This window comes from Protopterus annectens, chromosome 13.part0 (genome assembly GCF_019279795.1).
Source record: "Protopterus annectens isolate FY-2018-M chromosome 13.part0, PAN1.0, whole genome shotgun sequence".
In the NCBI taxonomy this organism is placed as follows: domain Eukaryota; kingdom Metazoa; phylum Chordata; order Ceratodontiformes; family Protopteridae; genus Protopterus; species Protopterus annectens.
Genome location: NC_056747.1, coordinates 762,914,941 through 762,987,029, shown reverse-complemented (window position 1 = coordinate 762,987,029; position 72,089 = coordinate 762,914,941).

The following is a 72,089-nucleotide window of genomic DNA, read 5'->3' as shown; positions in this document are numbered from 1 at the left end:
ACTTTCATCTGCCATGTGTCTATTCTCACAAAACATTTTTTTTCTGTAAGCTTCAGCTGTTAACTTACAACATTCTAGTAAACAATGTTTTACTCTATCACACTTTAAACAATCAATATCAGACAATTTAGAAACAACAGTTACAGCTTTAGAATGGAGTAAGGGGGTCAGGAACTGTAGCCAGAGCCGTTGGTCAACATTTTGCCGTTTACATACTCTTTCAAATATATGAATAAAACTATCAAATTTATCACCCTCTGTAAATTGTGGAAGAAATTTACTGACTTTATTGCTTCTGGGGTTCATTTATTCCCTTCCCCATCACCTCCATGACCCTGGTGAAGAGTCAGCATCTCCTTCTCATGTTGATGCTGCTTCTCATTTTCCAAAATCTTTTTATTGAGTTTTTATATAACAAGAAAATGACTTACTAACTCAAAAAGAACTAATCATACATTATTAGTCAACAACACAAGTAAGAGTCTAAAAAATACATAACTACCCAACAAAACAAACTATTTACATGAGTGCCTAAATTGACATGATCAAAAGAAAAAAGTCTTCAAAATGTAAGATATATTCATACTGTATGTCAGTTACTTCTCTCCGGTATTTCCACCACTTTTGGTCATGAGTTGTAATAAGAAGGGTCTTTTCTGTTTTTATCCTGATCGTTGTTAATTTCATCTGAGATACAGACAATACAATGCTTCTGAAGTCTTTAAAAGTTGGAGATGTTTCATTCTTCCAGTTAGATGTAATTGTCTTGCGTGCGATGGCTAGAAGGATCCATTGAAGTGAAAACTTTGCTCTGCGGACACATTGTGGAATGGGTGCATTGAACAGAATCAAAGATTTAGACAGCTGAAATTTATCATTAAAAACTATTTGTAAAAAGCAACTTACTTTATCCCAAAATGATTTAAACAATTGACACTCAAAAACCATGTGTTACCAGTCTGCCTTCAAATTTTCTTTACATCTCCAGCATGCAATTTCTTGTTTAAACTATTCTAATCTGTGTAGTTTTAGTAAAGACCTATGAAGAAATTTCCATGCAAATATTTTCTATTGGATTGACAGGGAAGTACAGTTAGGAGAAGCAAGTATTAATCTTTATACATTATCATTAGGAGCATCTTTGGTAATTATTTTATAGTAATCCCTAAAATTTTCTTTGTAATATATTTTATTGATTTTAATTATTTTATACATTTTTCATAAATAACCTTTTCCTAGGACAGTATGATTTGTTAAGTACATGAGATATTCAACAAATTTTGGGACATTTTGTCTAACAGTTAGACTCATTAATTCTAATTTATTTATAACATATTGCCTTAGATGTTATGTTGCTATCCACATTACTTACTGTCCAGATTGAATTTATTTTTAACTTGTTCCATTGTTACACGTTTACCAATTTGTAACAGTTGATACCAGTGGATTAGCTCCTTTTCTGTAAGAATTTTGATTGTGACCACTTTAAAAATATTCATATAATCCTGGGTCCCGGCAATGGGGCATAACAAAAATGTTCAAGCCTTGATATCTGGATTCCTGTTTAGATAAGTATTGTATAATTTTAATGTATCTGTTATTAATTTATAACTTATATCTTTCTTTTTATCAAAGGCTGTATATTCTCTCACCATCCTGTGAAAATTATTGGATACCCATTCTGTGCATTGCAATGACACTGATTGACTTGATTCTAACCAAATGGTTTCATGTATTTGTTTCCATTTAGTTGAATACGAGGTGTTCAACCACAATGATAATGTCATCCTAACAGATGAAAAAGGATCATTCTCTATCTAGGTTTACTATGAAACAATAAAAAGTTTAGTATTAATTTATTAAACTGATTTATATATTTTTTGGAGGGGGGAATAGAGAATGCTTGTAGAAAATATAATAGCTTCAGGAAAATAATCATTTTAATTATGCATAATCTGTCCTCCATTGGAAAGAAGAATTTGTTCCATTTCTCTATGAGACTTTTTATATTGTTTAAAATATTGTTATAATTAGTAGTTAATGTTTCAGTTATATTTAGTTAATATAACCCCAAGTATTTGATTTTATCATCAGGAGCAAGATATTGAGAAAAAGTCTTATTTAAATTCCTTTTGTCAGAGTTCATTAGCAACAATTTTGTTTTGTTTTCATTAAATTTGAGACCAGAAAGAGACTGAAAAAAATCAATTGATTTCCACCTCACAGCAAGAGGTTCTCCGGTTTGATCCTCGGATGGGGTGCCTTCTGTGCAGAGTCTGCATGTCCTCCCTGTGATCGCGTGGGTTTCCTCCCACATCCCAAAGACATGCTGTAGGTGGATTGGACACTCTAAATTGGCCCTAGGTGTGAGCGCGTGCATGTGTGTGCCTTCTGTGGAAGGTTGGGTGCCGGGCTGGCAACTTGACACCATAAAACTCCACTGCCAATCATGAGTGGACAGGTGATCTGCTGTGGTGACCCCTAACTGGGAAAAGCTGAAAGAAGAAGAAGAAGAAGATAGTGAATTTACATTGTCATTTAGGGTTAGCAAAATGTCATCAGCAAAGAGTTGTATCTTCATTTCTAGGTTACTCCCAACCAATATATCTTTAATGTTTGAATTCATTCTAATATAATGTGCAAAGGGTTTTTTTAGCAAAGCAAACCACATAGGAGATAAAGGGCATCCTTGCTTTTTGCCCTTAGTAATTGATATTGAAGTAGAAAAACATGACCCAATCTTAACATAAGCTAAAGATTTCTCATAAAGTGATTTTATTAATTGAGTAAACTTCTGTGAGAAATCATAGTATTCTAATGCTAGGATTATATATTTCTAATTAATTGAATCAATCATTGTTTATAGCTAGACTGACTAGGGTCATGTTTCTCTTTGTTAGATTTATATAGTCAATCAAATAAATTATTCTTTTCATGTTATCATGAATGTTCCTGTCCTTCATGAAACCTGTTTGATCATCTATTAATGAAGGAAGCAAATGCTTAATTCTGTCTGCATGAGTTGCTATGAACAGTTTGTAATCAACATTTAGAACTGATATAGGTCTGTAACAGTAACGTTATTTAACACTTTTTTTCAGATTTCAAACTAGGGGATATTATAGTATACTTCCAAGAAGGAGGTATATCTATGCCCTCCTTTACTAAATTGAACACACTTGACAACAAAAATATAGCTTCCATAGGCATAAATTTAAACATTTCTGGAATAATATTATCTATACCAGGTACTTTGTTAAGCTTTAGCTTATTAATTTAGGATTTGATTTCAGTCATTTTTATTTGCTTATAGGTTCATAGGTTCATAGGTTCGTACTAGGCTATCTGCCCTAGGGCATTTATAAGCCTAGCCAGAGTGTGTGTGGCTTTCACCACCCCTTAGGATGAGAATACTATGCCCATTTAGGGTTTAGTTTACTGTGCCTCTGTCTAGTAGTGACACAGAGATGACCCCCGGGGTAAACCTACGATCTCCCATCCACTCGTCAAGATTTCTCTTGAATAGAGTTAGTGAGGGGCTCTGCCTAACATGGATTGGGATTCTGTTCCAGAGTGTAGGGAGCCTCTGGGTTATGAATCTGTCCCTCCAGCACGTCCTATTTATTTCTGTGTTGAGGTTTAAGTCTCTTGCTCTCGTGGCTCTGATGGATTTGGATTTTCTGAGGTGGAGCATGTCCATTAATTCGGATTGGACATGGCCTTGTACGTCAGGCACAGGTCACCTCTGAGTAGGCGGTATGCGACTGAATAGAGCTGGAGTTTTTTCAGTCGGGCAGCATATTACATATGTTTAAGACCCTTTATCCTCTTGGTGAGGAACTTTTGGGGTCTTTCCAACTGCTGCAGGTGTCGGGTAAGATACATCCCAAATGGGACATTGTACTCAATCATTGGCCTGATAAGAGAAGAGTACAGGGGCACAATGACCTCTATTGATCTAGATGTGAAACCCTTCATGATAAGGTGGGCAATATAGAAGGTCTTCCTAACCACTTTGGCAATGTGAGTGTCAAATGAGAGGTTACTGTCAACCTGGGTCCCTAGGTCCCTGATTACCTCTTCCGTACTTAATGGATTACCACCTATGTGGTAATTTGTGGGTACCTTGTTTTTCCCAAAGGGTATGACTATACATTTTTTGGCGTTCAGCTTAAGGCCATGGCTCTGGCACCAATTATCCATTTCTATGAGGCCTCTCTGAAGGATGTTTGTGTCCGCTGGAGTATCAATTATGGCACCAAGTTTGCAGTCATCTACGAACTTTGTCAGCCACAATCCTCCTATGTTTGCCTGTACCTCGGAAAAATAAATGCCGAACAAGAGGGGTCCCAGGACTGAGCCCTGTGGGACACCGCTTGTGTCTGGCTTAGAGTCTGACATAGCTCCAGCAACTCTGACCCTGTGGGTTCTGTCCTTGAGCCAGTTTGCAACCCATCTCGTGACATATGGGTTTACATTTAAGCTGGTGAGTTTGTCTATGATGCCGGAGTGGGGTATTGTGTCAAAGGCTTTTGCAAGGTCAAAGTAGGCTGTGTGAACTGCCTTACCCTCATCAATGGCCTTAGTGACTGTTTCAAAAAAGTCGACCAAGTTCAAAAGGCAGGATCTGCCCTTGACAAAGCCAAATTGGGTAGGATCCAATGTCTGTAGGTCCCCAATGTCTTTGTTTATGAGTTCCATAATGATCCTCTCCATAGCTTTGCAGACCAGGCTCGTCAAGCTTATGGGGCGGTAATTTCCAGGGTCCGTAGAAGCACCGCCTTTGTGATGTGGGACCACTGTTGCCGTCACGCCACTCTTTGGGTGCGTATCCTGTAGTAAGGCTAAGATTAAACAGCAGCCTTATGTGTGGGTTTAGTTCCTTTTGGAGTTCATGTAGCACACAGCCGGGACACCGTCTGGTCCCATTGATGCTGTGTTTTAGCTTTAGAGAGGCGGCTTTCACCTAGGCATCTGAGAGGTTAGGGAGGCTACACTCTGCTGGGATAGTTATTTCTCCTTTTGGGGGGGAGGGGGAGGAGAAATTTGCACTGAACCTGTCTGCCAGAATGTTGGCAATGTCAGTGGGTTCAGTGTATTTTGTGTCATTTTGGACTAACTCTGAGCATATCTGGGAGTTTCCACCCAGGTTTCTAACATAGCTAAAGAAGGCCTTGTGATTGTCTTTTGTGTCTTTTGCGGTTTTCTCTCAAAGTTGGCCTTGGATGATTTTATGAGTGATCGTAGTTTTTTGCTAGTACTGATCAGAGATGCCTTCCCTTTTAGGGATTTTGCTCTGTCATGTAGTAGCTTCCTCCTTCTGTTGTAAAGTTTGTTTATGGCTGGGATCCACCAGACCAGGCGCCTGCCTTTGGGGGAATGGGTCTTGGTTTTATTTGGGATTGCATGATCCATGCATTCTTGAAGGTGCCGTAGAAGGCAATTGTAAAGGATTCAGCAGTGTGGGTTGTGGTTTCCACTGGCTCAGGGACCTTGAAGGATACCACTTCAGTCTTAAGAAGTGTGAAGTTGGCTTTTGAGAAGTTCTTCACTGTGGTCTTTTGTGCAGGGGGTGGGGGCGGGATGTGGATTTCCAGTGAGATTAATTTATGGTCTGATCTTACCAATGAGGGATATACTTCCGGTGTGAAGCATTTTGTCCCCATGTTTGTGATGATCAGGTCTAGTATATTGTCTCCTCTTGTGGGAATGGTGACTAGTTGTTCCATCGCATTTGAGTTTATGAATTCTAGGAACCTTTGGGCTAGGGTGTTTGGGCTTGAGTAATGTTCCCAGTCTATGTTTGGGTAGTTGAAGTCTCCCAATATGATGGTATTTGGAGAGACATTCATACTCTCCAGTGTCTTCAGGAAGGCTGTGTGGGGTTCCTGAGTTTGAGAGGGTGGTCTGTAGCATGCTACAAATTGTAAGGCAGTTTTGCCTATGGTTAGTTGCACCTGGATGGTCTCCGATGCTTCGTGCATTGCCACTAACCTGGAGGTGTGGGTATCTTTGATGAATATGGATACTCCCCCTCCTTTTGTGGTTCGGTCCAAGTTTTGGGGCCGGAAAGCATGATATGAGGTAAAACCTGATAGTGCCGGGGTGCTCTCAGGAGCCTTGAACCAGGTTTCAGTCATAGCACAGATATCGATGTTCTCCATACTGAGGAGGGCTTCGAGGGCGTGCATCTTGAGGTTTAGACTTCTGGCATTGAGCAGCATTACCCTTATTTTTTTTCCACTTGTGTTTTCTAGGGAGGTAGGTTTGTCATTTGAGCCTTGCCTAAAAAAGGCACTATGGGGGTGGCAAGAGCCTTGGCCAGTATCCGGAAGCCCAGGGATGACAGGTGCAAGCCATCCCTTGCGAAGCAGCATGGCTTGTCGAGCATGTCATCCCAAGCAGACAGACATTGGATCCCCTTAGAATGACACCAGTAATTAAGCCAATTGTTAAAACTGATCATTTTGTCTTTGTACTGAGGCATCATTCTTGGTGAGGGTAAGATGCTGCTCAGGGTCAGGGTCATACCGGCCTGGGCTACATAATCAGAGAGCTCCTCTATGTCTCTTTTCATGTAGTCCAGGGAGGTACGTCTCAGGTCATTCACACCGGCATGTACAATGACTGAGTCATATTTGTACTTGCTGTGGAGTGACCTGAGTGCTTGTGTTATGTGGCGGATTCTAGCTCCCAACAGGCAGCTTACTGTGACCTTTTCCTTGTTCATTCTGGTGAGCGGGACGTCAGTGTGTCTGACTATGGAGTCACCTATTACAAGTGTGTCTGGCATGTTGTTTGGCCTTAAGGGCTGTGACTGTTTAGCACACTGACTTTGTGAACTATGTGTTGCATGTGCTATGTCTTGAGGAGGCGGTTGCTTGGGTGTCTGCTTTGGAGGCCTCTGTTGTTTTGGTAGATTTTTAACCAGTGCCTCCGAGTATGTTTTTGTGTGTTTATGTGTTTGGTTTGCACTTGTGATAGTTCTATGTGAGACTGGGTTTGTGGTCATGGTTGCCCCCCATCCCGTTGTCAGCGGGACACTCACGGTTTGAGTGCTCTCATCCCGCTTCCCGCGCTCACCAAGCGTGGGACTTTAAAAGTCCCGTTTTTTCCCCTTTGCGCTTGCAGCGCCGCATTTAAAATTGCCGTGGAAAAGCCGAAAATACTTCCGGTTTTCCACGGCAATCTCGTCACCACCCGGACCTGCAGTTAGAGGGATTCTCTGCTAGGTTCGGGTGGTAATGCAGCACAGTAATTGGCTGCAGCCATTGTAGGGGGCGGGAACTTCTTCTGAAGAGCCCCATAAAGGTCGCAGCTGTAGAGCACTAAGCTCTATAGCAGCTGCGACAAAAGATCTGATTTTTTTCACCAGCATTGAAGCCAGCAAGGGAGCCAGCCAGCCAAGCCAGCAAGGGAGCCAGCCCAGCCAGCCAGCCAAGCCAGCAAGGGAGCCAGCCCAGCCAGCAAGGGAGCCAGCCCAGCCAGCCAGCCCAGCCAGCAAGGGAGCCAGCCCAGCCAGCCAGCCCAGCCAGCAAGGGAGCCAGCCCAGCCAGCCAGCCCAGCCAGCAAGGGAGCCAGCCCAGCCAGCCAGCCCAGCCAGCAAGGGAGCCAGCCCAGCCAGCCAGCCCAGCCAGCAAGGGAGCCAGCCCAGCCAGCCAGCCCAGCCAGCAAGGGAGCCAGCCCAGCCAGGAAAGAAGCCAGCAAGGGAGCCAGCCAGCCCAGCAATAACTGTGAGTGGTAAGTAGATAATTGCATTTTGTGGCTTTAGTTATTTAAAATGGGAATAGTGTGCTTTATTTAAGTTTTTAATGTTTAGAGGTAGATGGGGATGTAGTATGTAGTATTTAAATCTGTGCAGTGGTTATTTTGAGACTTTTGTACTAGTTTAAAATGGGAATATATTGTGGTTTAATTTTTTTAATGTTTAAAGGCAGATGGTGGGTGCAGTACGCAATATTTAAATCTGTAGTAGTTAGTTTGATATTTTTGAGTAGTAGTTTTTAAAGATATAAAACCTGAATGTATATGTAATTGTTATTATGCTTGGGGGTATGATTTGGAAGCATTACTTTTAAAAGGCTGAACTGTATATAGAAGTTGTTTGTTTCTGTTGGGGGGCAGTGAAATATAAACTTAGTGTGATGCATTTCTATTGTCGTAGCTTTTTCTGGGTATTGTCTGTATGCATATAGGAATTGTTTGAGCATAGTTTGTACTTTTTTTGTATGGAAATATGCACTATAATGCTGTTTTCAGGAAGTTACGATATACTGTTTAGGTAATTTTCCTGTTCCTGCAAGTCCATGTCTATGTGGTACAAGTCTACCTTTTGAGGGGAATGTTAACAGTTAATGTAATTCATTTATTATTCTAGTAGGTACACGTTGCCAATTTGCCAAAGCTGTTTCAAGATTGTTTTCATTTATACTTGTAAATGTGTGCATTTAATTTATTATGCATTTTAATAAGGTTAAAATGTACTGTTTTGCTTGTAATGTGAATATGGGTGTGTTACTTTTACTTGGGCCTGTTTATTGCATTGCTGTGCTGGATTAATTGCTATGTTTTGAGGTAAAAGGAGCCCATGGAGTCTGCTGTACATTGTAGTTTGTTACTTCTCTTGCAAGAAGTATTTTTAAAAGTTAAAATGTTTGGACTTTTTTCCCATTTATTTTTTTTTTGTGGATGGATTCTCTGAAGTTAATGCAATGTATTTGAGATTGTGCTAAACCATGTTACAGGGTAGTTTGCGTCTAAGTAGCAAAGTTTTTATTTTGTGTTTTAGTGATGTCTTCAACATACTTATTTACTGTTTTCATTATAATCAGATTATGACCAGTGCTGCTGTTGGGCATGTTTATTAATAGATCATTGCTGTGTAAATTAGTGCCATACATTTCTTAACTGCTGTGGTCAAAAGCTAAATTAGGTCTATGGTATCCACTGTGCATTCTCATTCATTTTACTGTTTTTTGGTTCAGTGAATATGGTTAACTTTTTTGTCTTGTGGGGTGTGGTGGGCATGTTCAGTGGTAAAAATAATGCATTTCATTTTCTACAAGCTGTGTTAATGTTAGTCTTCAATTGCCAAAATGCCCCCTACATTACCTCATTTACTATTTGACCTTTTTCAAACTGTTTGTAAACTCTTTTTTGCTCCATTCCTCTAATACTGCATCTCCTTTAACAACTCTGGTGATGTCGTGGTGGGGGTGTGGCCAGTGTCATGTTGGCCACACCCCTATCCTGTTGACCACACCCCCATGTCCCACTTTGCCCTTGTTAAAAGGTGGCAACCCTGTTTGTGGTGTGTATGGTTACCTTCTCCTCCTGACTGGTCTTGCCAGTACTGAATTGAGAGAGCTCAGCCTCCAGTTTGGCTATATAGTTGCATCTCTCGCATATATTTGTATTTGTTGGAAGGAGGAGAGGGTTGTCTGTGTACATGAGGCAATTGTAACATTGCCTCAAGATTCCCAGATTCACCAGCTGAACAGGAGAGGACGCCAGCAACTGACCCTTCGACATGCTAGAATAGTGAAAAAGATTGCTATGTAACTGAGTCAGAAAGGATCTATAGGGAAATGGGTACTCAAGGGAATTTAGGTGAATGAAGTACTTTCTTTTGTTTAAGAGTGCTTTACCTGTATAAAAAATGCTTTAAGAGCAAGTGCTGAGCTTTTCAGTTAGAGTATAGGCTGTTTAGATTGCAAGTAGAGCAGTTCTAACGGAAAAATTGAAGAGTAGAATTTACGGCACCAGAAATAGTTTAAACTTGATTAACCAAGCGCGCAAAAATGGGCTTTATAGCAGGGGGTTGAAAAGAGCCAGGAATTTACCCAAAATGGCCAATAAACTACAAGCTGTTGGGCTGGAACCAATCTTCTAGGGACAAATAGGTTGCTCAGTGCTCCCCACTCCCACTGGTGAGCAAAGAAGCTTCCTCTTATTCAAATAAGGATATGGATAGCACAGGAACTAAGACAAAGCCCAGAGATCAGCAAAATCTGAAGACTGGACTATTCTAGTTCAGAAAAGTGGGAAAACAAGGATTTTTTTTGTTTTTTTTCTTTTTTTTACAGAGAAAGGAGAAAAAGATACAGTAGAAAACAATAAATGCTATAAAACGGCTAGCGCACTTGAGTGTGTTAGCCTAACAATTAAATTAAACAAAAATAACTTTTTAAAGTGCTAACAGTTTAAAATCTACACAGGTACAGTAAAAACAATATGCAGAGCTGTTTTTTAGGCGAAATGCAGTCGAGATGCAGTAATTAAAGTGAAAGCCAGAAAAAATACTTATAAATCCAGGAAAGTCACTCTTTCACTCTCTGCTGCTTGTAGAACTCTGCAGGACACCACGAGGAGCTGTGCTGAGTCTTTTACAAGTGAAAAAGCATGCAAAAATGGGCTTTATAGCAGGGGGTTGAAAAGAGCCAGGAATTGACCCAAAATGGCCAATAAACTACAAGTTGCTGTGCTGGAACCAATCCTCTAGGGACAAGTAGGTTGCTCAGTGCTCCCCACTCCCACTGGTGAACAAAGAAGCTTCCTCTTATCCAAATAAGGATATGGATAGCACAGGAACTAAGACAAAGCCCAGAGATCAGCAAAATCTGAAGACTGGACTATTCTAGTTCAGAAAAGCGGGAAAACTATTTTTTTTGTTTTTTTTTTGTTTTTTTTTTACAGAGAAAGGAGAAAAAGATACAGTAGCAAACAGTAAATGCTATAAAATGGCTAGCACACTTGAGTGTGTTAGCCTAACAATTAAATTAAACAAAAATGACTTTTTACAGTGCTAACAGTTTAAAATCTACACAGGTACAGTAAAAACAATATGCCGAGCTGTTTTTTAGGCGAAATGCAGTCGAGATGCAGTAATTAAAGCGAAAGCCAGAAAAAAATACTTATAAATCCAGGAAAGTCACTCTTTCACTCTCTGCTGCTTGTAGAACTCTGCAGGACACCACGAGGAGCTGTGCTGAGTCTTTTACAAGTGAAATAGCGTGCAAAAATGGGCTTTATAGCAGGGGGTTGAAAAGAGCCAGGAATTGACCCAAAATGGCCAATAAACTACAAGTTGCTGGGCTGGAACCAATCCTCTAGGGACAAATAGGTTGCTCAGTGGTCCCCACTCCTACTGGTGAACAAAGAAGTTTCCTCTTATCCAATTAACTTGATACTTTCCTCTTGGCACCTGGTATACATACTTTCTTTATCTGATGCAATTTTATTATTTTTTTTAGTTATGTTTGCTATTCTCCTCTGATTTCTGGGATTCATCAAATAAGATACAAGCTTAATTTTCTCTAGATCGTTCATAGTTTTGTGATGTAAAATTTCTAAATATTTTTTATTCTTTTCTTCCAGATCATTAACTAAGTGCTTCATCCCTTTTTGTATGTTAAGATTTAACTTATCAATGTTTGCTTGCAGCTCCACCAAATCTTTATTTCATTTTTTTCTCTTATTATTGTACTATGTTAAGTTTTGCCATACAGATAGGACTTTAGTCAGTCCCATATATATGTATATAAAAATTTGAAAAATGTGTAAGGGAGAAAAAAAGAACATTCTCAAATTTAAACCAGAAAGAAAGAGACTTTTTGAAAAACCTAAGAGAAAACAGGAGAATACGCATTATGACACCTGACAAGGGTGGAGGGATTATATTATACAATTCAGAAGATTATACTAATGTCATGCAGGATATTCTTTTCAGTGCTGAAAACTATTCTCCATGTTCAAAAAATGAGATTCATATCTCATATCAAAGGTTAGATAGTTATTTGTATGAATACCTCATGGACCAAAGGATTTCTAAAATTGAGTATGATTTTCTTTTGAACAAACACCCTAAAATTCTGGTTCTCTTTGGTATACCTAAAATATACAAGCACTTGGAAAAACTACCCTTCAGGCCTATTGTAGCAGCCACAGGCTCTAAAATACATAACTTAGCAGTATACATAGATAAAAAATTAAAATGTATTGTGGAACAGTTTCCACATTTAATAAAAGATTCCTAGGACTTCCTTGATCAATTAAAAAGTGAACTGTGGTGTCCAAATTCCTTTTTTCTTACCATAGATATCCAGGACTTATTTTCATGTATACCTAAAAAGGAAGGGTTAAAGTTCTTTGAAGAAATACTCTTTACCAGTTATTCCTTAACTTCTGATGAAATTGCATTAACATGTGAACTTATGAGCCTCATTTTGGAAAATAATTATATATATTTCGAGGGGGAATACTTTCAAAAACTAAAAGGAGTTTCGATGGGAGCAGCTTGCGCCCCCTTGTATGTGAACTTGGTTCTATTAGGGTGGGAAAGAAAACATGTTTTTCAAAGGGAGTTTTCTTCTAATATATTATTTTACAGTAGATTCTTGGACGATATATCTATTTTATGGAAAGGGAGTTTAGATATTATACCCTCATTCATTCAATATTTAAGCAAAACTACTAATTTCTTAAAATTCACTTTTGAATTTCATGATCAAGAGATTAACTTTTTAGATACTAAGATAATTAAGGTCCAATACAAATATATTTCTAGAATCTGCCATAAAAATACTTTTTGTAACAGCTATTTACATTTTGACAGCCATCACCCTACTTTTCAGAAGAAAAGTATAATTAAAGGTCAGGCTATCACAATTGCCAGGATGACATCTTAAATAATGATGTGATCAGGGAATTTGAACTCTTGAAGGACATGTTTCTTGAAAGAGGTTATCCTGGGGAATTTATAGATCACATACTTACAGATGTCCTGGATGAATGGGGCAAAAAATATACACCCCGGTTGGGTAAAGGATTTAAACCAACAAACAATACAACAGGTAGAATTAATGAAGAAATCCAAACTGATTTTCAGCAAGCATATGTGATACAATACATCCCATTGTATTCTCAGGTTAAGGGAATAATAATGAAGAACTGGAATATTTTTAAAACCAATAGTGAAGTATTTTGTTTAGTGGGTGATAAACCCTTATTTTCTATGAAAATAGGACCCAATTTAAAATCAGTATTAGAGAGAGGCAATAACTATCAAGGTATACAAGTGAAAATGGCCGGGAGTAGACCTTATGGTAGATGTTCTTATTTTTTAAATATTTTACAGGACAGCTCTATTAGTATTGAGAATCAGAATAAAAGCTTTATTTTTTTGAAAAGAGGCAACTGCTTTTCAAGCAAACTGGTATATATAGCCAGGTGTGACACCTGTTCTTCCTTTTATGTAGGAAAGACGGAGAGGCTATTCAAGACCAGGATATACGAGCATTTATACGACATAAGAAACAAAAAGAAAACCAATGCTTTATTTAAACACAGTATGTTATGTGCTAATTTTATTGGTTTTAAGTTTGCTATTCTTGATTTTGTACACATGGAGGCTGGGGGGGGGGGTGACTGGCAAAATGTTTTAAATAAGAAAGAATTATTATGGCAGTTAAGGTTAGCCGCAGATTTTCCACCAGGATTAAATGAGCATTTGACCATTCTGTCTATCTTGAAAGAGAAGGCAGAACAAGTTTAACAGTTTCACTAATCATAACATATATGCATAAAATACACACAATATAGAAAATTATTTTTCAATATATATTTTTTACAAGCATATATATACATATATATACATATATATTTGACAAATTAATTTCACAGTTTTGTATTTTTATAATAATTTTAATACTTATGTTTATAAATGAATTTTATATACATTGTGAATATATGTTTTAGAGTTCAGGTCGACCATATATACATACATATTTTTTAAAGTATTGTTAATAATGTATATTAGTTTTTGTAAAGTTTTTTATTTTAAGTATTGAATATTTATGATTTATTATTAATATTTATGAACTGAAATATTCATTGATGGCATTGGTTGGAGGTGAACCAATTAGTATGTAGCATCCTATATTCAAACTTGATTTGAATGTTTTTTCTTGTTTTGAAGAAGTCAATTATGTTGACGAAAGAGCTAAACTTTTATTTAAATAAATTGATACTGAAGACTCGCAACTTTAGTGCTCTTTTTTGGTTATTATGTCAATAAATTATGTCAACACCTTTGATGATGCAGTTTTCCTATGTGTGTTTATGGTATTAGTATCACTATTATTCATTATGCAGTTAAAATCTCCAGCTAGTATTATATTTCCTTTAGAGTATTGTATGATGTCTTCTATCTGTTGCTTAACTATCTTGACTCCTAACCCAGGGATCCAGTATAGATTCACTAATGTATATATTCTCCCACTTATCTCTATATTTACCAAACAAAGCATTCCTGGTCTATCTTGATACGTATTTATAACTTTAGGCATTATGACTGAGTTCTATAAAATCATTACTGCTCTTGTCTTTTGTTTATGATGTGAGCTTGCTAAGACTGTATAGTTACTAATATTGAATTTGTTTATGTCTACTTATAAAAGATGCAGCTCCTGTAAAAATATAATCTGTGGATTAGAAATTTTAAAATATTTAATCAAACTTTCCCTTTTACTACTGTTGTCTAAGCCATTTACATTAATGGAAATACATTTCATAGCTAAACTGTTGTTTACAGAATCTCTAGGCACACACAGACACACACACATACACACACACACACATACATATATATATATATATATATATATATATATATATATATAGGCCTTCTTCATAACATTGAAATTTCATAACGTTGAATTTCATAACATTGAGACCATAACATTGAAAATTCAAAACACTGAAAACCCCAAACATTGAAAACTCAGAACATTGAAAGTGCGCTCTGCCCCACAAACACACCATAAATTAAATATACCAACTCCAAGATCGCACTACAGTGAAAACAAGTTAATTTCCTAACCTCAGTGTATAGTGAGAGAAACATAGTAGAAAGTGTGTTTGTTAGTCAGGTGTTCTTATAGGTGGAGAGAATGTTGTTTACATATGAATTGTAGTTTTCAATGTTATGAAGCACACTTTCAATGTTCTGAGTTTTCAATGTTTTGGTCTCAATGTTATGAAATTCAGCATTATGAAATTTCAGTGTTATAAAGTAGACAAATATATATATATATATATATATATATATATATATATATATATATATATATGATATTACCAGAGAAAAGGGAAACACATATATAAAAACTAGAGAAAATGACCTAATTCCTCGAATAATGACAATATATCCAATGTATCTAGGCAACCAAAATTGAAGAAAAAAGAAATAAGGCATTATTGAGTTAAAAATTGTATATACAATCTAGTGGGAAAACCCTGCACTTGAATTGCCAAGCCATCCAGGTACACCCTCTAAAGCCCCTATGTATCTCATTCCTTGATCTAGTTAATAACTTTACTTTTAACAGAAAGCAACCACTTATTATAATGAGACATTTATCTAACTAATGTACAATTGTATACCAGTCTCCATATAAAAAGGATACCACCACTTGAATTAGCACCTATAAGCTCTAACTGAATTACAATGACTAAAACAGACAATAATAAAAATCTAATTATTTCACTATTCACTTCTAATAAACATCAGTAAATAACAGTACCTTCATACATTCCAATAATGTATTTAAATACAAAAAAATTCAACAGATTAAATAAGTTTTATACATAAAATAGATCAGTTAAATAACTTTAATAAACTTGTAAAACCAATTAAGCTACAATATTGTGTGTATCACTTTAAATTGCTTGACAGCATGAACAGCTCAAGACTGACCTTTAGTTATTGCAGTTATGTCATGTCTGAGCCTTTTATTTGCATTTTGAGCTAGCCGCACTTTCATGAACGGATTTTAGCAGAGGGAATGCTCGAGCTCGAGATAAGGACTCAGCAAAAAGGGGATAAAATGTTTCAGCTCGCAATCTCACAGGGAAACCGAGAGAGAAATTTTTAACTCTTCAAAAATTACGTCTTGAGCTTATCAAGTGATTAACAGTAATTCCCTTCACTTTGTGACTGTGTATGTATATATATATATATATATATATATATATATATATATATATATATATATATAGCTCAGCTCAGTAGATAACATTGATAAAACATTTTAAAAAACATTTAAATAATTAAATAAAACATTTAAAAATATGGAATCCTAAAGTAAACTCTAATAAATACAGCTATTAAAATAACCATTTAAATATATATATTTTTAGCTTGGATCCCATTATAAAATCTAAGCAGCAAAGTGTATTGCATCATTTCATTTTCACCTAACAATGTAATAATATACTTTAACATCTAATTAAGCAGTTCTCATAACCATTAAAAACACACCAGAAGATGTATATCTATTAGAAGTGTAAAAATTCACTGGATTAAGCCAAATAATTTAACCTTTGTAGTATTTAGCTATGGTGCCACAGTATTGTAGTAAGTGCAGTGTATTATGTCATGTGAAATGAACCAGATTGACATTAGAGAGAAACTTCTCTTTTAAGTAACACATTTAAAAACTTTGAAGATAATAAGTAGTAGATATGTACATTTATAATTGTTGAATTTCTTTACATTGATATTAGACTATTAAAAAGGCACCATATGCATTTCTTTAGTAGACTTTAATATATGTAAAGTATTTTGTTGTATAATGTTGTATTATGAATGCTTTAGCAAAATCAAAAGCATATAGTCAAGAGTAGAGAAATAAAAAAGCTTTACCTTTTTTCCTTATGGTGTATGGAAAAGGTGAATTTTTTTAAGTAGATTTAAATGTAAAACAGTTGCTAATGTAAATACAAACAAAAGAATCAGTAGTTACGAGACTGTTTTATCTTTTAATCTTTTTTTGTCCACTAATTTCCAGTTGTTCTTCTCTGCTTGATGCTTAAGTGAAAAACTACTACAATCCATTTCTTCTGATTGATCTATATTCTTACTTTATTACTTTATTTTGCTTTTGCTGCTTGTTCTTAAAAGTACTTAATTGCATTTATTCTGCTGCATTTATTACTGCTGGGTAGTAGCCTGATTAAATTGTAACTGTTATTCTAAGCCTTTGGTTGAAGCACTTGGGCTTAAGACCAATTGTTTTACATTAAGAAGGTTTGTGGTCTGTACTGTAGTGGCAGGACAGGTAGCTTACATCCTAATAAGTTATAAGTTGCTGATTGAAGGCTTAGTGTCTGTTATTCTAAAAGTGTATTAGTTCTGGTTTAAGCACGTGGGCTTTGGGCCAGTTATTTTACATTAAGAAGGTGTGGTCTGCATTCTTGTGGGAGGAGAAGTTAGATTCTGCCCTTCTGAGCTGGAAGTTTCTGGTTAAAGGCTTATTGTGCCTGCTTATTTGAACTGTTTCTTTCTGAAATTGGTACGCCTTGTTTGTTGTAGCACAGACTAAATTCAGACCTGCTGAATCTAGCTGTGTTTGTATAACTTGAGCACTAATCCAGACTATAATTTTGGAGAAGGTTCCCCTGCATCCCAGTGGCAGGAGTGTGCAGTTAGAACTTGTCTGATCTGGTAGAACGGGGCTCAGTTTTTAGCTTCTTATTGGTTAATTGGTTAATTTGTTTAAATCAGTTTGCTCATTTGCTACTGTTACATTAAAAAAAAAAATATATATATATATATATATATATATATATATATATATATATATATATATATATATATATATATATACACTTTATGCATCACCGCTTAGCTAGGGTTAAATTATTGCCAGCACCATAAATTTTCCCTTAGAATGAGCCAGTTTTTTAGTTTTAGCACTAAAATCTATTTCTTTGAGCTCAGTACTTGTTCAGAACTCATTATAAGCACTACATAAGCTACAAATTACTATAGCATTCAACTTTCCTCACTTGTCTAGAGGAAAACAGTTTTTAGTACTTAATAAATAAGCACCTATCCAGGCATGTCTAAGGGTCAGCTCCCGGTGTTTTCTCTTGTCTACCTGATGAATCTGGGAATCTTGGGGCAATGCAGCAATTGCCTCATGTACACAGGCAACCCTCTCCTCCTACCACCCAACACTACAACCTGTGAGAGATGCACTTATATAGCCAAATTGGAAGCAAAGCCCTCTTCACCCAAGACTGGACTAGACAGTCAAGAGGAGAAGGTAAACACTTGCACCACACCACACTCATCACATAGTCCCTCAAAACCTACACCACCAAAACACACACATAGAAACATGAAACACACACCTACATTTGCTGAGGCTCTCAATAAATATCTGCTCAAGCAACAGAGACCCCCAAAGCAGAAATGTAAGCAACCTTCACCCCCAACACAACCTAAATGACACATAGCCCACAAACTCAGTGTGCCACTCAACCACAGCCCATAAGGCATAACAATGTACCCAACACTCTAGTCATAGGTGACTCTATAGTCAGGCACACTGATGTTCCACTCACCAGGCTAAACAAGGAGAAAGTTACTGTCAGCTGCCTGTCGGGTGCCAGGATCCTCCACATAATGCATGCACTCAGGTCACTCCACAACAAGTACAAATATGACTCTGTCATTGTCCATGTTGGTGTGAATGACCTGAGATATACCTACCTGGACTACATGAAAAGAGACATGGAGGAACTCTCCGATCTTGTAGCCCAGGCAGGTATGACCCTAGCCCTGAGTAGCATCCTGCCATCACCCAGAATGATACCACAGTATAAGGACAAAATGATTGACTTCAAAAATTGGCTAAGCTTCTGGTGTCATTCTAAAGGGATCTAGTATCTGTCTGCCTGGGATGACCTGATCGACAGACCATGATGCTTTGCCAGAGATGGCCTACTCCTGTTGCCCTTGGGATTCCGGATACTGGCTAAGGCTCTTTCTACCCCTATAGTGCCTTTTTTAGGCAAGGTTCAAATGACAAATTCACCACCTTAACAGGTACAAGCAAGCAAAATCTGAGGGTAATACTCAGTGCTAGAAGTCTAAACCTCAAAATACATTCAATCGAGGTACTCCTTAAAATGGAGAACATCGACATCTGTGCAGTGACAGAGACCTGGTTCAAGGCTCCAGAGAGCACTCCTGCATTACCAGGCTATAATTCATACCACACCTTTTGGCCACCTAACTTGGACCAAAACACTAAAGGCGGAGGCGTGTCCATATTCATTAAGGATATCCACACCTCCAGGCTGGTTGCTCATCATAATGCATCTGAGATTATCCAAGTTCGACTAACTCTGGGCAAGACCTCAATTCAAATTGTAACTTGCTACAGATCCCCCACCATGCCCCAGGATTCCTACTCCTCATTTCTTGATACACTGGAAAATATTAGGGTACAACCCAGCACCCTAATAATGGGTGATTTCAACTACCCCACCATTATTTGGGAAAACTACTCATGTACCAACTCTTTTGCTCAACGTTTTCTGGAATTCATAAATTCCAATAACTTGGATCAACTTATCCACATACTAACATGGGCGACCGGTGTTCCACATGAGAGGCCAATTCCTCATTGGTCAGATCTGACCACAAGCTAATCACCCTAGACATCCACATCCCGCCCCCCCACCCCCTATTAGGGAAACCACCGTAAAAAATTTATGCAAAGCCAACTTCACGCTTCTTAAGACAGAAGTGGCAAACTTCATGACACCCATGCAGATGGACAATAGAGGTACGACTGCTGAATCCTACACAAATGCACTTTATAAGCACTTACACGAGTGCATGGATCATGCTATCCCTAACAGAACCAAGATGCTATCCTTCAAAAAAAGGAAGCCAATCTGGTGGTCCCCTGCCATAAACAAACTCTACAACAGAAGAAAGAAACTGTTGCAAAAAAGAGTAAAATCCCATGATTGGAGGAACTCCCTGGTCAGCCTCAATAAGAAGCTGAGATCCCTCATAAAATCCTCCAAAGCTAGTTACGAAAACAAAATCACCACTGATTCTAAAGACAACCACAAAGCATTCTATAGCTATGTCAAGAATCTCAGTGGCAACATTCAGATCTGCTCTGAGTTACAGCACAATGGCACTAAATATAAGAACCAACTGACATTGCCAACATCCTGGCAGATAGGTTCGGTGCTAACTTCACCCCCTAAAGGGTCCATCTCTATACCGGAAGAATGCAAAGTTCCTGCAATCACGGCTGCACAGTTAAAAAACACACTCTCCAAAGCCAAGAACACAGCATCCATGGGACTTGACAACATTCCAGGCTGCATTCTACATGAACTGCAGAATGAACTGGCACCCCACCTAAGCTCCATGTTCAATCATAGCCTCACCTCAGGCTTTGTGCCCACTGAATGGCACACAGCAGTAGTTATCCCACTCCCCAAATGGGGATCCACCATGGACCCTGGAAACTACTGCCCCATTAGACTAATGAGCCTGGTCTACAAGGCCATGGAATGTATCATCATGGATCTTATACACAAAGACATTGGTAATCTCCAAAATCTGGACTCCACCCAGTTCAGATTTGTAAAAGGTAGATCATGTCTCCTAAACCTGATAGACTTCTTTGAAGCTGTCACCAAAGCCATAGACGAGGGTAAGGTGATTCACACAGCCTAGCTAGATCTCGACAAGGCTTTTGACACCATCCCCCACTCTGAAATTATAGATAAACTCACCAAACTAGGTATAAATCCCAATGTCACAAGATGGGTTGCCAACTGGCTCACTGACAGAACCCACACTGTGAAAGTAGCAGACTCCAAATCCGACTTCAGACCAATGACAAGTGGATGACCACAGGGTTCAGTCCTGGGTCCTCTCCTGTTTGGTATCTACTTTTCTGAAGTACAGGCTAACATAGAAGGTCTTTGGCTAACACTAAAGGTCTTTGGCTAAAGAAGTTCACAGATGGCTGCAAACTAGGAGCCATAATCAAAACTCTAAATGATGTGGACATCCTACAAAAGGGCCTCACGGAGACAGATGCCTGGTTTCAAAGCCATGGCCTCAAGCTCAATGCCAAAAAGTAAATTTTCATCCCCTTTGGAAAAAACTCTGTACCCATGAGCTACCACATAGGTGGTAGTCTACTTAACATGGCAAGTGTGATAAGAGACCTTGGGACACAGGTGGACAGTAGTCTCTCCTTTGATAATCACATTGCCACAGTAGTCAGGAAATCCTTCTACATGGCACACCTCATCACAAAAGGTTTCTCATCCATGAAAAAAGAGGTCATTGTTCCCCTCTACTCGTCACTCATTAGACCCATTATAGAGTACAATGCCCCTTTTGGTATGTACCTCACAAGCCATCTACAACAACTGGAAAGGCCGCAGAAATACCTCACAAAGAGGATTACCAGCCTCAAACAGATGCCCTACGCAGACTGTCTCAAAAAACTCCAGCATTACCCCGTCGCATATCGCCTACTCAGAGGTGATCTCTGCCTAACATGCAAAGCTATGTCAAACCCAGAGCTGTTGGATATGCTCCACTTAAAGAAATCCCAAGCAATCCAAGCTACATGTTCTAGGGACCTAAACCTTGCCACTACAATAAACAGAACATGCTGGAGGGATAGATTCCTGTCCCAGAGACTTCCCATACTCTGGAACAAACTACCTATCTATATCAAACAAAGCTCCTCATTAGCACTCTTTAAGGAAAATCTTGATGATTAGATGGGAAATAGGAAATTCACCCTGGGGATCACCTCTGTGGCTCTGCTCAACAGGAGCACAGGAAAATAATTTTCTTGGGTGGTGAAAGCCAGGGTACCTTTTTGGCTAGGCTTATATAGGCCCTAGGGCCAATAGCCTAACACCTACCTATGAACCTATAATATTGTTGTTTAGTAGATATGAAACGGCAGATTCTAATGTGTCAAAGGTTTTAGTACAAAATGGAATGAATATTTTAATTCTTGCAGGAAACAAAAGATGAACCTTAAAGTGTTTCTTTTTCAGTTGCTTGATTAATGGTAAATATTCATTTCTTCTTGCAATCACTTCAGATCAATGGTCGTTATCAAATCTAATGATGATGCCATTAAACTTAACTGGAGAGTTAGCCAATGCTGTTTTCAACACCAGTTCCTTGTCCTGAGAGGAGAGAAAGTGTAAAATCATAGATATCGAATTAGAGTTTACCTTTTTAGAAGATGAAGAAATTGCTAGTGACCTTGAGGCTCTTTCTATGCCATAAGAAAGGGACTCCTGTAGATTTAAGATATTATGTAAAAAAGATGTGAGGAAATGTATCATTTTGTCCTCCTCTGTTTTCTCTGGCAAGCCATATATACGAAGTTCCTTCTTGACCTATTTTCTAGATCATCAATTTTACTGAGCAAAGAAGTATTTTGTTTCAAAAGAAATTTGACTTGAAGCTCTTGTTCAGTAACTTTGCCCTCTAGGTCATTTAAGGTGTCTTCCATACTGGCAATCTGGGGATTATGTTGCATTATCATTTCTTTCAGCTGTTCCATTTGTTTTGTACTCTCCTCTTTAAAACAATCTAGCTTACTGTCTATTTTATCAATTTTTGTAGATAAGGCATTCATAGAAGAAAGCAAAGCTTGTAATTCGTTTTACATTTGACTTATCCTGCACACTGCTTTTGGAGTAACTCATCTTGAGAAATTGTCAGTTTCCTTTCTGTGAAGATTTTGACAGAAAATTCAGCAAATAAAGAAAACATATTCCAATATAATCTTCCAGGAACTTTAAAAAATACAAGTCCATAGGTTTAATAGAGAAACTGGTCCTGGTGTTTAAAATTTTCTGTCAGAAATGCATATTAGATATCATAGCTAAGGGAATTTCTGTCAGAAATGCATATTAGATATCATAGCTAAGGGAAAGTGCTGTTAACCAGGCAGCATCCTGGCTATGCCCCACTTATTTCTTCGGTCTCCAAATGCTGCAGTCTCTCTGCTGATTCTAATTCTGAATGTTTGGCCTCCAGTTCAAGTCTCTTTAACTCCAGATGGGTTTTTAAGTCCTCTCAGGAAAAGGAGAACTGTCCTGTTTATGAGGGCTGCAAATTCCCATCACCAGAATGGTTATCCTCCTGGTTGCTGGTCTGAGCTGTGGCTAAGGCTGAAATAATTTCTGTTTTAGTCAGGTTGGCATGCACCTTTCCTTTGGCTTCACACACCTTCCCCAGCTGGTTCTTTGTCAGCTTGCCATAATCTTCTGCTGACATATTTGCCTGCTTTCCTTGACTAAACTAAACTAACAAACAATAAATAAAACTGTTGTGATAATGAAACTCTGAATGTTTATTTTGTGGCTGCTTAGAGTACACACACCTTCAGTGAAAACTGCCTACAGGCTACAAAAGTTCAATTAATATCCGCACCACTGCTCACCAATATGTGACATCCCCTCCTGTAAGTCAGTAATCAAGGAGCTTGAATCCTCACCATTGACACTGGAGTGGGACATTCACTTGAAACAAAAATAAATACACACAGTATTTCCAGATGCAGCTCTCTGCACAAAGCATACTTTCCCTTAAGAGCACACAGGGAATGCACTCGGTCTGGGGTCTGAGTTTCTCTCTCTCTCCAGGTCCACAGTTAGAATTCCCACTGGCACAGCTGTAGAGTTGTATCCTCAGCCGAATGTCCATGCCAAGTCCTCCACCACTCTCTTTGTGAAACCAGTGCTCTGTGTCCCTGCACCAAGCAGCTGACACATGCACACTCTTTGAGATTGGATTTACACACACACACACACACAGACACACACACACACACACACACACACACACACACACACACACACACACACACGCATGCACGCATGCATGCACACACACACACACACACACACACACACACACACACACACACACACACACACACACACAAAAACACACCTGGGAAAGGCTGGCACAGATTTACTAGCAATGCTCCTCCGCCCAGACTATAAGGTAGTTACTGCCATCAGACACTCCAAAGCCAGCTACCTTAAGGCTCTTACAAGGTACCCAATTATGCTGAGTGAAATTAATAATAATACAAATGGTAGTGTTTGACCAATGCAGTAAGGCTTTCAGGAGTGGCCACAGAGTCACCAAATAAATATAAGTACTCTCAAAGGTTAAAGTATTCTCTAAAGAATCAGCCACAATGAGAAGTTTAAATATATCTAATAATAAATAATAAAAGTACATGAAAATGCTAAATATCTATTTACAATAAACACCAACATTCCGATCACAAGAAATATTAAAATAACAGATGAATAGATTCACACACATACAGAAAAACGGTACTTAACTAATCTCACTATATTTTCCTGACTGATCTAAATAATTACTGTTTCCTGGTCACTTACTACAGCAAGGCAAGATGAAGTAGGTGAGTGGTCTTCCTTCTTTGTCAGGTTCCAAAAACAGACTGTTCTGAGATTTCAGTCTCATCTAGTATTAAAACATCATTTTAGTCCTGGATTACTGAATGACATCACATACATCTGGTCATCTGACTCTAGTTCCCATACTACCGCCTTTCCTAGCAACTGAACCAGAATCTCACACATATGTGCTAATAATACATGCACACAGAGCTTTGCTAAGATCTGTTGCAGCTTCTGGAAGTCAAAAAAGCATTTCAACACTTCCACCCTTCCAAGGTAGTAATTAGTTTCCTTCTAGAGATAATACAGCTGAATTACTAGTCCTTGTTTTCCCAGACATTTTGTCCCTGGCTGCAATCAGAACTGTAAGATACAATCTTTATGGCCTAAATTAAGTAATTTAATTTCAGAATATTTTTCTAAAAGTTAGCTGGGGTTGAGATTAACCTCTTCTCTTCTAGCATCCTCTGTTAGCATATATACATTTCCTCAGTTACAACAGTACAGTCTGATGTAAATGTATATTTCTTTTCTGTCCAGCAGGACCCACTGCTGGTACATTTTTAACACAAGCAGCTTTACAAATACATTTTCAACACAAGCACCTGTACAAATCAGTTTGATATACAAATGACATAATTTTTTACAAAACTCCAACTAGCTATGCTTACATATGTTACATATCCCTGCCCTACTTCTCTTGGCATAGCTGGCAATACCTCACATCATCACATCCATGTTCTTAGAGTTTTAAAAGTTGTATGTTATAGTCAGGAAGCAAATATTTTTGTCTCGTTCATTGACTTCTAAAGGATTAGCTATATGTGACAAAAATTGTGGGAGGAGCAGAGAAACAGCATTTTTATTTACATTTAGGAGAAAGAGTTAAGGTTTAATTTATGAAAGCTGCATCTTAAGACTGTTCTATAACCATTTCTGCCTTTTGTACCTTAAACCCCCATCACTGTTGTATTCATAAACCTAGTGATCTTTGAGTATTTTACCTCTTATGTAATTTTGACTCTAGTAGTCCCTCTCAGTCTTAATTCATCTACTTGTTCTATTCAGCACTAAAGGTTATATTAGTGTGACTGAACTTCAGTCATTCTCTCTTAAACATATTTCCACCCATTAGGTATGTACTGCAGTATCTACAACATTAATCCCCCTTTCCAGGATCTTTTTAAAATTTGTAACATTGTGACAGAACATATCTTTCCTCATTAGTGTTTCAAGGAAATGTACTCAAACAGACTGCATTTCCACCATTATTACAGCTCATCTAATTATTTTAGGAATGAAAACATTAACAGTTTCTTACTGAAAAGAAACTTCAAATCCTACATTAAACCCAAACTTTTATTGACAGAGATTCTTAAACATACTTCTTAGAAACAATAATATCAGAAAAACTCACAGTCCTTAAAGTTGTCTCTCTTTTACCGGTCTTTGATTACAGCCTTCTCCATGGACTGTTCTCATTTATTTATTTATAACCGAAGCTCCTTCCATAGTTCTCAATAGATATTTCAGCTGCTCCTTAAAGCCCTTCCATCTTGGCTCATTTCAGGTCCATGGCTTATTTTTCTTTTGGTTTCTGATAGTGAGATATCCTAGCTTTGCTAACTTTTCTATTGATGCCCTCTGACCTCTTCTTTCTCTTGGCCTGATGGCCCATCTCTCTCTATTCAGAGAAGCAAATGCACCTCACATGGAGACTCCAACTTCCCACTTTTCTGTGAGGCAAATAAATCTCATTTTGGATATTCCAAACTCCTGCTCATCTGACAGCACCAAGTATTTTGCCCACTAACTAATTACAGTAACAACCAGGTTTCAGTTACTGTATACAGGTCTACAGACTTCATCTTCACAAGGATATAGTAACCCTGACCACAGCTCAGATGATGGAATCAAAAGTGAGTAGCATCTTCACCAGAGCCATATAAAGAGAAAAGAATAGACGTGGAAGGGGATATGCTAAAAACATTTAAGTTTCCTATTGAATCCAGAGCAGGCTAGATACTAGAAAAAGGATATTCAGTGGAACAATTTGGCAATTCAAGGTGAATGGCTTAATAATAATTTATGAGTTAAACAGGAGTTGTAGCTTGTCCGAAACAGTAGAAAACTGGGTGACTAGATAGCCTTATCGGTGATTATCTGGCATCAGCATTTGATTTTTTTATCTTTTGTCTAAGTACTATACTGTGATAGAAACAATGTACAACATACAGAATGTTTTGTATTATTAAACAAGAACCTTAAGCAAATATCACACATGATAACCATCTCAGGGATGATTTCAGTCTGGGGAAAAGAAATGGGCTAGGATGCAACGCACTGGGGTTTAATACCTAGTTAAAGACCTTGCACACAATTCATGGATTTTTACTTCTTTAATAACCCAGATTTCATCTGAAAAATTCATTCTGTACTAACAAGACTGCCTGTATCTCTCTGTCACTCTCTCTGTGGTAGGAACCAAGATCTTAGAAAACAGGATTAGTCCTAACTGTGAAGAAAGACAGAGAGTCTGTGCCTCTTACCACAATACCAGGAACAACCAAAACAATGCACTTTGCTTAACAAATGCTGTAGACTGACATAGGCTGAAAACAGTTCAAAGCTACAATCTGTACATAGGGCTGCCACCTGTCAGGAAACTTTCTTGACAGTCAGGAAATCAGAGTCAACATCAGGAAATCTGGAAAGCACAGTCTCTGTCAAGAAATCCAGTTCTGGTGAATGCTTGAAAGGTATTTTAAAGCATTCTTAGAACTAACATATTTCTGAAGTATGTTTCCAAAATGTTTACTGTTTCACTTTGATTTCTTATCTGCATTCAAATTATGTATAAAAACAAAAATTGTTATGTCTTATGTTTGTTCGTGTGTGTGTGTGTGTGTGTGTGTGTGTGTGTGTGTGTGTGTGTGTGTGTGTGTGTGTGTGTGTGTATAAAAATAATATTAGTGGATGGATACATAAATCTATTAGGTAGTGAAAAAATAATGTAGAAATGTATCCTGGAACTTTTAGACCCTCAGAGCTTCTTGGGGCAGTTGGTTGTATAAGTGGCTTAATAGGGCCCTCAGCCATGGTCTCCACCAAGTCTAAAACTGACCCCACTCAGAGGTGGGCACAGACATTGCTCTAGTTTGCGTGGGTGCTGGGGGATACTGTGGCCATTATTTCTTTAATTTTATTACAGTAAACTTCAGAGGTATGTGGAGAAGGTCATCAGAGCTTGAGTGTTTTCTGTGGACAGTGAGGTCATTATTTCTTTAACTTTCCTCAAAATCACACCTCTTAGGTATGCATAGAATGTCACTATAGATTGCATATGGTCAGTGAACTGTGCAGCAACAACAAGTTTGAAGAATTACTGCGAGTGTCATTTTTTTTACTTTTTACAATTGAAATCAGATTTGTTTACATGTCGATATCTTTTGAGGATAGGGTAAGGAGGCATCCTTCATAAGTACAGCTGACAACAATATTTTGAAATATGTTGCTGTGCTTTTGTTCTTTTTCTTTCATCCTAGTTTGACATCAGAGCAGTACACAGAAGGTGTTTGTCTTTTGGGGTTACAGCTGAGGAGGTGTGCTGTGTAGCTGTATGACTGCAGCAATGTGAAATATATGACTATGTTCGTTGTCCTTTCACTTTTATTCCAATTAGCACACTGAAAATTGCAACCTTTTTGTGAGAGAGGAGTTGGGAGGAAGGCAGCCATCCCAGATATTATGTATGTGCTCTCACAATCATTTTATTCCCAGTTTGTGGATAACTACTACTCAGTTTTGAGGTAACTACTGTGTCATCAGCCTTGAAAAAGAAAACAAATGAATCAGTTTCTTTCCTTAGTTGTGATTTTTGTTCAGGCCATCACTGGACCAAGCATTGTGGGAAAAGTCCTAAAATGCAAGTCAGAGCAGTTGGAACACCATAGCTTCTGAGGGTATAATGTCCTCCAGACCTCCGGCATAATTCTTTCCAACACACAGTTACTCTAGTAAGATAATATGAGGAAACAAAGACAGGAGGAAAATGTGAGCTCTGGGGTGTACGCCAGAGTGACAGTAAACAGCGGGAATTGGAACTGCCATGGAACACTTTGGCTAGGGGTCCATAGCATCTAAGGCTGCCCATGCACTCACTGCATATGGCATTTAAAAACTTGCATGTCTGGGCGTGGCTTTATAAATGGGGTATGGCTCTCCTGAGACCATGGATATGTTTTCATTAAGAAGAGGGGGCATGGCTTATTTGTCAGGAAATGGAAGTATGCAAAGGTGTCAAGCCTATGTGTACATTCTGGTGTGAATGAAACAGTACTTTTAAATATCAGGGCAACAGAAAAGTATATGCACCAAAGAGGTGTAGACCTGTTACCAGGCAAAGGGCAATGCTGACAAATAACCAAATTATGACAAAAAGTCTCTCCAGCTTTGCTGTATTTATGCAAGAAGGCTATGTGGACATTACCAAATCCACTGAGACATGCTGCACAGAGAATCATGGGTGAGAATAACTTACAAGAGTATACCACATACTGTAAGAATCATGATGGAAAATGGTTGTTGGGGTAACATTCTACACAAAATAGTAAATTAAGGAATTAAGCTAATGAATATACCAAGAAGAAAAATAAAAACATTAGAATTTATGTCTAACAAATTAATCCATTAAAAACCAAGTCGACTAAATGTCAAATGTGTTAAGTGATTTGAGGTACCATAGACATTTGTTTTCCAAAAACAGTGTTTTTGAAGGGGGTCAAACCCTCAGCACTCTTACCCCCAGTGGCCATAAGACAGAGAAATAAATTTACCAAACAAAATACTCTGTTGTTGGACAGCCCTAGACTAAGTGCAGACATCTATAAACAGGTAATGTGTTCCAACATACTGAAAAAAGTACTGTAGTAGTCAAAGGAGCTTAATTTAAAGTATAACTTATTCCCACTTGAACAGAAACTAGTGCCAATGCAAGAATCCTTCAAGGTGGTGTGAAATAACACTGGAAAAACATTCAGGCATGGTGTTATTGCATGTACTTTAGGGTTGCCAACCATCCAGAATTCTTCCGGACTGTCAGGAATTAAGGGACACTGTCCAGAAAATGGAGACAGCCTTTTCTGGACAGCATATTGTCCAGAAAAAACAAAATGAATTGTAGTGCCTCGGTTGCAACAACTGGTTGTGGCCGGGGAGATTAATTTTCTTTTAATTTAAAAAAAATATATGTTTTTTAAGGGGGTTCTTCCTGAAGAATGCCTTTTGCATCCAGTCACACTAATGTAGAAGATGAAAACATGTCACAAACACCTGTTGCATCTGTGCGACTGTTTACATCTTCATCTCCATGCGCATGGAATTTGAATTCCAGAAGATGTTTGGACTACAAGGCGGACCATAAACAAACAAGTGAGAGGTGTGTGTGTGTGTGTGTGTGTGTGTGTGTGTGTGTGTGTGTGTGTGTGTGTGTGTGAGTATTTAGTATATATATATAAGAGGGAGATGGGGGGGTTATACCTCTCAATTGTCCAGATTTTGACAGAATGTCCAGATTTTTGCCTCATATTTTGGTCTGTTTCTCACAAAATTGTGTTTTTTCTGGCAAATCACTAGCAAATCATTGAGGACTGAAGTCAGAAAATAAGGGCAGACATTTGAGCTTTAGACTTCATATTCTTCAGAAAATTCATAACAATGCAACACTTGTTATTCTACCAACTTTCCAAGTTTGTAAGAGCAATATTTAAAAGGGCCTTTGTCCCCCCATTATTTGTGACTTTGCCTAGATTTCTTGCTCTAAGAAGTTGAGAGGTATGGGGGGTGTAAGAGAGAGGTAGGGGGTGTATCTCATATCTCTCAACTGTACAGATTCTCACAGAGCATCCATATTTTTTCCTTATAGTTTTGGTCTGTGCCTCATAAAATTTTTTTTTTTTGACAAATCACTAGGATGATCTAAGGATTAGTTACTAAATTATGACATGCATTTGAGTTTCAGACTTCATAACCTTCAGAAAATGCATTCTAACATAAAACTTGTTATTCTAGCAACTTTCTAAGTTTATACAAGCAATATTTAAAATGTGTCCCCAGTTTTGGGTCTTTGTCCCCCCAGTATGACAAGCTTTGTCCAGATTTCTTGTGCTAAGACGTTGAGAGGTATGGTGTGTGTGTGTGTGTGTGTGTGTGTGTGTGTGTGTGTGTGTGTGTGTGTGTGTGTGTGTGTAAGAGGGAGGGAGGTGTGTGTGTGTGTGTGTGTGTGTGTGTGTGTGTGTGTGTGTGTGTGTGTGTGTGTGTGTGTGTAAGAGGGAGGGAAGTGTGTGTCTTTGTGGGTGTGTGTGTGTGTGTGTGTGTGTGTGTGTGTAAGAGGGAGGGAGGTGTGTGTGTGTGTGTGTGTGTGTGTGTGTGTGTGCGCTCACATTTTCAAGGAATTGAGCTTCAAAGGAAGAGAAGTTCACTGCTGCTCATGCTAAGTCTGTTTATAATGTGCAACTGTTTTGTTTAGCAAATATTATCACTATTGTGGTATAGAATTTGAAAGCAGTGTTAGTAGCACAACAGATAGCATTCTTGTGTTTTCATGCAGAAGTCTGTGGTTCTCCTCCCATAGCATGTAGAGGGATTGCTGATACTGTGTTGAATTTTAAGGGTGTGGGGGTACTGCATTCCTGAGTATGTCCTCCTTTAGGTGAGATGTCTAGAAACTATGAACCTGTTTTCAGTTTGCCATCCATTCCCTATTGCAATATTACCAGCTTACCATTTTTTAATGTTGTTGTGTTGTGTCTTGTGGCTTTTCCTGGTTAGGGGTCGCCACAGCGGAACTCCGGTCCGCTAATGATTGGCAGTAGATTTTTACGTGCCGAGTTGCCACCCCCGACGCACAACCTTCAACGAAGGTACGCCCATTCATGCATGCCTCCACACAGAAGACGCTTTAGCTGAGAATCGAACAGGACGTCTTACTGTGAGGAGACAACGCTACCGCAGCACCACCACTGCAGTGTAACATATGCAATTTATTCTTCAAGGGCAGCAGGCACTGAATTTGTAGATAAAGCACTGAAATATAAAGTTGTTTTCTAGCAACAACCTTTTCATTAGTTACAGATCTCTTTAATCTCAAATTATTCAGATGACTATTAATTCTGCAGAAATTGTGCATATTGACTGATATTGGTGGACTGTAATGACAGAAGTTTGAGTGGCCTTTTGTGGTTGAAATGTTCTGAATTGGGCAGTTTTGTCATTATTGCCTCATATGTTTTGTTTCATGTCTTACTGCAAAAATGTTCAAAACTCTACATTTAAAACACACTCTAACAAATGGTACTGCATTATACAAGGGATATAATTTAGTTATTATATATTATAATTTAATATAATCAGGAAGGTGAATCAAAGAACTTTTGCATGGTCCTAAAATGTGTACAAGGGGCCTATGATTTGAAAACAAGCCAAAGGTAAACTTAATTTGCCACTGGCCAGTTGCCTTTTCTTTCAATGTGGATTTCAATGCTGTTTCAGTGAATGTGACTTTCAAAGGCAAAGAAATTTTAATGCTAAGTCTGTTTTTCATTGTGAAATTGCATTGCTTTGTTTAGCAAATGTCTAGCAGTGTTTGTGCTATAAAATTTTAAATAAAAGTTTTAAAATAATCCAAATATCTATAAGTGTTGTAGAAGTAAAGCAGAAAACAGTATGCACACTGAGAGTTTTAAATAGTGTTTATGACAACTGGTGAGAAATGGAGAAATAGCCAAGTAATGGGACATTGGAATGGCTGTGTGTGTGTGTGTGTGTGTGTGTGGGGGGGGGGGGGGTACCAAAATTGCACTCATTTTGCTTTCACATAAATGTCCAGAATTTTTTATATGAAAGGTTTGCAACCCTAATGTACTTCAAGTGCTATTTTTTGTGGCAATAAAAGTTATGATTTAAATAAAGCTTTTCTGACTTCTGTAGTGGTTTTTGTCAGTTATTCTGTCCTGGAATTAGAAGTTAAAAGGCAAATTTGGTGTTTTAAAAAAATATATATGTTCCTATATAGTCTGGCAACAGTAAATGTGAACTCCATCTATGTCTGCAGTTCACAAAAGTAAAGCACACTGGAACACAAAAAACAAATGTAATGTTAACATACCTTCAATGGAAAAAATCCTCATCAACCACCAGCTACACAAAATCAAAAGCTATAAACATTTCTTTTTAGATAAACATGGCATACAAGTGGAACTTCCAAATAACTGGCATTCATCTTCAGTGATTCAATAACAGTTGATTTGATATTATTGGCTCTATTAAAAGATAGACTCACAGAGCACTTTGGGTTACTGTAGTGAGAAGAAAGGTTACTAAAATCAAAGCAAAAATTATATAAGGCCCCTAAGTAAAAAGAAGAAACAAAAAACAGTACAAAGACTCTTTACTATGACAGGCTAGGGAAGGATACTGTTGGAAATCCAAAATTTGTCAAATATTTATTGGAAGGCATGTACGTCTCACATATTTAGCAGCAAAATAATTCTCAGTATCCAATATTGGATTACCTAAAGAAACTTGTACTACAAGGCACATGGAGGCAACCATGAACTTAATTTTCATAAAAAAGGAGAGAATTTTCTAAGTGAATGTAGGCAATCATCTGAGGAAAACTTACCATGACATCATAAGGGTCACAATAAACATTGCTTTACAGACCAGTCATAAAAAATTGCATTACTTGACTTTAGATCTCTAGATGACGAAGTGTCAAAGCATAACACTATGCTAAAACTGGAAGGGTGAGTAGAGGAACTGGGAAAAATCAGGCCTGGCATTGCAGAAGTAATACATCATTGCATGTAACAAAACAAAGAAAAAAACACAGTCGCTCTCAAGGGAGGAGGTTGAAAAGTTTTGCTGAGATAAGGACAGCATTCAGGAAACAAGAAAACATAAATGTAAGACGGAGCCAGAAGAATGCATTAAAGACAAACTGAAGAGCAAATGCTTAAAGTTAAGAGAGAAACAGGAGACACTGTAGATACACAATTAAAATCTATTATATGTAAATTAACAGACGGGAGGGGATGAGGGTGACAGACAGGATTAACAAAGAGGAGGAGAAACTAGGTATATGATGACAGAGAAAAGGCAAAATACTGACTGCATTCCTCTGTTTAGTCTTCACAAAATGTAAATGATTGGAAGGTAACCATAGCAGACAGCAGGAATGTGTTGAATGGGGGTGGGGATTATCCAAAACCCTTCACATAGAAAGCTTCACAAAAGAGTTCTTAAGACTGAAAGCAGGCAAAGACGTGGGGCTAGATGAGGTTCATCCTGTGTTATAATAGAATTCAATGAGACACTAGTAATGTTGCAGGAAAAACTGTTTAATAAATCATTCAAAGACTAGAAATGGAGGAAGGTAGCTATGATTCCATCTCACAGGAGTGAGAGGGAATGAATACTGTTTAATAACACCAATGGACTGGCTACAGTTAATTACTCCTCTCTTGGTGGTGGTAGTGTGGGCAGTTAGTGTGCCTGTAAGCATTTCTGTATCTTAGTCATAGCCAGTTGAGTCTTGCATCAGGAAAGCAAGAGTCAGGTTTGCAGACAGAGTTCTATAACAAAACATACATGGTGGAAACACGGGCACATTTTCTGCACATTTCTTGCACTGGTGTCACCATATGTTGGGTACTGGCAAAGGGGCAAAGGCAAGAGGTGCATAACAAAAGAAAGATATCTGGTCATACAGTAGGGTGATCTGGTTGTCTGGCACTCAGTCTTAACCCCAAGAGAGAATAAATAAAGTGGTGGCAGTGGAAGAACTGACCCACCCCAAGGTGCATGCTTAACAGGTGAGGAAAAAAAATGAAAAAAGTGGGAGTGGGATGGATAGATGGGAAAGTACAGACCACTTAACTTGACCTCATCATAGGTAATATGATAAACTCCATTTTGGCACAATTGTTATTTCATTTATTTTATTTTATTTATTTTGAATTTATTAATTCAATACCCGCTAGTAATAGAACTATAAGACATTTTCAGCCTGGATTTATAGAGACTAAATCATGTCAGACAAATCTGACCAAGTTCTTTTATGTGATAAAAGTAATTCTAGACAGATCTAATAGGATGTCCGCAATTAATTCTCAGGCCTCCTCCGCTATTTCAGATCTTAAAAGTGACTTAATCTATTTGACCCATATTGTAATAATTCCGATAACCTGAAGAACAGAGGGTATACCTTTTTCTCTCAATGTCATAAGTCCATATGACTGGTCTGTAAAGCAATGTTTATTGTGACCCTTATGATGTCATGGTAAGTTTTCCTCAGATGATTGCCTACATTCACTTAGAAAATTCTCTCCTTTTTTATGAAAATTAAGTTCATGGTTGCCTCCATGTGCCTTGTAGTACAAGTTTCTTTAGGTAATCCAATATTGGATACTGAGAATTATTTTGCTGCTAAATATGTGAGACGTACATGCCTTCCAATAAATATTTGACAAATTTTGGATTTCCAACAGTATCCTTCCCTAGCCTGTCATAGCAAAGAGTCTTTGTACTGTTTTTTGTTTCTTCTTTTTACTTAGGGGCCTTATATAATTTTTAAAGCTATGTCAAACCCAGAGCTGTTGGACATGCTACACCTAAAGAAACCCCAATTCCTTTGAGCTACTCGTTCTAGGGACCTAAACTTTGTCACCACAATAAACAGGACATGCTGGAGGGATAAATTCCTGTCCCAGAGACTTCCCACACCATGGAACAAGCTACCCATCTATGTCTAGCAAAGTTCCTTATTAGCACTCTTCAAGAAAAATCTTGATGAGTGGATAGGAAATAGGAAATACACCCCGGGGATCACTTCTGTGGGTCTGCTCGACAGGGGCACAGGAAAATAACTTTCTTGGGTGGCGTAAGCCAGGGAACCTTGTTGGCTAGGCTTACTTAGGCCCTCGGGCCGATAGCCTAGTACCTACCTATGAACCTATGCATGATTTACAATGGGTACAAAGATAAGAGAGATGGAAGAGATTGCCCAAACGGCCAATAACTACAATTTCTGGGCCAGAACCACTCCTTATGTGGTAGACAGGTTACCTAGTGCTTACCACTTCCACTGATAAACTAGAAGGCTTCCCTCCAACACAGAAAGGCTTGGGGGGGGGGGGCTCAGAAGCTTACATACCATCCTGGATACAGCAAATCTGTATCTGGAACACTAGTTACATATTTGGTATTTGTCTGTAAACTCTTTATTTCCTTGTCAGTCATGTCATATTACCTATTTCTCTGTATCGCACATCATATACTGTGTACAGCTTTGCTTCTCATTCACAAATATTTCAGTTCTGCTTAATACTGTGGTTAGGAGGCAGTGTAATATATAAATATTGCATGTCTGATCCTTGAGACCAGTTTGTGGCTGAAAAGGATCAATAGATCTACTCATTTACCTGGTAACCAAATTTGAATTAATGAATAATTAAATAAATACTTTGGTCACGGTTGTGAGAGACTCAATTTCTATGCCAGTTTTCAATGGGCATAATGCAGGAGTTAGTTTTCATTTAGGTGAAAAGATTGTAGCCTCAGTTAAAACCCTGGTTGCAAAGCAGATCACGCAGAGAATAATTTTAAATGCCATCTTCAGTGAGAAAAGAGAGGGTACTTATGGACTGTTGCAGATTTTAGTGCTGCAACTAATCCACATTTGATATCTATGTGACATTGCACAGGGGATGAAAGGTAACATCTGTTTCTTTTGTAGATGATACATTCCACAACAGAATGGATACACTGAGAATGTGAAGAAAATTAAATAGTACTTGAAAACACTATATAAATGATTTTGTGTACTGCATCTTAGACTTACACAAAAAAACAAAGTAATGCATTGGTGGTGGTGCTGCGGTAGCGTTGTCGCCTCACAGTTAGACGTTGCCCGTTCGACTCTCAGTTAGAGGGTCTTCTGTGTGGCGACATGCGTGAATGGGCATTCCTTCATTGAAGGTTGTGTGTTAGGCCCGGCAAGCCAGCACGTAAAAAAATCTACTGCCAATCATTAGCGGACCGGAGTTCAGCTGTGGTGACCCCTAACTGGGAAAAGCCGAAAGACACAAACAAATGCATCTTGTAAGGCAGAGTGAAGGAAAGATTAACATTTGGCTCAGAACCATGAATAACTGATGTAGGGAGAAAACACTGTTGCATTTATTTCAGAGATTTCTGTGAGGAGCCAATCATAGCACAAATTGTTAATAAAAGCTGAGAGGGATCCTGAGATGGAAAAAGATGAGTCATCACCTGTAAGAAAAGGGATGATATTGTTTTCATTCTGCAAAGTGACAGTGAGAGCTTGTGTTAATGTTGCGGGTAGTTTTACAACTCCAGCTCTCCAAGAAAGGTTGTGGCTATTCTGAGCAGTGAGTACTTACTAAGATGGCACCAGATCTGTGCCAAAAATATTATGTGGAAAGATTAGTATAAGATGTACACAATTCAGGAAACAGATATGATGGCTGCCTATTACAGTTGTGAGACCTAAAATTACAGGTCTTAAATGTCCATAAAATAAGCCTTGATTAAAAGAAAACAGAGAATTTTAAAGCTCACTGATACTCTATGAAAACATTTTACTGAGGACGGAATGGAGTGCTACACTCTCACACTCCTGAAACTTACACATACTAAATATGAGATTGCTATACCTTGGAATAGAAGGAATAATCCAGGTTACCTCAAATTCAGATTCAGAAAGAGGTTCTCCCGTTCGATTCTCGGCGGCAGCGCCTTCTGTGTGGAGTCTTCATGTCCTCCCTGCGGTCGAGTGGTGTTCGAAAGACATGTGTGAATGGGCGTGCCTTCATTGAAGGTTGAGCATTGAGCTGGTACCTCGGCACCGTAAAAATCTACTGCCAATCTACTAGAGGACCGGAGTTCCACTGTGGCGACCTCTAACTGGGAAAAGCCGAAAGAAGAACAACAACAACCTCAAATTCAGATGTATGTTTCCTGCTTTGCACTTGTACTTTCCCTTGTTCTGAGATTACAGTTTTGGTGTTTGGAATTTCAACATTTATCCAGACAAGACAGTTAGCTTCAGATATTTTAAATTAACCAATAACACTCATGTAGATAGTGGCCTTTTTAGAAGAAACTACATTCTAGAAAGTGGGCACAATTACATAGAGGGAACTTGGGGGGGGGGTAGAGCATTCTGCTTTTGTTTTAATATACACACACACACACACACACACACACACACACACACACACACACACACACACACACACACACACACACACACACACACACACGCACACACACACACACACACACACACACACACACACACACACACACGCACACACACACGCACACACACACACACACACACACACACACACACACACACACACACACACACACACACACACACACACACACACTCACACTCTAACTGTGTAGCCCTAAAATACCTCTTCAAATCAGATAATTCCAAACTACACTCTATAAATACTTACACGAGTGCATGGATCGTGTTATTCCAAACAGAACCAAGATGCTATCCTCCAAAAAAAAGGAATCCCCTGCCATAAACAAACTCTACAACAGAATGAAGAAACTGTTGCAAAAGAGAGTAAAATCCCATGAGTGGTGGAGCTCCCTGGTCAGCTTCAGTAAGAAGCTGAGATCCTTTATAAAATCCTCCAAAGCTATCTACAAAAACAAAATTGCCACTGATTCTAGGGACAACCACAAAGCATTCTATAGCTATGTCAAGAATCTGAATGGTAACACCCAGATCTGCTCTGAGTTACAGCACAATGGCATGAAAATTACAGAACCAACTGATATTTCCAACATCCTGGCAGATAGATTCAATGCTACCTTTATCCCCCTCTCACCCCCTAAAGGGCCCATATCTATACAGGAAGAATGCAGAGTCCATGTAATCACAACTATGCAGGTAAAAGATGCACTTTCTAAAGCCAAAAACACAACATCCATGGGACTGGACAACATCCTAAGCTGCGTTTTACACGAACTTCAGAACGAACTGGCTCCCCACCTAAGCACCATGTTCAATCATAGCCTCACATCCGGCTTTGTGCCCACTGAATGGCGCACAACAACAGTTATCCCACTCCACAAAGGGGGAGCCACCACTGATCCCGGGAACTATCACCCTATTAGCCTGACGAGCCTGGTCTGTAAGGCCATGGAATGTATCATAATGGAACTCATAAACAAAGGCATTGGTAACTGCCAAACTCTGGACCCCACCCAGTTCAGGTTTGTGAAAGGCAGGTCATGCCTCTTGAACCTGATTGACTTCTTTGAGGCAGTCACCAAAGCCGTCGATGAGGGTAAGGTGGTTCACACAGCCTATCTTGACCTCTCCAAGGCTTTCGACACCATCCCCCATTCTGGAATTATAGCTAATTATAGCTAAACTCACTAAACTAGGTATAAATCCCTACATCACAAGATGGGTTGCCAACTGGTTCACTGACAGAACCCACACTGTAAAAGTTGCAGACTCCAAATCTGACTTCAAACCAATGACAAGTGGAGTACCACAGGGTTCAGTTCAGGGACCTCTCCTGTTTGGTATCTACTTCTCTGAAGAAAAGGCTTACACAGAAGGACTTTGGCTAATGAAGTTCGCAAATGACTGCAAACTATGAGCCATAATCAAGTCCCCAAATGATGTGGACATCCTACAGAAGGGCCTCACTGAGACAGATGCCTGGTGTCAGAGCCATGGCCTCAAGCTCAATGCCAAAAAGTGCATTGTCATCCCCTTTGGTAAAAACTCTGTACCCATGAACTACCACATAGGTGGCAGTCTACCTAATGCCGAATGTGTGATGAGAGACCTTGGGACCCAGGTGGGCAGTAGTCTCTCCTTTGATAATCACATCACCACAGTAGTCAGGAAATCCTTCTACATGGCACTCCTCATCACAAAAGGGTTCTCATCTAGGTAAAAAGAGGTCATTGTTCCCCTCTACTCAACATTCATTAGACCCATTATAGAGTACAACACCGCTTTTGGAATGTACCTCAGAAGACATCTGTAGCAGCTGGAAAGGCCACAGAAGTACCTCACAAAGAGGATTACTGGCCTCAAACAGATGCCCTACACTGACCTTCTCAAAAAATACCAGCTTTACTACATAGCATATCACCTACTCCGAGGTGATCTCTGCCTAACATATAAAGCTATGTCAAACCCAGAGCTGTTGGACATGCTACACCTAAAGAAACCCCAATTCCTTTGAGCTACTCGTTCTAGGGACCTAAACTTTGTCACCACAATAAACAGGACATGCTGGAGGGATAAATTCCTGTCCCAGAGACTTCCTACACCATGGAACAAGCTACCCATCTATGTCTAGCAAAGTTCCTTATTAGCACTCTTCAAGAAAAATCTTGATGAGTGGATAGGAAATAGGAAATACACCCCGGGGATCACTTCTGTGGGTCTGCTCGACAGGGGCACAGGAAAATAACTTTCTTGGGTGGCGTAAGCCAGGGAACCTTGTTGGCTAGGCTTACTTAGGCCCTCGGGCCGATAGCCTAGTACCTACCTATGAACCTATGAACCTTGCTCAATTGGAAAGATCAGCTGATCCCTCTTGACCTTTGCCCTCTTCCCCTCCAAGATAAAATCCTTCAACTCTTTATTAATTCCTGTCCATAACTTCTCCTCTGGTTGATAAAAATATGGCTGATCTGTATATAAAACTAAAGGGACTAAAGAGATTTTCACTGCTTGTATCTTGCTAACCATATCCATTAACAAGAGCTTTCAGTTTTCAAGTTTTGTATTATCTTTTATTTAGTCTTTTCCCACATACCCTTAGCTGTCATAACAGAATGCTTTTTAACTCATACTCCTAAAGACTTCATTTTATCACGTCCCCATAAATATAGGTATTGCTGAACCAATTCATGTATGGGTACTTAGTTTATAGTTAGAGCCTTTGTTTTATCTTCACTAATGTTACATCCTGAAAAGACGTGAAACTCTCTCAGAATGTCCACAACACTAAGATGTCTTTTTTTTGGTTTTATCGTGTACAAATTAATATAATCTGCAAATAAAGCCAACTTTTCTTGATTGCCTTGAATTTCTGAGTACCTTATTTTCTTTGCCAATGGCTCTTAATACAATGCAAATAACAAAGGGGAAAGAGGACACCCCTTGGCTGGTTTCTCTGCTCAAATACAACTTATCAGAGAGGAACCCTCACTCACTCTTTAATTTTTGCCTCTGATTCCTCATGTAGCCTCCTAATTAACCATATTATTGTATCAGGGAATGCAAATGCTTCTGTTGCCCTACTCAAAATCCCAGCTTACTTTGTCAAATTCCTTGTCTGCATCAAGACCCATCAACAACAGAGGTATTTCCTTATATTCTGCTTCCCTCTGGATCATTATTGTTATGTTAATGTTGTCAAACGTTTGCCTCCTCTCCATAAAATCACATTGACCCATGTCTATCAATTTTGGCAACATTTCCCATTCTTTTAGTTATTATAGACATCAACACTTTATAATCATGGTTTAAAATTGAAATGGGCCTATATGCAACTGGGTCCATTGGGTCTTTACCATCTTTGTGTATTACATACCCCACAACTTTATTCCAGGATGCTGGTGCTTCCCCTCCTTTTAAAATACTGTTAAACAACACATTTCAGATCATTACCACTTTCTTCCTTCCTAGCTTCCAAACTTCCACAGGAATATATATTCCTGGAGAATTTCCTGCAGATTGTTTATATATCACTGTTTTATCATTTCTCCTATCTTAACTCATTTTCAGCCTAATCTGCCTGTAACCTTGGAATAATTAAGTCTTCCATAAATATTTCCATTTTTTTTTTAATTTTCATTTCTGTGCTTTATACAAATTTTCATAAAATTTCCAAAATATAGGTAATACCTCTATAGGATCTCTAGTTATTTTTCTTGTTATATGCTCCCTTAGTAAGGCAACAACCCTTTCTACTTTCTGTTGCCTAAATTACTGCCCTGAAAGTTTTTACTCTCAAGAGTTATTATTAAAAACAGTTGCCTAACAGCAACCTTTCTAAACACATGCATATTTTCCAGGTACTCCGTTATTTTCTCTTTAGCACTCTGCAGCTGTGCCTCTTCTTGTTGTGAGAGATTCCTTTACTCTGCAATACTTTAACCTTTGTCAACCCCTCTAGATAATTCTTGTTACTTCCTATACATATCCTTTTTCTTTTATTTTTACCTTATTTTTAAACTCCACTTTCATTTTATCCCACTCACTATATATACCTTCTGAAGAAATTTCTAAAGGAGTAGAATGCATATCTAGTGAATCATCATTGTTGAATTTCTATAGATTTTATATGGTTGTCTAAAGAGCCTCTCAGCATTATAATGTTGTTTAGTTCCTGTGTACTCATTTACCATATGAATGCACCCCTAGACACACACACACAAAAAGGATCATGCTGGAATTTAGCTGCATTCATCTATGAGTTTCCTTTTTTGTGGTGGGACTGGAAATCAAAACCAGTGGCTGCTGATTAATTACTAGTATAAGGTTCTTCCTTAAAGACACTAGTGAAACTTATCTCAAACTAAATTCTTTGCAGTCAATCTAGGCATACTTTCTTTCAATTGTTAATGAATTTGCTATAGAACTGATGAGTCTTTCTGTACCATCTGTGAACTTGTGTTTTAAAGCAGTGCTGATTTAAAAAAAATGAAGCATTCCAAGCCAGTATTACAAACCTAGCCACATTGAACTGTATCAGTATCTCTCACCTAATGTGATCGGGTCCTTTGTTGCCCCGAAGACACATTTGCAATAGTTTATTTAGTTCCACACAGTGCCATTTTATAATAAGGTATTCACTGGGTGTTGCACTGTACAAACATTAGGTAAGAATCTTTGATAGTGATTCACCAGTTTAAGATAGAATTCCAGTTGTGAAATATTTGTAGGCCTAGGTGTCTTTAGCAAAGTGTGTGCTCTGCCTAGTAATTTCTTCCATCCATTTCAGTTAGTAGTATGTCCACTGTACAATATTTCCTCACTAGAGAATGAATACACCTTAAACATAATCTTTCCTTAAAACTCAGCTGTATTTTCCTTCCCACAAAATGTTGTGTATGAATAAAGCACAACTTAGCCATTCTATTTTTTTTCATTGACATTTCTGCGCTTTTATTTTCCTTAGTGCTCATCATGGTGAGTTTGCCTGAAATCTCACAATTATTTTAGGATTTTTTTCACTTGAGACTTCATTTTAAGACTTTGGGCCTAGAGAATGTCCAAGGAGTTTGCAGCCCTTCCTTCTTTCTCTCCCTCTGGTGTTATAAACATATTAAGTCCCAAGAGTTTCACAGCTCTTTTACTGCATAATATTAGTCATAGCTGTATAAACAGATGAGGCTGCAATGGCTTTGGAATACAGTTGAAGTGAATGGTCATTGCAACAAATTATTTATTAGTCTTCCCAAAAGTCTTTCTACTAATATTTTAAGTACAGTTAGTGGTTTAGGGAGAAAGGTTTAAAAATATGTCAAAGAATACAAGCTAGAGTGTCACCGGGAAAAAAAGTTAAAGGCACACTGTCCAGAGATTTAGAAAATAAGTACTAACTCTGAACATTGTCATCTAGGTGATTGGACTATACTACCTGAAGAAAAGAGGTGCCCAAAAACTATTATATTCTGGAGAAAAGCAATGCATTGTGGGAAGAGAAGGCCTAGAGAGAAAACAAAATCTTGCCATTACAGCCACATCAGCAGTCCAGTATGGAACAGAATATATAAAAATAATACGTATTTACTGTGCTGCAGAGACATTAGCACTGCATCACACATCAAAATAAGATTAAAATATTTTTATCATTTTCTGGTCATAGGACTTCCTTCAAGAAGCTCACATCTGTCTAAATTGACACTAAAACCATGTACTTATTTTAGATTATTCAAGTGCTCTTCATCATTTTGAATTGTCATCAGTAAGTCATATTCCATGTAGTAGTTTATACTCAGAATTCCTGTATTACTCAAGCTATTGCTTTTTGATATGTTACTGTCTCTGATATGACTGCTCAGACCATTCAATTAGACTTAAATAATACTTTTATGTTAATGATCAAAGTGTTTTTGAAGCAGTCAGAGATGCTGGGTGAGCAAGTTGGAGTGACTAGGGAAATTATTTTTTTTGAGCTATGATGCAAACTCGAAATTGCCTAGACATAGTAAGGCCTTGCTGAGTCTAATTATGATCGCTGCCAAAAAAGCAATTACTAGAAAATGGAAATCAAAGTCTAAACCAAATTTACTAGAAGTAGTGAAGATAGTAACAGAGAAAAGGGTAGAAGCAAATTACATAGAAAAAATGGGAAGTGTGGGATCAATATATGCAGAGGAGGAATGAGGTTTAAAAGAAGGCAGGATTTGAATGAGCTATGTAATGGCTGACTGACAACGACTGGATATATTATAAGTGATGTATAATGTTTGCAGCTACAGCTGTGTCTGCATGGTTTGAAAGGTATAATGTTTACAATTGAGATTGTGTTGCTATGGTTTATTATCATTAATATAACAGTAACATGGCCTATGTCATATATGATAATTTAATAAAGATGTTTCTTCTTTTAAAAAAAAAAAAAAAAAAAAAAGATTTCTACTAAAATAAGCAACAGGTCCAAAAAAAGTGTTTCACTTCTTCTAGTGCTATGCCTGTGCTATGCCCTTCTTTAAAAAAAACTCTCATCCCCAGTCACAGCAGTGAATGTATCCTCTATCTTGAGCAAGATGAACCGAGTACTAAGTAATATCGAAGTCAATGACCTTAAAGTCCCCATAGATCCTGGTTGCTCTGTGTTGCCTATCATCAGCACAGAGTCAGCGGTCGTTGCCCACATAGTACATTGTACTTTGGATATGTTGCCTGCACTCTTCAGGTCATGAAGCTCTGTCTCTGTCTTGGGCCCCAGTGTACACAGCAGTATGTGCACTTTATGAAACTTGGGAACAGTACTCTTCAGATCACATATGCTTCATTGTTTTTTTACTGGACCTAATTCCATATAAATGTTTTAGAATGTTTTATAATTTCCTGATATTTGTTGCATTCATCTTGCCAGCTCCTGCTTAGACAAGATGAATCATAATGACTCATACAAAGCCTTTCTTAGGACATCAGTTCATAGTTTTGACTTTTAACTAGAATTGTTCTTTCAGAATTTGAATCACTTTCAGCTTTGATAATTTTGTACAATTTTCCACTTGTAGTGCCAATTTTATCTATTGCTTTCAAAGTGTAATTTTTTGTCATTGCTTCTCCAGCTACACATTCTGGTAACGTTACTTTGCTTATGGCATCTTGTACAGTTTTTGTGTTCAATCTACTGACTTGTCAGTGAGACATTTTTCCAGATCTGAAACACAGTTGTTTCTTTAACAACTCAGAAGATAGCTCATTTGGTGAGTATTCAGTCACATTTAGTTGTGGCTCACAAGCATAACTGGCAACTATTTCCACTGCTACTGGTATTTTCACAACTTGTTAACATTAGCTGGTTACTTCTTGTGCATAGCTTCACAGTGTAATCGTTGTATGTACATTCTTCAAATCTGATTTACATAAATGCAATGTCAGCGACAGACATTTCCTAAAAATAAAAGTTACCAAAAAAACATGGACAGTTCTGAGTTTATAACAGAGAAATTTGCATTATATAAATAAGCACACATACAACTTACAGTATGCATACAACCTCATTGATTATGTTGACGGTTAAAGCCCTGACTACAGCTCAGATGACCTAAGTAACTTGGCAGCTCATGTGCTTGATGGCAAAGGTAGGGAGGATTGGCATGCCCATCCTCAGGGATAGGGAGCATGCTGTCATCTCCTTACTGGATCTCGGGCAGAAGCCAAAGCCTGAAGATTCTGCCACAGCTCAACAAGAGGACACTGGTCTGGAGACCAAGAGGACAGGCAAAGAAGTGACCACCCCATGGGTCTGGGTGACACACACACACACACACACACACACACACACACACACACACACACACACACACACACACACACACACACACACACACACACACAATGTAACTTTCCATTGTCTATCTTAACAGTGATGTTGGCAGGTAGAGAAGGTTATCCAGCTCTGCAGGATGATAGCACTGCTCCCAAAAGCTTGACTGTCCCCTGTAAGTTGTGCCCTCATACCTGGAGGAAGGAATGAGTCAATATACAGCAGGAGTGAAGCTTGATGGTCAAGGGATGTTGACCAACTTTCAATATTCACATTTACCATGCATTAAAATCTTTGAAAAAAGTCCTCTACTAATCAACTGCTGCGCTCTCTCCACAAACATACATAGCTGTTAATACATTTTGAGTTCCCCATGAAACTAACAGCATTCAGCCAATCTGTGTAATTCTGTTATTGATTTTGAAATGCCTTTGCTTTTTCTTTTGAATATTTTATGAAACCTGATAATTTTGTCTGTAAGTTTTGGATTTATATAGTTTTGCAAGCTAGTTACATTTTCTTTAAAAACGTTTTGCTGTAGGTTAACTGATGCTACTAAGCTCTTTATCAGTCTGTTAAGCCTTTGCATCCAAAACCGGCACTTTTTATCATCTTTAGTATCACTGACATTACAAAAAAGTTGTACACTTTCAGCATATGTTCTCTTCAGAATGGACAAACATATCCAGATGATCCCATAACCAGCAATCTTGCAAATATTTATACTTATAGTCTTATTTTCCTATTGAATTTCATGCCCTGCATTCAGGAGTAATCCCCTGCTTTACTCACACTATTTGCTGGGCTTGTCATAGACTCCCCATGACTCTCAATACAATAAAGAAAATAAAATAAAATGAATGAATGAAACACCCAGAATCCAGTACACAGATTTTTCATCCACACAATTCAAAATTTTTTTCCCCTGGGATTCTTTAATCTCTGGAATTGAACAGATATAGCAATATTAGTGTGATATGGAAGCCTTAACTTGGAAAGTTTTCCTGTTTATATATGAATGATGAAGATTTTATTGAATACTAGCTGTTTTTTTTTGTTACTGAAGAAGACAGCATTCACTGCACAAAACAATTGTCTCTTTATAATACTTTATAATGCTCTCAATCATTCCTAACTTTGCTTTACTATACCAAAACCAGAAAACAGCGTCTGTAAGCCCTTCACTTGTAACATTATGCGATAATATACTTTTTTATTTTGTATTTGTAAAATATACCAAAATAATACCCATCAATGAAAAGAAACAGTGCTTCTTTCACAAAAAATGTTGTTGTATCTTTCGGCTTTTCTTGGTTAGGGGTCGCCACAGCGGAACTCCGGTCCACTAATGATTGGCTGTAGATTTTTACGTACCGGGTTGCCAGCCCTGACGTACAACCTTCAACAAAGGTACGCCAATTCACACATCTCCACACAGAAGACGGTTTAGCTGAGAATCGAACAGGACAGCATCTTACTGTGAGGTGACAACGCTACCGCAGCACCACCACCGCAGCTTCTTTCCCAGCAAATGAAAATGAATTTGCATGTGTACTTCTTTTACAACTGGAACTGAATTCCTGTGCTTCTTTCTACTATTAAATGAAATTCTGAAAATAGTAGCTTAATAGTTCAGATGCTCCTCTCATAAAATGTGATAAAACATGACAATTTTATAGTACTTTTCTTGTAAATATGTTATCACTAAGCAACAGGTATGTACAGTAATTCTGCTCGCTGCTTTTTATTACCTGCTTTTGTACTTCCTCAGGTCAGAATTCTTGCACTTTTAGGGCACCAATAGCAACACAGTTTTAATGTACATTATGGAAATAAACTTTGCATCTGTTTGCATTTAATGTAACAGTCTTAACAATCAACACTTGCTTCAGTTTGTATTTCTGAAAATCACTGTTGCACAGCAATGCTCTTCATGTCTTTTATTAAAGTTCGCTATTGTACTTGTAGCATACTTCTACCAGTGTATTTACTGTCACTTCAAAGTGATGCTACTGCTGTACACTTTGTATGTCTGGTCATTTTATTGACCCTAGGCTGAGACTCAGATTGGTCAGAATTGATTGGTGCTCTGCTGCAGTGACCAAATTCAAATAAATACATAAAATAAATAAATTCCATTTCACCTCCCTCCTATTTCTGTAGTTATAAAGCTGGTAGACTTCCTCCGTATGACTTCTGGGTAGACAACAAATAATTTTTGTGGCCATCCTAACCTACTTTTTTTATTCCTGTTAGTAACATAATGATCACAATAAAGTCTTCAGATCTGCATACACTATTCTGGATGAGTTCTTATTAATTTTCTGCATGAAGGGATAAAGATTTTTTGTTTCCTGATGGAGATGCCCATTTTTATGCATTCCAGTACTTTGCCAACTTTCTTTTCTACTTTCTCACGTTTGCTTATCTGTAGGTCATATAGTAGGACTATCACTAGGTTGTGTCATCTTCTTCTTTTGATGTGGCTTGTGTTTCCCATTCAGATGGCCATTCCTTTTCTAGGTTTTTGCTCCCCAGATGTGTTTGTTTTGCCCTTTTCAGCAGTGAATATAAGCATTCACATCTTCACTTGTCCTTCTAGTCTCACCAAAACCTTTTCATCCTTTCTACTCTGTCTTGTTTATCTGACCTGTTGCATAACTTTATATCGTAACACTTTACTTTCCTGACTTTGTGAAATGTCATTTATAAAAAACACTGCAAAGGCCTAGCCAGGAATCAGTCTGTGTGCTACCCCACTCCTGAAAGTCTTGCCTTCTAAGTGCATTACGTTCATTGCCATCTTTTGTGTCCTTTGGCCTAGCCAGTGCTTTACTGCTGTAAATACCCTAAGACAAACTGTAACTACTTCTAATTTGTTGACTAAACTCTGCTGTGGTACTGTGAGTGATGATATGCTCAGGTTTAATGTCGAGCAGTTTATTTTTTATTTCTTCGTATTCCCCAGTCTAATCAATGCACACCTTCTTCACTCTCCTGATTCATTCATTCCCCCATTGTGTGGCCATACTTATGTTACCAGTGGGGAGGGCAGTCATCCATTGGTGGCCTGGATTTTTTGCAAAGCCCTATCTACAGTCCCACACCATACCTGGCATACAATGATGTCATCACATTATTTGTCTGTGCATGAGCTGCATGTACATTTTCCAATACTTTTTAGCAGTGATGGTGCTTCCTGTCTCCCCTTTGGGATGTAGCTTCCACTATTATAAGGAAACTGAACAAATGCCACATATTTCCGGTCCCTACTAGACTGTTCAGGGAATGGGCCCTCTAATTAAATCTAGCTCTCCTGTGTCTCATTTGGGCCTCCATCTCTCTGCACCTTAGAGCCAGCTCTAGCAGTTTAGCACAAATGTTTAAGGCTATGAGCTGCTAATGAGCTTCACCTTATAGTCTTGGACTTGATTCCCCTGGGATCTCCTTACAAAGGGAATGAATAAGAGAAAAATGTTTTAAAAAGACACTGCCCTGGGATTGCTCCTAAAACTGGTACATGTGTGTAATGGGTTTATCTCACTACCAGTGTATAAACAAGCCATACGTAGAGCCTATGTCATATTTAATACCCTGAACACACAAACTCTGTCAGATTTGTCTGGTATTAACTTTTTCCGGTAAATGCTCACTACATCTAGCATATTTGTCCCACTGATTTACATTTGTTGTATCCAACCAATAAATTCAGTACACTAACTGAAGTGGCTTACTGTTATTTGCTTATATTATCCAAATTCATATTACATGGCTCAAACATGTAAACGTATGTTTTTACTTGCACTTTTCTGCTTTGTTCAAGTCACATATAAGCAATATGCTATTATATGCATACATCTGTTTAATGTGCGGCTTGATCTTGCAGCTTCTTGGAGACAGAATGATACAGTTTTATACTGGGAGTCAGCAATTGCTCTTTCTTTGAGATGTAGCAACTACAATGTAGCGATAATAAAATAAGAAGTTGTAGGGAGGCTAGACTCCATAAAAATTATTTTTTTGCAAATATGCCATTAGCTTGTATTATTCATGACCTCAAGCACATATTATCTATTGATGAGATCTAATGAAATTGATTGAAACAGACATCAATGCAGCAATCAAAACTTCCCAAATTATGGCTCCATTGTTTTATTGATTTTTAACTGACAAAATTCATGTAACTTATATTATCTAACATCCCACAATCCATAAAAATAGTTATATTTACTCTTCGTAATATTGTACTTCTTTAGTCTCCAAAAGCTCTCATGCTCCATGTGATGACCCACCACTGGACTAGTAATCAAGCAGCCACAATCGTCACCACTAGCACCTGTTGGGGCCATTCACTGAGAGGATGACAAGTACACACACAGTATTTCCAGATGCAGCTCTTTGCATCAAATGCAACTTCCCTTAAGAGCAAACAGAGACCACAGTCAGTCCAGGGCTGGTTTCTCCCTCTTCCTCCAGATTCCCAATAAGACTCCCCATTGGCACAGCTATACAGTAGAGATCTCAGCTCAGTGGCCAAGCCAAGACTTCCAGCACCCTCGCTGTTCAACCATTGCTTCATGTCCCTGCCCAAATAGCTGACACACACACACTCTTTGAGGTTTGTTTTACACACACACTCTCACACACACACACACACACACACACACACACACACACACACACACACACACACACACACACACACACACACACACACACACACACACACACACACACACACACACACACACACACACACACACACACACACACACACACACACACACACACACACACACACACACACACACATACACACACACACACACACACACACTCACATCTCAGACCTGTGAAAGGCCGGTACAGGTTTACTAGCTATGCCACCTTCTTCCCAGACTATAAGGTAGTTTCTACTGATACCAGTCACTCCTTATCAGCCACTTTAAGACCCTTAACAAAGGGTGTCAGTCTTACTGTGTGATATTAATATTAATACAAATGGTAGTTTGACCAAGAGCAAGGTTATTAGGAGTGGCCCGCACAGTGTTACCAAATAAATATGCAAGTATTCTCAAAACTTAAATAGCTCTACACAGATCAGCCACAGTGAAAGGTTTAACTATATTTAATAATAAATAATAAATGAACAAGAGAATACTAAATATATATTCACAGTGACATCACAGTTCAAAACAATAGGAAATATTTAAAATAACATGCAGTACAGGCTCACACAAATAAACAAAAGCCCAAAACTAAGCTTTACTATATTCCTGACTGTATCTAAGAGAGTTATACTGTTCCCTAGAAACTTAGTTCATTAGAGCAAGGCAGATGTGATGAATGGTTCTTAATGTTGTTGTCAAGTCCAAGACAGAATGCAGAATGCTCTGTCTCACTAAGAGACTTCTCAAATTAATATCTAAAATATTACTGCTGGGATAGCTTGCAGAATTACATCATTTCTTGTCACCTGACTTCTAGTTCCTAGGCCAAAACCCCCATTGCTAGAAACTGGCAGCATTTAGCATTTACCTGTAAAAATATACAGGCAAGGGCTTCTCCTCAGATCTTTGGCAGATGCTTGAATTCATAAAACAACTGCATTCCTTCATGATTCAAAAGTAGCAATTAGGTCACTCCAAGGACAATACAGAAAGCTTCCTAGCACAGACTCTGTGTCTCTAGCTGCATTGAAAATGTGAGAGATAGCCAGTTTGTTGCATTCTATAAAGTAAATTAATTTCAGATATTTTTTCTAAAGTTTGCTGGACTGAGGTTAACCTCCTGTATTCCAATTTCCACTGTTAAAATATACTTAAACAGTTACAATAGTGCATGCACATTTCTGTTCTCTTCCAGCAGGGCACACTGTGGATATATTTTAAGCACAAGCACTTTACAAAATACCATTTCAACACAAACATCTGTACAGTGCAGTTTGATATACACATGACATACAGTTTTAATAGATTTGTAACACAAGCATCTTATATAAATCATTTTGATATTTACCAATGACATATAATTATTTACAAAATTCCAGCTAGCTGTGATGGCAGTATCTCTTTTAGTTACACTGCACATTAATATTTTCCTGTGTGTTTAACTCAATGCTGTACTTAAGATACTGTGAGTACATCACCACTGTAAGGGCATGTATGTGTGTTGACCTGTGCCTGCTGTTTGCAAATGTACAGAGAGACAGGCAAGGAATAAAGATTGCATAGTACAATAGCATTTTTAAAATGTTTATTTATTTTAATAATGCCATTGTATAATAGTAATGTTCCATGGCAAAATCATGTGTAATTTGTATTTTTATCCAGGAAGGAAGAGGGGGACTCTAATTTTGTCACTCAGGCTGCACCCTCATGGCCAAACAATGCCCTGTCCTGTGGATAAAATTGGAATTCTCTACTGTCTGCCATGATATACTGCCATATTTTAAATCAGTGACATCTTGGGCTATATTCCCCAGTGATTCTGGATATTTTAAAATTATTTCCTTCAGTAGTGATTCCATGTTCCTCATGTACCTGATATCAAATTGACAGGATGATACTTTCTCGTGTCTTTCTTATGTCTTTTGCTGGGAAATTACATCTGCTCCTTTTCACTGTTTATGAGCTTACATTTGTCACATGATTTGTTAGCAAGATTAATTACTGGTATTACCAGTTCTTTATGAATAGTAGAATCGGTCTTATTGGTCCCCTTTTTCCTTGTGCAACTTCTCATTTTTGTTTTTTCAGGAACTCTTTCTTCTCCTAGTCGACTGAGATCAGTTTCATTATCCTTGTCTTTTCCACTACATGGAAATGACAAATTCATCTTTGCCTCTTTTAAGAATACTGGACAGAAGTCTTCATTAACTAGCCTGTCTCTTCACTATATTTTCTGATCTTCCATACATTTTATTTAGTTTTGCACTTACTCTTTGTGAATTAAGATTTTTCCTCTCTTGTTTTGACTGAATTAATAATCCTGCCTTAGCTTTTTGTGACTGCTTTCTTGCTCCACTTCACTTTTGTGTCCTCTGGTTTCTGTATTTCCCTATAGTCCTAATATTTTATTTATTTATTTATTTATTTTACATTTGTTGACCGGGCTAGTCTAACTGGATATATGTCCATTTTCAGTAGAGGCCCGGGAAGAAAAGCTCCACTACAGCATTATATGAACTGACACAAATAAGTAAGTATAAGACCTAAGAGGATACTATTTAAAAATTAATTAAACATAGAAGCACATTTAAGTTGATTTATACAACCTAAGAGGAAACAAAAATGACATGAATATGCAAGTACATATAGGTTACATATACCAGGATTTACATGTGAGAAGCTTAGACAACATTAGAGAGAAAGAAACATTTATACATGTATAAGTTGGTCATATTAGAACAATTTTTTTTAATTTTTTTTTTGCATCAGAGATGAATGTTATGGTCATGTGAAGGTGGTGGTTAAGAGGAGGAAATATCCCCTGATTTGCCCATGCAATATGTTGTCAAGGACCACAAACTCAGATTTATGTGTGTATGTGCAGGTACAAGAGATTTATATACAGAGTTAATTTCTTGTCCCTGAAGTATAAACTGATATGTACAATTTCAGTTCTACAAACCTGCTAGGTTGGGCACAGTGTTATGACATACAGTATGAGATGTCAGTGACATAGCAGTCATGTTTTTGCATTGTGACTTTTGTGTGGTCATTGTAGCTGCTTCTGTAAAGGCAATACTCCGTTATTACCAGTGTTGTTAATGAAGTACTCCTCGGATGTCTGTTCATAGTATTATTTTAACTGCTCACAGTGCACTCTGCCTGCTGTCTTCAATCTGCAGAGGCAGGGCACTGATGCCATGTGTGAGATATGCTACAATTGTGCTTGTGTGTTTATTGTGACACTGGCATGTGTAGGTGTTTAACACAATGTAGCACAATGCGCAGTTATGGTTAAACAATCCTGCAAGGAATATACTATTCATTTTTGATTGAAAGTGTGCAGCTGGGTTTCCACTTTCCTTGCATTGCTATGAAGAGTTTCCTAAAGATGCCTTTACAGGCTCATTCATCTGGTTTTGGTTTTGCTGAGTGAAAAGCAATATGTGGTCTACCTTGCTAGCATCTTGTTCGAGGACTATTAGTAATCTGATGCAATATCTTTTGACTACATACAGTTGTTCTTGGTAGTCATTTGTTTAATAGATGAGTGATGGACCAGAAGGTGGGGGGATATGCAGTGGGGGCAGTCTTGGTGGTTTTCTGGTATGAAGCAGATAAGCCACTTCTACATCACAGAATGTAGCTATGCTAGAACCAATGTAGAATATGTTGCATTTGGTATGGAAATGCACCTTTTAGTTGTAGGCAAAAAGGCAAGATGTGTAGTGCAGGTAAATATGTTGAAGCAGCAAGGTTATTTGTATTCAGGTACATAGAGGGAATTAGACCTAATTGCTGAGTCTTTATGCATATTAATTGTGTAAAATGGAAGTGAAAAGTCTGGTGTACATCAGGGAAATACAGTCTTATGGCTTGATCAAAGCCTCTTATTACATTTGGAGACTAAGTTCCATTGTGTCTGCATTGTCCAAAATGGCCTGAATTTCATTGTTATATAGCACAGGTATTCTTTCTTCTTTCAAGATGTACACCTGTGGTGGGATTCTCTAATTACTGCTGCAACTGACAGGGTACCATATATTCTGTAGACCTATGGAGTATTTTGTGACATTTTGAAGCATATCATCCATAGGTTCATAGGTAGGTACTAGGCTATTGGCCCTAGGGCCTATACAAGCCTAGTCAAAAAGGTACCCTGGCTTTTGCCACCCAAGAAAATTATTTTCCTGTGCCCCTGTCAAGCAGAACCACAGAAGTGATCCCCGGGGTGAATTTCCTATTACCCATCCAATCATCAAGATTTTTCTTGAAGAGTGCTAATGAGGAGCTCTGTTTGACATAGATAGGTAGTCTGTTCCAAAGTATGGGAAGTCTTTGGGACAGGAATCTATCCCTCAAGCATGTTCTGTTTATTGTGGTGACAAGGTTTAGGTCCCTAGAGCATGTAGCTTGGAGGGATTGGGATTTCTTTAAGTGGAGCATGTCCAACAGCTCTGGGTTTGACATACCTTTGTATATTAGGCAGAGATTGCCTCTGAGTAGGTGATATGCGACGGAGTAAAGCTGGAGGTTTTGAGACGGTCTGCGTAAGGCATCTGTTTGAGGCCAGTAATCCTCTTTGTGAGGTATTTTTGTGGCCTTTCCAGTTGTTGTAGATGTCTTGTGAGGTACATACCAAAAGTGGCATTGTACTCTATAATGGGTCTAATGAGTGATGAGTAGAGGGGAACAATGACCTCTTTTTTTCTGGATGAGAAACCTTTTGTGATGTTGTGTGCCATGTAGAAGGATTTATTGACCACTGTGGCAATGTGATTATCAAAGGAGAGACTACTGCCCACCTGTGTCCCAAGGTCTCTTATCACACTTTTGGTGTTAAGTAGATTACCGCCTATGTGGTAGTTCAGGGGTACAGAGTTTTTACCAAAGGGGATGACAATGGACTTTTTGGCATTGAGCTTGAGACCATGGCTTTGACACCAGGCATCTGTCTCAGTGAGGCCCTTTTGTAGGATGTCCACATCGTTAGGAGTTCCGATTATGGCTCCTAGTTTGCAGTCATCTGAAAATTTAGTTAGCCAAAGCCCTTCTGTGTTAGCCTGTACTTCAGAGAAGTAGATACCAAACAGGAGAGGACCCAGGACTGAACCCTGTGGTACTCCAATTGTCACTGGTCTGAAGTCTGATTTGGAGTGTGCTACTTTCACAGTGTGGGTTCTGTCAGTAACCCAGTTGGCAACCCATCTTGTGACATAGGGATTTATACCTAGTTTAGTGAGTTTATCTATAAATCCAGAGTAGGGGATGGTGTTGAACACCTTGGCGAGATCTAGATAGGCTGAGTGAACCACCTTACCCTCATCTATGGCTTTGGTGACTACTTCAAAGAAGTCTATCAAGTTTAGGAGACATGATCTGCCTTTTACAAACCCAAACTGTGTGGGGTCCAGAGTTTGGAGATCTCCAATGTCTTTGTTTATGAGTTCCATGATGATACGTTCCATGGCCTTGCAGACCAGGCTCATCAGGCTAATGGAGCGGTAGTTCCCGGGGTCTGTTGTGCCCCCCCCCCTTTGTGGAGTGGGATAATTGTTGTGGTGTGCCATTCAATGGGCACAAAGCCTGAGGTGAGGCTATGATTGAACATAGTACTTAGGTGGGGTGCCAGTTCATTCTGTAGTTCATGTAGAAGGCAGCCTGGGATGTTGTCAGGTCCCATGGATGCTGTGTTCTTGGCTTTGGAGAGTGAGGTTTTTACCTGTGCAGCCGTGATTACAGGAACTTTGCATTCTTCTGGTATAAAGATGGGCCCTTTTGGGGGTGAGAGGGGGGGTAAAGTTAGCACTGGACCTATCTGCCAGGATGTTGGCAATATCAATTGGTTCTGTATATTTAGTGTCATTGTGCTGTAACTCAGAGCAGATGTGAGTGTCGACATTGAGATTCTTGACATAGCTATAGAATGCTTTGTGGTTGTCTTTAGAATCAGTAGCAATTTTGTTTTCATAACTAGCTTTAGGGGATTTTATGAGGGATCTCAGCTTCTTACTGAGGCTGACCAGGGAGTTCCTCCAATCATGGGATTTTACTCTTTTTTTGCAACAGTTTCTTTCTTCTGTTGTAGAGTTTGTTTATGGCAGAAGATCACCAGATTGGCTTCCTTTTTTGGTGGATAGCATTTTGGTTCTGTTAGGGATAGCACGATCCATGCACTTGTGTAAGTGCTTATAAAGTGCATTTGTGTAGGATTCAGCAGTTGTACCTCTATTGTCCATTTGCATGGGTGTCGTGACGTTTGCCACTTCTGTCTTAAGAAGCATGAAGTTGGCTTTGGAGAAATTTTTTACGATTGTTTTCCTAATGGGGGGGTGGGAGCGGGATGTGGATGTCTAGGGTGATTAGCTTGTGGTCGGATCTAACCAATGAGGAGCTGACCTCTGGTGTGGAACACAGGTCACCCATGTTGGTGATGGCCAGGTCTAGGATATTGCTGCCCCTGTTGGGGGTGTGGATAAGTTGATCCAAGGCATTGGAATTGATGATTTCCAGAAAACGTTGAGCAAAAGAGTTGGTACATGAGTAGTTTTCCAAGTTAATGGTAGGGTAGTTGAAATCACCCATTATTAGAGTGTTGGGTTGTACCTTAATATTTTCCAGTGTATCAAGAAAAGAGGAGTGGGAATCCTGGGGCATGGTGGGGGGTCTGTAGTAAGCTACAATCTGGATTACGGTTTTGCCCAGAGTTAGTTGAACTTGGATAATCTCGGATGCATTATGCTGAGCAACTAGCTTGGAGGTGTTGATATCCTTAATGAATATGGACACACCTACACCTTTACCGTTTCGGTCCGGGTTTGGTGGCCGAAAGGTGTGGTATGAATTATAGCCTGGTAATGCAGGGATGCTCTCTGGAGCTTTGAACCAGGTCTTTGTCACTGCACAGATGTCAATGTTCTCCATTTTAAGGAGTGTCTCGAGTGAGTGTATTTTGAGGTTTAGACTTCTACCATTGAGTAGCATTACCCTCAGATTTTGCTTGCTTGTATCTGTTACGGTGGTGAATTTGTCATTTGAACTTTGCCTAAAAAAGGCACTATAGGCGTGGCAAGAGCCTTTGCCAGTATCCAGAATCCCAAGGGCAACAGATGCAGGCCATCTCTGGCAGAGCAGCGTGGTCTGTTGATCATGTCATCCCAGACAGACAGATACTGGATTCCCTTAGAATGACACCAGAAGCTTAGCCAGTTGTTAAAGTCAATCATTTTGTCCTTGTACTGTGGTATCATTCTGGGTGATGGCAGGATGCTACTCAGGGCTAGGGTCATACCTGCCTGGGCTACAAGATTGGAGAGCTCCTCTATGTCTCTTTTCATGTAGTCCAGGGAGGTACGTCTCAGGTCATTAACACCAACATGGACAATGACAGAGTCATATTTGTACTTGTTGTGGAGTGACCTGAGTGTGTGCATTATGTGGTGGATCCTGGCACCTGACAGGCAGCTGACAGTAACTTTTTCCTTGTTTAGCCTGGTGAGTGGAACATCAGTGTGCCTGACTGTAGAGTCACCTATGACTAGAGTGTTGGGTACGTTATGCCTCATGGGCTGTAGTTGAGTGGCACACTGAGTATGTGGGCTATGTGTCATTTGGGTCATGTTGGGGGGTGGAGGTTGCTTGCATTTCTGCTTTGGAGGTCTCTGTTGTTTGGGCAGATTTGTACTGAGAGCCTCCGCGAATGTAGGTGTGTGTTTTGTGCTTCTGTGTGTGCTTTGGTGGTGTAAGTTTTGAGGGACTATGTAATGAGTGTGGTGCGGTGCAAGTGTTTACCTTCTCCTCTTGACTGTCTAGGCCAGTCTTTGGTGAAGAGAGCTTTGCTTCCAGTTTGGCTATATAAGTGCATCTCTCACAGGTCGTAGTGTTGGGTGGTAGGAGGAGAGGGTTGTCTGTGTACATGAGGCAATTGCTGCATTGTCCCAAGATGCCCAGATTCATCGGGTAGATAGGAGAAAACCCCGGGAGCTGACCTTTAGACATGCCTGAATACGTGCTTATTTATTTAGTACTAAAAAATGTTTTCCTCTAGACAAGTGAGGAAAGTTGAGGGCTGTAGTAATTTGTAACTTATTTAGTGCTTACAATGAGTTCTGAACAAGTGCTGAGCTCAAAGAAACAGATTTGAGTGCTAAAACTAAAAAGCTGGCTAGTTGCAAGGGAAATATTGAAGAACACACTTTATGGCGCCAGGAATAGTTTAACCCCAGTTAAGTGGGGTGGGGTGGGGCTTAGGAGCTCACAAACAGTCCTGGACACAGCAAATCCGTATCTGGACAAGACCTGCCACAGGAAAGAGGGGAAGCAAGCTTAGAATTTTTTTTTCCAGTAAAAGTAGAAATGGAGAAAGCTGAAACAGAAGTTAATTCAACGTTAAGAATCTGAGTGTGTTGGCCTTCACAAATGTTCTCTATTAGACTGAGTGAACTAATGACACTAGACTGGGAGGAGTGTCACAGATCAAATATACAGTATGGGCGGGCAACTGCAAAGCCACCAAGTATAAGAACACAAAACACTAGGAAGGCTGGGTGGGAAAAATTACAGTTCCTAGCTGTAGCCACTAAATGAAAGTTTTAAACAGATCAAGGAGCATACTCTAGAGAATGCTTTTAACTGTAAATAGACAATTATAGTAATGCACACTATTACAGTTCCTACCTGTAGAACACAGAAACCTCAAAAACTCAAAAATGCACAGAAAAGCTCGGATAGAGCACTCACAAACAGAAAATACAACTCTCAGTATGAAAAAGCAGTTTACAGTTAAGTAATTCAGTAAACATGCAATTAGAGTAATGAAACAGTATCTAGCAATGAAAAATACAGTTAAAACAGTATAAAACAGTACATAAATGCAGTGAAACAATAAAAAAAGCTTTATAACAGTGCATAATGTAGTAGATCAACTGTATAGCACAATTATAAACATTTCAGAAGTGCAGTTCAGTGAAATAAGTGTAAGAAATAACTTATCCTGCTCTTGGAATCTTAATGAATTTCCACAATAATTAAAATCCTGGAATAGTTTGGATTTCTGATGCTATCCAGTATTGTTAGCAACTTTCATATCAAAACTGCTCAGATTTAGAAGTAAGGGTTATGAGTCTAGATTACTTTGTTAGTTGTATGCCATTAACAACTTCCCTTTGCTTAGAGATGTTTTTTTCTGGAGGGCAACTGTGGATGACAATTTTAGTTGTGTCTCCAACTCACACTTCACTTTTCTATGTGCTCTAAATGTGTTGTGGTCTTCAGTTGGTTTTCTTCTCCTTTTTAAAAACTGTTTATTGTATTTTCCACAAATGCATTATTTTTCTGTTATTATGTGTTCACATTTCTTGAATTTAGGAATGTTACTTAACAGGCTGGTGCTGCGGTAGCATTGTCACCTCACAGCAAGACGTTGTCCCGTTCGATTCACAGATAGAGCATCTTCTGTGTGGAAGCATGCGTGAATGGGCGTACCTTCGTTGAAGGTTGTGTATCAGGGCCGGCAACTCGGCACGTAAAAATCTACTGCCAATCATTAGCGGACAGGAGTTCCGCTGTGGCGACCCCTAATCGGGAAAAGCAGAAATGCACAACAACAACTTAACAGGCTTTCTTACTTTTGCTTGTACTAATCTGTTGCTGCGTTATTGTGGAATTTGTGTCCAGTATTTATATTAAAACATTTCTGGTTTTGTCTTCTATGGTGCAGTATCATTTTAAGAGAGCTTGTTCAAAGTATGTTATCACCAGTTCTAGGAGAATATAATTTTTTATTATATGCTGTATGAGCCTATGATTTGTATTTGAAGCTTTATACATATAAAGCTACCTATTTAGTTTATGACTGCATCTGTGTTCTTATTCCTGTATTTTAGATGACATTTTTACAATGAATAACACTGTATTTAGAAGGTATGCATTTGCTCTTTAGTGTTACATAGATAAAATAATGAGGTGAGGTTTCATTTTGTTGCATATTTTTGGCTAAGTAGTTATTTTTCTGTTATCAACCATATGATATACTCAGGTGTTTATTTTAGACTATGTGCCGGATTCATGAATGCCTACATTAACTGTATACAATCTGTATTCAAGAAGATCATTAATACATTTTTTGAGCTGTCTGTTCACTCAGAATGATTATACAAAGTGTAGACATAATAACCTGTGGTAACCATTATGAATCCCACTTGATATTTAAGGCTGCAGGAAAATCAGTGGCAAAACTAAATTTAGGAAAAAGAAGGTGAGAGTTATGCTTGTGTTGTCAGTTACTCAGAACAGTGTACACTAAGTGTAGGTATTCATGAATCCAGCCCAAAGTCTTTCCAAATTATTGATTTTAGGTCAAGTGGTTATGCATTTTTTAAATTTTATTCAATATGACATTTAAGAATACATCATATAATCCTGTTTCCTAAATGCTGTACATTTTCTCTAACTTGTTACCACTCCATTTGAAAGCCATAATACTTTTCCCTCTTTTTTTGATTTGCATATTGTTTACAGTGTACCTTGATATTTCTGTGATGGCAGTTTTGATATCGCAACACTGTTCTCTTCCAGTCCTTTACTGCATGCTTGCTAGACCTTTTAGGAGAACTGAGAAATTTTTTTAAAGGTCTGAGTTTTTACTATATAGACTCTACATTTAAGTTGGCAGTTAACGACACTATTTGGCATTCACGTAAATGGCTATGGTTCCTTCTCTTCTTCAGTTACTCATTTAGTTTGTTGTCTTAATGCCTTCTCTTCTTTGCGATTATTTAATGGTAGCTGGGTAAGTGAACTGAGTAAAACTAACCATTTTCAGCCACAACCCAAGAAAAGCATAACTAAACATAATGTGCTAAGTCTAAACAAAGAAACAAAGAAACAAACAGGCATAACCTGTTATTTAAACTGATCTTTAATATATTTGACTTCATTTAGAGTTGTACCAAATGCAGCAGCACCTCTGAAGCTGTTCCCATCAGATAGAGTTTTGAGTCAGAAACACATAAATGGCCACAGTTCCTCCTATTTTGCTTTACTTTGCCACCTCTTGGTGTACTTTACAGCATGGAATGTTACATCCTATACATGGTTCTTTGTGTAATAGGCTTATTTTTATATTGAAATACTTTGTTGCCTGGATTTGACTGCTAACATCTAACCACTATTCAAACTGCTGAAAGAAATCAAGACCCTCTCTTATAGATGGAATGGAACAGGATACTATGACCTAACATTTCCCCAAACCCAACACTGCATACTGTATGGGGTGTGACTTTTGTCAGGCCTTGCATATATATGGGTTTGTGCTTCTCTGTAGTAACACTACTTTAAGGGCATTGCTAAATCATTTACTGGGCCCAGATTTATTTTTCTGTACATGGAACTGGCCCGAACTCCAACCATAGAATGCTCTTGCACCAGGGAAGCCCCATTACTTGCTCCCAAAACATGATACCTGCCCCTTGGCTGCTCATTCTTGTGTGTGCTGCTGCTTTTTTGCTTTTTTTCCCTTCGCCTGTTGCACTGCTTCCACATGGGAAACAAAACCATGGCAGCAGATGTGTTCTTCTGAGTGCCATGTTTTTGTTACTTTTACACACGGCCGACCTTAGGCATAGGCAAACTAGGCGACCGCCTAGGGTGCCATAAAGGCCGGCCTTGTAAAGGGCGCAAGTTTTTACTTTATTTTTTTTATTTTAATTAATTTAGTTGCTCAAGGGCACAGGAACCACAGGGCAAAGGGGGTGGTGAGCGCCCTCCCACTTTTACAGCTTCGCGGTATTAGTGTCTTCTCCTTTAAGGAGAATCATGCGTGCACACGCCAACGTGGAAGTAAATACATTTTGCAGGCATGCGAAATGTAAGCTAACAGTTTTGTTAAGAGGGATTAAGTCCGTGTGTGTTTGTTTGGCCGTTCGTTAAGAAAGAAGGTAAGTGTATGTGTGTATAATTTAAACTATTCGCTTCTGTATGCATGAGAAAGTGTGTGTGTGTGTGTGTGTGTGTGTGTGTGTGTGTGTGTGTGTGTGTGTGTGTGTGTGTGTGTGTGTGTGTGTGTGTGTGTGTGAATATCATATGTTATTATGGAGTTCTGTGATCCTGACATAGAATGCTAGTGCCTTCAATTTTCTAGGCTGTTAATTTGGTTATGAAATGTTTATATTCTGGCTATTTTTAGGTAATCCACTAGGCTGTTTAATTTCCATTTATGATGGTCCGTCTTTCTGGCTGGAATGAAGTTGCAAACTTATGGTGTGTGTGTGTGTGTGTGTGTGTGTGTGTGTGTGTGTGTGTGTGTGTGTGTGTGTGTGATAACAACTTCCAAAGTATGGAAACAGACACGAGTCATCAGTGGGACAGCTGGAAGTAGAAGGCAAATCTTCCTTCACTGGAAGTGAGATTATGAATCGGTGTACTGATGACTGCTAGTTTCAGTTTGGTACTCAGAAGGATGGCATAGAGAGGTGAGGGTCTGTGTATGGGCAGGATACCCATATTACTGCACATCATTAAAATGGTGATGTTAGATTGGTGCTATTTTTCCTTTTACCACTCTATCCACAACCCCCAGACCACTGTCTAAGATGCACTGATAGAATCCTGCAAGGTTCTTACCAATAAATGAGAAACATCATTACCCAGAAAAGAAGGATCATGCCCATAATAGTAATAAAACTTTTCATGAGGGTGACAAGTGATCAGTAATAGTAGTTTTTTTTCATGGGAGCACATGTGCACATGCAGGCATTTGTCTATGATACAAGCGAGAGAGAGTGAGAGGCGTAACAGGAAAAGAACATAAAGGTATACAACATAAAAAGCTGCTCCTGTATTTGTATGTTTTATGATATCAGTAAGGGGGTCCAGTGGTAGTGCCTGCTACACTACAGCACCCCCCATAAAAACTGTCACAGACCTATCTTTATATTTGTTGTATAAAAAATAGTCATCTTTCATGTCTCAGGGGCTCAAAATTCCATGCACGCTACTGCACAAGTTCTGGAGTTTTGTTTACCTGTTCACAAAAAATTACTTCCTTGGCTGAGCTGTTTTCAAAAGCATTAGCATTATTAAGTAAGAGGACCAAATGGAAAATAAAGCAGTTACTCCTTACTACATAGCTTTCTGCTGTTCTGAGGGAGGCAAAAATTCATCACAAAGGAGGCTTTCTGTACAGCTAGATCAAACAATGAGACTGCCAGAATGAAACTGGAGGAATGCGTGGACAGCCTCAAATAATTACAAACATGGAGGAATATGCATCTGTGTTTTTGTTAGTTTTTTTATTATTATCTTTAGTACTAAATAGTAAGTCTACTACCTTGTTCCCTTATGAACTAACCTGGATTCTTCTGCTTGGGAGTGTTGCTGCCAGTCAGCCTACAGGACAGTATGACAACATGTATTGCTTTTCTTTTATACATTAGATATTGTGAAACATATTCCTTTGGCTACTTATTTACTCATTTATTTTATCAGACTGGGTATCTGGGGTTTGCACAATTATTAAAGTGTATATACCTGAATGACATATCTGTGTAGTCTAGTGGGATTTGAACGAGGTGCACTGTATGCATCTGATAGCAATAAGTTGCATTACTATGGTAATTATTCATTCATATGAAAAGAATCAGACATCCAAGAAATACACAGTCAAAAAGTGTCTGTAGTTTGTAGGCAAGAGTCAGACTGTGAATGAAAGTGACTGAATATCCATTTGTCACAATTAAACACTCAAGGATCTTGTTTGGAAGAGCATGTGCATGCTTGTTGGTGTAAAACAAGCTGAAATACATTGCTGTCATTTTTTTTTAATTTCAATGGCTATACTGAGTAGGTACTGTAACAATCATTTTATGAAAGAGGTTGATTGTTACTCATGCATTGCCCTGATTGTATGCAGCATGTTGTTCAGATTTCTTGTGCTAGGAGGTTGAGAGGTATGGATGCATGGTATGTCATGCCCCTAGTTGTCAATTATTTGGTACATTTTAAGGGTGCCCTCCTTTGTATAAGATGCCTGGTAACTATGAAGTGTTGTCATTTCCTGTTGCAATATTACCGGTTTGCCAATTGTTTTCTTCAATGTAATGTAGGCAATTGATTCTTTAAGGGCAGCAGGCACTGAATTTGTAGATGAAACATTGAGATGTAAAGTTGTTTGCCAGTAGCACCCTCTTCATTGGTTATAGGTTTTTTAATGTGGAATTATTCAGATGATTTTACTTCTGCAGAGATTGTGCATATTGAATGATTTTGGTGGATTGTAATGACAGAACTCCGAGTGCACTTTTATATTGAAGTTTTATGAAATAGGTTGTTTTGTCATTATTCGTTCATATATCTTGTTTCATTGTTTATTAAAAGAATGTTTAAAACTACAAATTTAAAACATTTTGACAAGTGGTGATGTATTATACAAGGAATATAATCATGAAGGTGAATCAAAGAATAAATACATGTATGTAAGGCCCTAAAAAATGTGTGCAAAGAGCCTATGTTTTAAAAATAGTCCAAAGGTAAACTTAATCCTCCAGTGGCCCGATGCATTTTCTATGAATGTGGGTTTTCATGCTGTTTCAATGAATACAAATTTCAAAGGCAGAGAAGTTTACTGCTCATGTATGTCTGTTTTTATTGTGAGGCTGTTTGTTTAGCAAATTGCTATATGTGTTTGTGCTATTTTATTTCAATACCTGCAATATGCACACTGATAGGTTTGAATAGTGTTTATGGCAACTGGTTTGAAACAGCCAAGTAATGGAACACTGGAATAGTTGGTGGGTAGGGGGTTGCTTCAGGAGGGGCTGTTCGGTGGGAGGGTGATTGTCACCTTAAAACTACAAACTATATCTTACTATTTATTGTGTTCATTAACTATGGGAATAAAGTAGGGTTTTGATTTTGGGAGAAATGTGGCCCTCATTCCCTCAGCCAACAGGTGATTGCTGTACAACAGCACCATTTCCGCCTAGCAAAGATGGCATCAGCCTCCCAGATCGGCAGCAGAAAGTCATAAAATAGAAGGGCTTGCTGCATGAACATGATTTTATTGGATGCTTAATAATAACGTCTACGCCCCTAGAATCTGCAGAACCACTTATCTCAAGACCGTTAAATGACGTGCTTCTTTCTCCCTCGTAAAATCAGTGATTTCAAAAGTGACGCAAACAAGCTGCAAGTTAAAGACAGAGATAAAACAGATTAATGAAATGCATTCTATCTATACTTATATATATATATATATATATATATATATATATATATATATATATATATATATGTGTGTATATATATATATATATATATATCTATATATGGTTCTACCTGACTTCGTCGACAGCGCAGAAGACCGACAGCGGAATTCGGAGCTCCAGAAGACCGAAAACGAAGAAGACCGACGGGAATCGCGAGTGGCAGAACATCGACAATGCAGAAGACCGACACGACGGATGACAACACCAACGCCGAGGATGCCGACATGGGGAAAGGCTGTGTGAGTATGCGGTAGTGACGGACGTTAGGGTGCGAGGCAGGTAAGTGTGGAGATTGACGGTCTGTGGGGATAGGGGTGGGTTAAGTGAGTTAGGGTTAGGGAGCGATAGGGTGGGTTAAGTGAGTTAGGGTTAGGGAGCGATAGGGGTGGTTAAGTGAGTTAGGTTAGGGAGCGATAGGGGTGGGTTAAGTGAGTTAGGGTTAGGAGCGATAGCGGGTTAAGTGAGTTAGGGTTAGGAGCGGGTAGGTAAGTGTGCGATAGTGACGGACCTTAGGGTTAGGGTAAGGTTTAGTGTGGGCTTGTAAGGATTTTGGTGTGCTTGTGTTGTGTGTGTGGTTTGTGGAATGGGGATGTGTTTTGTTTTTAATAATTGTGATTGTGGTGTGCAGTGTATGGGGTTTCGTGTTTGTGTACCGTCGGTTATTTCGTTGTCGGTTATGTGTGGTTTCGTGTTTATGGACTGTCGAATATGTGGTGTCGGTGATGTGCTTGTCGGTGTTGTGTGGTTTCGGCTATGTCAGGTAGAACCCTATATATATATCCTGTGTAGTGCGGTCCCTCTCCTTTTCTATATTTTCAGGATTTTGGGATAGTAGCCGGCCAGAATCCGTATAGCGGTCACCTCAAAACTCTTGACAACTTTGTCTTTAGGAGAAATTAGTCCACAGTAATCAACGGCATTTTGATCCGGAAGAACAAGTTGTCTAATCAAGAAAAGATGTGCTTCCTTCTTTTACCCCCACCAGTAGTCTGGAGCCTCAGTTTAGGATGTGAATTAGGTGTGCAGTATTAGCACATACCCTTACCATCTGGTGGTTTCATGGGAATCCATTTTTTTTTTTTATGGTGATGGGGGTCTATGTCTTAAAGGTTTTCTGCTCCTTCATCTGCCTATTGGGGGAAGAGCAGCATACCTCCCTAGCCAGAAAATGTAGGTAGCATGCTACCAGCCGGGGTACATTAACGTGGCCTTACAAAACAATGCTATTAATTGATATGCTATCACTGTCTGTCTTTAGCTAACAGTGCTAATATATTACAAGTGTCCTTGATTTATTTCTGGCTTTGTTTCTGATTTGTAGCAGTGCACTTTCTCAAGATGTTAAAGTGAGTTGATGATATGTTTGAACTAATGAAAAGGTTAAAAATGTTTGCTCAATTGAGTGTTTTTGTTGAACTTTAATCTTACTGCAATGGTGCAGCTATTTGTTGTTTTGTTGTATTTAATATGTATTCCTGCAGTCAGATTTGGCATGAAATGGCTGAAACAAAGGAATTTAATTTTATTAAATCAAAAATTTGATAGAACATAAGCATTGCTAGTGCAGCTTTTCGAAGGAGTATTTATGATGATTTTACCTTCAGATTTTATTTTTGGTGTATCAGATTAGTATCAGTTTTTATTATTATTATTTAATCCTTATTTTGCTGCTGAAAATATATAATATCCTGAAATGAAAAGACAATGGCTGGGATTAAAAAAAAAACAATCACCAGCAATGTATCAGTGCCCAATGGTACAACATGGTATAATGTGATTTAGATAGAAGATGAGGCTGCGTGGAGTGATCTCATTAGTAGCTCATTAGAATGTCTATGAATTACAGGTAACTATGCTAGTGTCCCTCCTGCCAACAGTACAATTATGCACACACTGAAGGGCATCCAGACAACTGATAGCAGATTTGATTTCTAGAAATATGTTTGAATAAGATTAATTTCAGTAAATCATATTTATCTCAACTAAATTAAAAAAACTTGGAGACATTTAGACAGAAACCATATTCAAGCTGGTATTCCCAATTTTACATAAGGAATTTAATATAGAATAACAACACAAAATTCACACAAGTTTTACAAAATAAATGAAATCCTTGTAGTATGACTGATTTTTCATGCATTTAAACATTGAAAGAAATGGAGTGGCTTTTGTGGGAGTGACCCATCTATGGGCGTGGCTCAAATAGGGGTGTTGCTTGAGTATGGTGTGGGTGGGGCTTAAGGGGCACCAGAGCAGTACTTCGCTTTGGGCGCCATTTCAGCTAAGGCCGGCCCTGCTTTTACATAAGGAAGAAATTGCTCCTCATGCAGCTAACAGCCAAAGCTGTGAGTGCCTGCCCTGTCATCAGCATTTTTTTTGCTAACATTCATTGCCGTGCCCCTATGTATGTTGTCTTTCTTCTTTTACTGTTTACCATGGATCTTTTTTTTTATCTTGTTCCCAATAGTAAAGTTTACATCACAAACTGTTTTCTCTTTTTGTCTACCTTCTTGTCTTGTTTAAATGGTTGCTAGTGAAACACTTGGAAATCATTCACCTAAGCTTTTGGGTATCCTCCCAGAGTCCATAGAGTACATAATAGAGCATTATATCATTACAAGTCTGCGTCACTCTAAGTAGGCACTCAGTCCACAGAAAAGCCAGTGTCTTCAGCTCTGCACCAGTTATTCAACTATTTGTTGAACCCCATGATATGACACACCATATTCTTACTTAAAATAGAAAGAGTAGTAATGCTTAGATCACTACAGAAGACATAAAAATGCTTAAAATATGTTCCTCATGACATTATTATTGTCTTTAAACATCTCAGCAAGTAGTTATATGTATAAACATTCTGTAGGCAATGCAGTGGCATTGGAACTCTGTGCTTCTCTGAAAAGATGCATTTCTGTCAACATGGTAAGTTATCTGTAATGATTATACAGTGTGTGATGTCACCAGTCACTTTTATGGATGTTTTTAATTCTGATTGAAAAGCTTTGAAAGGCCCATATGAAGCAACTAACCAAACATACATTAACCAAAAGAATGAAAATGCAGATTAGTACAGAAAAAATATTTGCAGAATACCATCATTAAAGTTGTTTAAAGCCTATCTCTAGTATGGATTGTTTAGACAGTGTTTAAAGGTGGATGTCTCAGGGGTACCATAAGGAAATATTTTTTACTTAGGTTGTGCATGATTTTAACAGCCTTTTGGATGGGGAGATTAGAACTCATAATGGAATTCAAGAATGCATGAGACAGACTGAAACGATTTGCTATGAGGGTTGGGTGAAAATAGTAAGGGAACAGGCAGAAGTAAGTGTGCCATGCTGTCCTCATATTTGTTTCTGTGAAGTAGAGGTCAAGGAATTTTATCTATCTATCTATCTATCTATCTATCTATCTATCTATCTATCTATCTATCTATCTATCTATTTTTGGCAAACATACATTTGTGGGTTTGTGGTTTATTAAAGTGGATGCGATAGTTCTGGTGATTACATCATTGTAAATCAAGATAAAGAGAAAAAGACAACACTGAAAAAACTAGTATTGTTTATTTTATCAATGCATTTATGACATAACTGAATGACACCTCCATGTTTTTAATAATCTGTGCCTGCACTAATAATTTACCATTTCCTCTGACTGTGTCACTGTCTGCACACTGACAACTTATACTCTTGTTTGACATAGAGGAAGCCTCCGCCATGTATTACTCAGAATAATTAAGGGACATAGAGCTCAGCTGTCCAAATTTTCACTCATATGTTTGGCCTGTTCATCATAAAATTTGTAGTTTTTTTTAATACACTCAAGATTGAAGTCACTAAATAATGACATACATTTGAGTTTCAGACTTCATATCCTTCAAAAAATACATTCTAACACAAAACCTGTTTTTCTAGCAACTTTTTAAGCTTATAAGAGTAATATATAATATTTGCCCCTATTTTGGGGCCTTTGTCTCCTCGTTATCTTAGGCTTTATCCAGATTTCTTGTACTAAGATGTTGAGAGGGATGTTAAAACGAATGTTTAGTGTTATTTGTAGCTCTCCACACCAGTAATGCCATGATGTAGATACTGAATGACATATGAGTGCTACTTCATACAAATACAAACACAGCATCCTCCACCTTGGGTTAGCCCAGCAGCTGTAACAACTTCTAACCTCTCTCCCCAAAAGAGACAGCTGGCTGTTAGGTCTTCAGGCTTACCCTCCCTTACTGACCTGCTGGGCCGGGCTTGTTAGTTAATGTCAACCACCTACTGTAAATACAGAAAATAATTCCTCCACCAACAGCAGCAGGATGTATGATTGTGTTGCCTTAATAATAAAAAAAATATATTTATGGTTGAATTCAAGCTACAAGGAAATATGCTGTGTTCCAGTTGGGGGGGGGGGGTGATGTACCTGGAAGCAAGCAATAATTTGATAATCGAGTAAACAACTAAATGAAAAGTAGGAGAGACAATAAAAGAAGAAAGAGGGGTGGGGATACTCCTGATTTAAAGGTATACAAGCAGCATTGTAAAGCAGGAAGGAAGGTAGGCAGAGTACTGGCAGTCGGAAGCTGTAGAAGAAAGATTCCATTATGTGTCTCTACTGACAGCAGCAAGATTCTGACAATAGTACTGAGTGCAGACCTTATTTTTCACCAGGACATAGACATAACAGTCATGACAGAGACAGCAGAGAGAAGAACAGTGAAGGGCAGCAAAAATGATACATGGCCTTCTCCATAAGTTAAACAAAGATGAATATGTACAGTCTTGAAGAAAGGAGGCAGAGAAAATACAACAGAGGCATTTCATTTCCTCAGGGAAGTTTACATAGTTCAAATGGGCACCCTTTGGAAAGAGACAGAAAGAAAGGTATGTGAGGAAGATACAACCTGAACTGAGAAGGTGGAAGAGTCAAGGGACATATGAAAATGTGTTTTATAGATAAAGGAAAGGATAGTACATAACTTGAACAGCCTTACCAAAGATACAATAGCAGCAAAAATGGTGGCAGAATTCTATAAACAATGGAACAGACATGAAACAACTCTTATGATGGGTGCTCCAAGCTCTCTATTGTCATTGCACCAATTCCCAAGGGGAAGCATGCCTCCACATGTGGTATTCTCCTTGGCGTAACTGATGTTAAGCACTTGGCATTGTAGGCTTTGCTGGCATGAACTCTACTGGGTAACACCCATTGCTCCATGAGGTGTCAGCCTCATGACAAACCTGAGCCACATCACTCCTCAACAAGGTGGGCAAGTCAGTAATAGCCATTCACCCCTATCCTCCCTGGCTAGTCTCTACAGGTACCTAAAATGCTAGTCAAATTCAGGACATGTGCAACATAGAACAAAAATGTATTTCTCTATTCCTTGAAGCAGCTTAACAAAACTATGTTTAGTCTTAGATCAGATGGTATAATATTTCAGCGAATTAGAAGAAGATAACATGGGCAGACACAGTAAAATGACAGTGGTGTTAGAGGAGGAAATAGTGATCAGATGGGGAACTTAACAGGCAGATAGTGAAACTTGCTGAAACCAAGAAAACAGACCCCCGGGATTCATGAAGCTTGTGCCAGGCGCAGGCATAGTGTAGGCGTTATAACGCCAAATATGGCAGTCGAGCGATTCAGGTACGATCCAATTCCATGTGCACTACCGGCGTACGCCAGAACTGCGCAGCCCCCGGCGTAGGTATGCTAATCACCCCATGTGCAGTGTCGCACCATGCAAATGAAGGCATATAGCAATTCATGAAGTGGTGCAGGCGTAGTGTAAGCCCACGGAAATGTAAACCAAAAAACACGGTTTACATTTTCCCAAACAGAACATCGGAGCTATGGAAGAGGACCAGACCCAGGTATCACAACATTAACATATGCCAATGGCGAAATACACAGCCAATGGCATAAGAAAAGATGCACAACACGTAAATAACAACATTTAATGTCATGTCCACAGTAACACACAGCACAACCGCAGGGCATGTGTGCGGAAGCTGTAACATAAAGAAATTATATAAAAATGTCATAAAATCGCAACGTAATAGAAATCAGGTTTACAGCATAATACACAATGGTAGGCATGGAACACCACAACCAAGGTGCAAGGGTTGCTAAGGGCCTGCGATAGTGTTCGGCACGGTAACTATGAATTAGTAGTCAATGCCATGCAAATGAGGCAAATAATACTGAATCGCAAATGTCCCGCCGGATGAAGGTTGTACCATACGGTGCAGTGGTATAACACCGAGGAGTGGCTCAGAGGAGATACATGACATCAGCAGAGGGGTGTACTACCATAGCAGTAAGCACATTGGAGCAATGCAAATCTGGCCTGTCCATTGCTAAGCAAAGCTGCAGGACAGGGGTGGGGAGGAATCGCTTAGCTGAGAGCACACATGGTGCCCAAAAGCACATGTGTACGAGGATGAAAACGTGCCCGAAACCCAGTAATCAGATGCATGCGCCACAAACAATAGCAGAAACAGGAAGGTCAGGGGAAGAAAAGAAGGAAATGCGGAAGTAGGGTAATTGGAGTACTAATGAGCAATCAACACCAATCAACCCACGAAGGCCAATCGACGGCAGCTGACAAGTCTGCTTGCAGAAACCTGCAAAACAGGATAGGGGACGCATTGGAATGCAAAGAAAGGAGGGGAGGTATTGGATTGCAAAGATAGGAGACCTGACACAGCAGAGCAAAGCAAACCAACAGCAGACCGGCAGTAGCACACATAACG